Here is a 72,089-nt window from a genome sequence, read left to right on the forward strand (position 1 = left end):
GCAAATTACACTGAATAATATACACATGTTACTTGGAAAGGTTGGTCAAGGGATAACATTTGGGCAAAATTAACTTGACAGGTAGTCAGCTATGTATTTGCTTTAATTGGTTGATTGATGGTGGTTTTGTTTGTTTTTTGGGTTTTGTTTATATATGTACACACACACGTGTGTAATTCATATATATGATATATGTCTTAGCTGTGGGTACCATAACAAAATAACAATGACTGAGTGGCTTAAACAACAGAAATTTATTTTCTCACAGTTCTGGAAGCTACAGGTCCCAGACCAAGATTCCAGCTGATTCCATATCGGTTGAGAGCTCTCTTCCTGGTTTGCAGATGGCAACCTTCTCACTGCATCCTCACATGGACTTTTCTCAGTACATGTGTACAGAGAGAGAAAGAGAGTGAGCTCTCTGGTGTCCCTTCTGACAAGGACACTAATTCTATCAGATCAGGGCCCCATCATGTGACCTCATTTAACCTAATTCCTTATAGACCCCTATCTCCAAATATAGCAGCACTGAGGGTTAGATCTTCAACATAAGAATTTGGTGAGGGGAACAGAAAAATTTAATCCATAACAATATATATAAATATATTAATATGTATAATTAATTCACTTTTACTGTGTCAGGCACTGTGCACGTTGCTGGAGATATAAAATGGTTAAGATATTGTTCCTCTTTTCGGTGAGAATGCTAAAAATCTACTCTTAGCAAATTTCAAGTGTACAGCACAGAGTTAAACTATAGTCACCGTACTGTACATCAGATCCTCAAAACTTATCATCTTATAACTAGAAATTTGTACCGTTTGACCACTTAGACCAACATCTCCCCATTCCCTGTGCCCAGCCCTTGGTAATCACCATTCTACTCTCTGTTTCTATGAATCTGACTTTTTTTTTGGATTCCACATGTAAGTAATACCATACAGTATTTGTCTTTGTCTGGTTTATTTTACTTGGTATAATGCCCTCCAGTTTCATCCATGTTGTCACAAATGGCAGAATTTCCTTTTTTTTATGGATAAATAATATTCCATTGTGTGTATCTATCTATCTATAAATAGATACAATGCATTGTGTGTATGTGTATATATATATATATATATATACACACACATACATACACATATATAACGCACACATATATATAACACATTTTCTTTATCCATTCATCAGTCAACAGACACTTATGTTGTTTCCATAGCTTGGCTATTGCATGAAAGGTAACTATGTGAGGTGATGGATGTGTTAATTAACTTGATTGTGGTAATCATTCCACAATGTGTATATATTATCAAGTCATCATATTGTACACTTGAAAATGTATACATTTTAGCTGTCAACTATACCTCAGTTAGAGAAAAAAGATACTGTTCTTGTTGAGGAGTAAGAGTCAAGTAAAAGAGCTTGACCTTTATATAACTAGTCCCATGGAGGCCCATTGAAAGACTTCTAGAAGTTCAGCTGGAGGAGTGCCTGCCAGATTCCCAGACTCTTCATTCTTTTAAATCAGTGCCTTTTGACCCAGGCTGCACATCACCAGGGGAAATTTTTTTAATAGGGTTTCCCAGTCCCACTTCCAGAGATTCTCATTTAGCTGGTCTGAGATGGGGCCCCAAATGGTGGTTTTTGAAGGCTTCCCTGCTGACCCTAACGTGCAGCAGTGTTGAGAGCCACCTGGAGTAAAGGCACTGACACACACACCCCTTCCACACCCCACACTCACCACTACACTACACTACACTCTGGCCTCTTGGAATCACGGCTAGTTGTTCTTCTTCTGATGATTAGTTCACATTTTGTCTTAGAGATGCTGTAAAATTTTTCTCTTTATGAAGCAGCTGCTAGGCAGCCCAGAGCCAATTCAGCGCCTCCTGTCGGCAGGTGCATAGACTGTATGCGATGCATCTTGGTATTAGCTTCAGGCTTTGTGCCAATGATGCCCATTCCCTTCCCTTTTCCTTTTTCTTTCCCACTTAGGTCTAATTTGTACTATCTTGATGTGCTTTTATTTATCCTTGTAAACTGTCTCTGATTCTTTTGGGGAAGAGGGAGAGATATGGATTTATAATGAATGAATGAACAAAGAAAAAACACACCAAAAATACATGCAACACCCATACACAGAAATCACCAGAAGAGTTTTTGCAAGCCTGTCTGTTTCTTGAATCGATTTCTAGGAGGGCGAGACTGAATGAGTGGAGAAGGTGGGGTTAGAGGTGAGGTGAAGAGCTGGCTCCCAGACTTAGCGCAGGAACAGGTGAGTAGTGACTGAATGCCTGCATCTGACAGCACTCCATGGCAGTCGAAGGGTAGAAGGAGGGCAGTCGAAGGGAGGCATGAGCCTCCCAAATGAAGACAAGCTGGGCAGCCATTATCCAAGTTCATGAGAAAGGACAAGTGTTCTCACATAGCCTACAAACGAGGACACATTGATATCTTCCTAGTGCAACCCTAGTTCTAAGGGAACTAGATGTGATGAACTGAGGGGGAATTAAACTTGGAGACCTTCCTGAAGGAGGTGAATCTAGGGTTTGGTTTTGACAGAGGGGAAAGACATGTGCTATAGCAGAAAGCAAGAAGTTCTAGACATCACCACAACTCTACACTGATGGTACAGAGGACTTTCCACCCCGTAAAATGAGATGTCCTGGGAGGGACAGCCAAGGAGAGCTGAGATGACAAGGGACTGAATAAGGAAAGGATAAGTGTCGTAAAGACTAGAGACATTTTAGTGAGAGTTTATGAAGGAAATGTATGAAGCGGATTCATTCTTCATTTAACAAACATTTACTGAGCACCTAGAATGAGACAGGCACTGTTTGGGTGCTTGGGGTACAGCAGTAAATAAAACAAATGCAGTCTTTGTCCTCATGAGCCTTATAGCCTAGGCACATTAATTCTATAGAGACACAAATCATGACATAATTGCAAGCGGTGATGAGTAATTTAAGGAGGCTGCAGAGGGCGTTGTGGGAGGCTGTGGGTGGGGCTGGGAGGAAGCTGGCTTGAGGAGCAGGAGGGCTGTCCACTGGTGGACAGGTTGGAGAGCTATCTAGGAGAATCAACTCATAGGACTTGGCAATTGGTTGGATGTGGGAATGAGGAAGGCAGATTTGTCAAAGAGGTGTCCCAGGTTGCTGGCAGGTGCGTGCGCATACACACACCCTTCCACAGGAGCTGAGGGGAGGACTGACTGCGATTATTTCTTTCTTCTCTCTCTCATAACCTCTCCTCTTCTCTCAATAAAAAGGAAAATAAGATTTTCCAGGAACAGGTAAATAAAAGTTCATATTGAAGGCTTACGGAGAACAGTCTGAAGTAGTTTCCACCTGGTCTAAAAATATATATGAAACACAGTGAAAACCACACTAATGACCTCAGTGTTATTCTACCTTACTTTTAGTTCTGATGCTGGTATTTGATGGTGAATTACTGGGATACTTTAAAAATTGCACTCCAAGCATATCTATTGCCAAAAAAGTTCCCAAACTGATGCTCCTCTCAGGAGATTGTTTATTGTCTTTGATTACAAAGAGACAAAAGAGGTCTCTCTCATGGTTGGAATTAAATTTTATTTGAGCCACAACAATATAAATATATGTACACAATGTTACATGCTATTCAAGATTGTAAGCGCTCCTCCACCCTTCCGCCATCCATGCTTCCCAACTCTTAAGTGTATCAGCCTTAGAAGAACCCCCCAGGAGGCATCAACTCATACAGAGCAAGGTGTATTCTCTAAGTGACACCATGCCTGCCAGAGGGTCAAACTGAATAGGGGTACAGGTTGGGTGCAGGCAAGACCTGCTTCAAAGTCACACGAAAGGATGACTTTAACATCTTAAATGCAGGTCTAAATTCACTTGTTATTAATTCCTCAGCCTATGAAGTTAATATTGAAATGAAATTTTAAAAATACAGCCTCGGGCTTCCCTGGTGGCGCAGTGGTTGAGAGTCCGCCTGCCGATGCAGGGGACACGGGTTCGTGCCCCGGTCCGGGAAGATCCCACATGCCGCGGAGCGGCTGGGCCTGTGAGCCATGGCCGCTGAGCCTGCTCATCTGGAGCCTGTGCTCCGCAACGGGAGAGGCCACAACAGTGAGAGGCCCACAAACCGCAAAAAAAAAAAAAAAAAAAAAAAGTACAGCCTCTTCAAAATGCATTTTCTTAAAAGAAAAAAAAATTGCTAGAAGGTGATTTAATCATTTGTGATTTCTGAAGAAAAATGAAGATCTTTCTTTGCATTTCCAAGGGTTTTCATTTGAAAATCAATGTGTGATCTAGAGTTGTTACTTTTTGTGATAAAATCACAAACATGGGCAAACCTAAGGCTCTAACCCTATTACGTGGTGCACTGAAATCCTGCAGGGGAAAAAAAAGAAGTATGGTCACATTTCCCTAAGTGTAGCTTTTTCATATAGACCTACATTACACTGACACTTTTTTTCTGTAAATATTTTGAATATGCATGATCAATTTCTGTCACTTGTCCAACATCTAGAAGTGCCTGACAACGTTCTAACATGAATTTCTGGATTAGTTTCAGAAACAGAGTGACGGGTAACTGTATCCACAAGTGGTTGATCTATTTTGATGTGAACCTAATTAATGCTGCATATGAAACTCCAAATGTCACAGTACAGGAGTTTTACAGTTTTAATTATTAGACTGACTTAGCTAACTCATTCTAAAATGAAATTTGAATTTAATTTAATGTAAGTTATTAAACTCTTTTACAATAAATTCTTTTTTTAAGAGAAAGGGTTGTATAAAATCATTCAATTATGATTTTAGCGTGTGGATGAGAACTATATAAAAATGCCACAAATAATATATGACTTCAACATTATGACTGAAACTACAAACTTGCAGGGAAGGATTGGGCTGCCCAGCTATGATGTCTGGTCACGAAGTCCAAGCCGCTGTTTGATGAATCTGGAGATTAGGAGCTGAGGCCGTTTCTGGTACTCCACCAGAACATCATGGGGAGAGTTGATCTGGTCGCATTCAAGTCTGTTGAGAAGTGTCACACAGACCACAGCAGCTAGAAGAGCAAATAAGACCATTACCAAACAAATGGGTTTATCTTTTGCATAGAAACATTAACCAGACACCCCCGTGTCCCTAGCACATGTACTTTGTGTTGTTTTCCTTTTCCATAAATGCAATCTACTGAACCTTCCAGACTTCCATATGAATTATAATTCATATTTCTGTGGACTCCCACCAAACACTCCACCTAAATAAGTTAATTGAAATAATTTTCAGCACTCTCCCTTCTCCTTTCCCCTATAATTGGCTACATTAAGGCTTAGAAAAGATTTGTGTTCAAGATAATAACAAGGAGGGATCTTTGCCATCCAAGATACACAAACCTCCAGCTTTCTATCCCATTTCCAATTCTTAGAGCAGGCTTTTCTTTTTCTTTTTTCTTTTTTTAAACATCTTTATTGGAGTATAACTGCTTTACAATGGTATGTTAGTTTCTGCTTTATAACAAAGTGAATCAGCTATACACATACATATATCCCCATATCCCCTCCCTCTGCGTCTCCCTCCCATCCTCCCTATTCCACCCCTCTAGGGGGTCACAAAGCACCGAGCTGATCTCCCTGTGCTATGCAGCTGCTTCCCACTAGCTATCTATTTTACATTTGGTAGTGTATATATGTCCATGCCACACACTCACTTCATCCCAGCTTACCCTTCCCCCTCCCCGTGTCCTCAAGTCCATTCTCTACGTCAAGCAGACTTTTCTTACTTCAGGATATAACTAGAGAGCTAGCCATTTTTTTCCTGAGATGACATTTTACTCCTTGGTGCAGTGTTTGAATTTGCCTACTGGAGAGGGAAGTAAATAGAGAAGAGATATGGCCACTAACCTTGGGAAATAGCAATAAAGGCGAGTACTGACTCTTTTGAAATCTGAGAAAAAAAAATGAAATGATATGCTTAAATGAAATGATATGCATAAATGATATGCTTAAGAATCAGCTCCATGAAGGAGCACATTTATTAGCATTTAGTTTCTAAAGAATGAGGACAAAATCTTGTGATAGTTACAAAACTAGGGGGAAAGAGCAAACATCTTTCTTTTAAAAAAAATGAAATTCTCATTTTTGAAAACACACCATAAAAGCGGCGTCTTTGGTTTGTTCCAGCAAGAACAAGAAAGAGACATTGGGTCCCCTGCAAATTCTTTATCATCAGTTTCACATGAAATCTTTGATTTCAAGGAATGTGGTTATACACATTGAAATCAGTGACAACCACTTTGAATTGATAGCAGTGTCACAATCTCTATGTTCATCTGCATCATTTTAAAAAGGATTTCAGTGGATCTGGGATTAGATGTAGCTACAGTCACAAGCTTTGAGGTCATGAAGATAAAGTTGGGTTTGAGTGTGATATTTATTTCTTTGACTGCTACACTATCTCAGACTTCTGGATTTGAGAAGGCGAAATGGACTGTAATCATAATAGATGCTTTCTTTTTTGTTTGGTTTAGCTCTTGCTATATGCTGGGTATTTATGATACCATTTAGACCTCATAGCTGTGCCATGAGCTAGCTCTTATTTTTATCCCCTTTGGACAAATGATGAAATGAGGGCTCAGGGAGGTAAAATGGCCCAGTAGGACACAGCTAGTAAATAACCAGTCAATTCCCAGCTTCATAAACTGCTGAGAAGACACTCTACCTCCCATCCCTCCTCCTCTGCACATGGCAAACCATAAGGCAGACAGATCAGTCAAACTGACCCTCCTGTTCAGTGAACTGAAAAGCAATTGAAAATATCCAACTTGAGCTGAGTCAAGTATTTTCATCACCTAGTACCCTGTTTATTCAAAACTCATTCAGTTGTAAAGCAAGTTGGCCCAACAGGTAAACAAGTAAATGGAAGAGCTAGAAACTTCCTTGGCTTTTCAAGTTAATGATCAGCAAGTCTGTGATGGCTGACATGAGCTGGTGGTAGCAGGGAAAAGATGAAAGTCCTTCTCTAATCCTTCACTTGGCAGAAGGATAAAAGGAAACACGTGCTCTGTACTTGTCAAGGAGCGGGAGCTGACTTGACTTAACGTCTTCTCCGGCTATTTCAAGGGTGAGGCCAAAGAGGGACAAGAACAGGTCGTCGCGATCTCAGTGGTGTTTTCTTGATGCTAGAGGACCCATTAACAAGCAGCCTGTAATAATCTTGTCGTCTAAAATTACTATTTGCACAAGCAATTAAAAGGGACTAATTTACCCAAAACAATTTGTCAAAGTTAAGCCTGACAGCTTTGCTACCATAATCCTCAGGTTGGGCAGGGAGTATGGCTCCTGCAGAGAGGCATTCAGTGACCTAGCTGTCACCAAGGAGGTTGTCAGCTAACTGACCTCAGGCTGCAATGGGATGGGAACACACCAGTGTTAACGTGAAGCTCAATGTACCCTCGGCCACACCAGGAACTCCCAGTGATTCTAACTCTTTGATTGTTTTTGGTCCCTTTGCAAATCTGATGAAAGTTGTTAACTGCAACCTCTTTTCACAAAAATACACATATGCACATACACACAAAATATTGTATATAATTTCAAGGGTTTCAGGGCTCCTGAAGCCCACCCTGAATTATTAGAAATCTATGGTCCCCCATGGATCCCTGCTTTAGCTCCACCTCTGTGATTCAGAATGGAGTTCCAGGAAGGTTTTCCAATGAATTGTAGGCAAAGGCAGCAATGTGAGGCAGAAACTCCCTGTGCACAGCAGAACCAAACAGGGCTGGGTCTCAGAAAATGGCAAAGCAGCAAAGGTTGGCTTTGGAGTGTCCAGCCTGGCCCTTAGGACTGCCCCTCTCCCACCTCTCCCCGGCCCGTTACAGGGAGCCCTTCACTTCTCAAGGTTTGAGCTTTTTAGGCAGACCCCATCTTTATTCCTCAGGTGCCTGGTATATAAAACACAGAAACCTCAACAACCCAGAACCTTTGCACTTCCTCTGTCTCCTCTGAGACGTCTATCTCAGGCTGTTGACTGCTAATCAAAAACCAAGTGGAGAAAATTTATATTCAAAGGATCTGATCAAAGCTAAGGAGCATAGGAACAAGTTGTTCGTCTAGACTGGCATTTCTGAAAATGTGCTCCACTGGCCACTTGCGTCAGAACTAGAACTTGTTAATAATGCAGATTTTTAGGCTTTATCACAGACATACAGAAAAAGGAGTGAGGAATAAGAAAGGGCAGTTAATCTGTACTTAAAACAAGAAACTCAGTTAAATTATTTGCACATTGATATTTGACAGCTATTGCGTTAAAGACTTTAAACTCTATCCTGAATTAAATTAAAGCAAATGTTCATACCTGCACCCTAGTACTTTAGGTTCCCAGAGAACCAAGATTTAGCATTAACTCTATCAAAAATTGTCCCATATCTTTTATAAAAGTGTTACTAAAGACACTGTCGATGTAATATAGCTGATAATTTCACTTAAGTTTAACATTTGGATAACGTTTTTATGACAAACCTTAAATGCTTTCTTTATAAGCTAATGAGAGCTGTGTAACTCAAAGTGTTTCCATTTTCAACTTGGCCTCTAGGAAAGTCAGAACTAAATCTAAGTATTTAGATTTAGTATTGCCCTACCAGGTAGCTCTTTGATATTGAGAGCTCCCCATCCACTCCCTTAAATACATGCCTCTTATTCTCTTTACCTTTGCTTAAATTATTTATACATTCATCTTTTATTGAAAGCTGCTGCTAATGCCTTTTAGAAAAAGGAGAAAGTATAAGTAATCTGTCGATAGATAAATATGATACTCTTTTATACCTATGGAATAGCGCCAGGAAAGGGGGTGAGGAGGCAGGAGATAACAGGGCTAGTCCATCTTCGTTGTGATCTGGCTGTGTTTCCTTAGACAGGTCACTTTTTACTCTCTGGGTCTTATTTCATTCTCTGAGAAAGGAGCAGGTTGGACCTCAAAGGTCTTGCTCAGCTTCTGTGCCTCACATTATCTTGGTATGAGGACCATGCTGTCATCTCCAGGAGGTCCAGCTGCAAACTTGGGGACTTGCGCTTCTGCTGGGTGCTGGACCTCCAACCAGAGATGTGTCAGGATGGGCAGAGGATGTGCCTGCTGTGCTAGGGGCAGAGGCTCCAACAGGGAGAACCCAGGGAGCCCCACTGAGGTCACAGGTGGGAAGAGGCAGGTCACAGGTAATGCCAACACACAAAAAGTTGAATCTGTGGCCCCAAATCATTCTCTAACATGTGAGTGTGTTGGTACAGGAAGGCAGGAGTAGGATAGAGGACAGGAGAGTAGAATTAAAATGAATCAAACAAAACTCTAGACACAGACCTTGATTTAAAATATGTAAAAACCAGCAAAGCAAGAAGAAACAATTTTTTAAAATCCTGTCTTTATAAGCGTAATAAATGAATTACTTACCATTTATGCTTGATTTCCCAGACACACTGACTTATTTTCTTGGTAAAATAATAACTGTGCATACTACTGAATAAGTATCAATGTAATGCTTTATTTGATTCCAACACTAACCATCTTGGTATGTGGTTAGCCCTTAGGGGATTTGCTTTCTTTCTAAAGTAGCACAGCTAACTTTTAAAATAGAAAAACCTGCAGGGTTTTTTGTTTGTTTGTTTTTTTGGTTCCTCTGAATAGAGATCTGAACCTTGTGCATCCATGGGAGGCTGCTGGGAAGACTCAGCAGGGCATGGTGCAAAGGGACCTCAAGTCAGACAGAGCTCGGTTCCAATTCCAGTCCAGCTACTTCTTATTTACTGTGAGAACTTGGGAAAGTTATTTAACCTCTCTGAGCCACAGTATCTCTCAGGAGATACTGTGAGGGTGAAGAGCTGCAGTGGGTTGCCTTTTGCCTTTGTGTAATAATATTTCAAAACCCCAATTTTCCTCATTTTTGAATTAAGAAACAGTCCAGTTCCAGACTGAGTATAATCTTTAATCCTTGTTGTAATATCTTCTTTACTTTATCAGTGATCATCCTGCAGTTCCCAGAGCCCAATAGCCTTCATTTCTGGGACCAGCAGAAGGATATAAAATGGAATTAAAGCCAGATTCTGCTCCCTTTCACTGAGCTGTAATATTATGAAGACTGAATACATTCCCAAAGTTCCCAGTATCTGTCAAAAGAAATAACACTGAATTCTTCCATTACCCTTAAAGAAAATCCACTGTGAGTGCTGCCAACAACTAAAGACAAAGATTTAAGTGAAACTAATCTTGGATAAATATTATGTTTCGTATATTGTCATGCAAGCAAGCTTGTGTCAAAAGGCAGCAGGCACTGTCTTTTAAAGATGGGTAAAAATTGAACGTACTTATCACAAGTTCACAGTGCAAAAGGATTAACATCTTTAATCAGAATGTTAGGGGTTTAATTAAAGTAGATTTTGCTTTAAGAGAGGGACAGATATATGCATATTATAAAACCATAGATGAATGCATTCATACAGCATTGTACAGTGGGTTTACCTTGTTCTGAAGGTTCAGCCTTTCAAGGTAGAATAATTTTGTGACAGCCACTATTTCCCTCACCCAAGTCCTTCTTAAAGCAACAATGGATTCCCACTATTATTTTTCAGGATAATGAGATCAGGATAACAGTAGTGACTTAGGGGTGTCCGTGGCCCCATTTCAAGCAGTTTGTCCACCTATCAAATATCAGGAGATCCACGGGCTACAGCTATAGCAGAAGTATTGTATGAAACTTACAGCAAAGGGAGGCTTAACTTTAAGGCTTTGCCTCTTCCTAGTTGGACAATTTTGTGACACTCCGAAGTCCTTTAGAAAATTCCAAGCCATAAATGTAGCTGGGTAATGAAGGAACCAGTTGAATTTGTTATAGCCGTCTTCCACGGTCAGTAGGGGTTGAGTGGTCATTCTGTTCACTCATTTGTTCATTCATTTAGTAAATATTTATTGAATGCCCATATGGCAGATATTATTCTAAGTGCTAGAGATATAGCAAAAAAAATGACAAACAAGGTCCCTGTTCTCATGCTACTTATACTGTAATGGAGAAAGATGCTAAATACATACCTCCATGCATTAATACATGTAAAATAATATGTAAGTTAATATATAAAGAAAACAGAAATGTAGTCTGGTATAGTGGTAAATGTGATGCAGAGAAATGAAGTGGAATGAGTGAATGAGTGAATAAGTAGAATGAATGTGGGTAAGTTTAGTTTAGGTAGTCATGCAAAACTTCTCTGATGAAGTGAGACTTAAGGTGAGATCTTATATTAATCATAAAGATAAGAAGTGGTAATCCATGTGGTCCCAGGTGAATGCAGAAAGATCTGTTTTTGCACCTGTCCAAAGTCAATGACTGACTCCTCTGAGTTAGGACAGTGAGCCTCTAGAAGACTCTTGTTTAAATAAAAAGTTGTTATTTATTAGCCATCATTGCCTTACTATGAAGTCAGATTGGTTATCCAGTCATCTGGTAGTATTAAAGGGACATAAAAAGACCATTAGAGAAGGCTGTCTGGAGAGACTGGGTGGAAAGGGCCACTGCTGACAGTGGGAGAGGGATTGAGGGGGAGGGGCACTAGGCCTGGGAGCCCTGAGCGTTCGGTGCCAGATGAAACACATTTTCCAGTGTCGCTTAGCATTGGTATATAGCCTCCCTAATAAGTATGTTAAAACAGCTGCTTGTGAAGTCTCTCTCAGCCCTTCCCCAAAGCAAGCTTTTCTACCTCATACAGAGCTTTTCCAAGCTTCACTGCTTTTGCGGAAGGATATAATGAAGTGGGGATGAGAGATAGGAACATGGTAGCATCATATGCATGGGGTTTTGGTCTGTTTCCTTGGTGGTTGATCTTCCAGGTGTTGATCTTCCTGTACCAGGAGTGCACCTTTGGAAACGGTGGTGTCTGAGGTAGATAAAGAGTCCCTGTCACCATGAAGAAATTTGGACAGAAATACTCCCAAGAACTGCAGAATTACAGAGTTACAGATACAACCTTTAGTGTGCATGTTGGCAGCCCAGAAAGGGTCTGCTCAATGGAAAGGCTGCAGCAGTGGCCTGGAAGAGAGCTATTGGCAGGCTGAAATCAGCTACCAACAGCTCCAATAGCAGCAGAAAAAGGAAAGCGCAGCATGGGGCAAGCTAGAGAGGACAGAGTCCGGGAAGGTACCTGCAGCTGGCAGAGAAAGCAAGGTCACAAGGATTCGTGGCAAGGACAAAAAAATCCCTCATAACAGAATAACGTCGCCGAAGCTTTGGCAACACCCTCAAAGAGAGAAAGACTAGGGTCCGGGGTTCACAAGCCTAGAACTCTCTGGCTGCCTCTTAAGAAAGAACTGATGCTCATCACTAAACTTACATCAGGGCAGCAGTTCGTGACGTGGCATTTTATGTTTGACTAAACTGGTTACCAAATTTTCCTCCATCTGCATATTAGGTGGAGCCATGACTCAAGTGACCGCTTGCTGTTTCCATAAGAAAGAAATGTGAGGAAGCATTTCCTGGAGCAGAAATATCTTAATCCAGGTGTTCCTGCAGGTCATGTGCTGGTTAGGCTGCGGCTCAGGAAAGGGCAAGCTGCCCGCCGCTGGGGCTCCCACTCCCACTAACTTGTGGAGAGAAAAGCAGATGCTATTGTTTCCCTGAAAGGAGGTATTAATGATGGCCTTCTAAAGAGGACAAGGATGCACTTGCATCCTTTACTCATATGTTACAAGGATTTGTGTGTACGTTCATTCTGAGATGAGAGTAGTGGTTCTACAATTAATCTCTTCTTGTGACCTGTAACTCCTGTCTAAAATGTTACCGCATACATTTTGTTTGTAGTTTTGTATATTAAAATTGATTGACAATAAGGACAAGTATTAGAATTAAAGTTCCACTTGTGATCAAATAAGGCATTATTCAGCTGTAATTCTTTACTTCTTTGAAGATTTCTTTGGGGCTGGGACACTAGACTCTCCAGGTATACTGCCAATTGCACTGACGACTCTTCCTTAGTTTCTGCTGGATCTCCCTCACCTCCCTGACTTTTTCATCTGTTTCTACACTCAGGCATTTTGTCATCTCATTTGTTACATGGCTTTAAATGCCATCTATATGCTGTCAACTTCCAATTTTATTTCCCCAGTCCAAATTTCTCACCTAAACTCCAGATTCATAAATCCACCTGCTCACTTAGCCTCCATTTGATGTCTACTACAGTACCGCCAAATCCTCACCCAATTTTTTCTATCCCAACTGTGATAACTCCATCCTTCCAGCTGTTCAGGCCAAAAACCTGGAAATCATTTTTCACTAGCATTTCGCTCCAAATTCCCATCAAATTGTCAACAAATCCTGTTGGATTTGCCTTCAAGATGTATCTAGCATATGACTACTTCTCACCTCCTCCACTGTTGTTGTACTGGTCTATCATCTCTCCCTAGACTACTATATCAGCCCTCTTACTTCTCTCCCTGCTTCTGCCCTTAACCCCAGTAGGATCTTCCCAGATCAGCAGCCAGTGTGCTCCTGTTCAAACGCAAGCCAGATCCCGTCACCTCTCTATTCAAAGCAATGACTTCTCATATCTCTCAGAGTGAAAGTCACAGTTGTCATAGGGACCACACAGTCCATACTCCCTCCATCTCCTACCCTCTCCACTGCTGTCACTCCCCTCCAGTCACACTGGTCTCCCTGTTTCTCTGTCACACTCTGAATGCTCCTGCCTGGTAACCTTAGATTTGCATTTCCTGGACTCCTTTTGCCCAGACACCCACGTGGCATTTTCCTAAATGGCACCTTTTCTGTGTACCCTTCCCTATTTTAATGTATGGTTTCCCTCCCTACCTTGGCTGTCCCTGTGCCCTTTCCCTGCCTTATTTCTCACCATCATGCTCCTCAGCATCTAACATATTACCATATTATTATAGATTGCTCTCTGTTGTTGTTTGTCTCCCCCCTAGACTCCGCAAGGGCAGAGATTCTGTCTGTGTCATCCTCTGCTGTGTCCCTACTGCTTGGGTGCTCAGGCCACTGGTTGATGCACAGAAGTCCTTCTTTCTTTAGGAAGATAATAATTGAGACAAATCTTATCAGCCAAAGATTTGATTTAAAAGTCAAGCTTCTTGTATTGTGCTATGCACTCAGTAGGTACACTATAAAACACGTTTGATAGGTGACATATTCTATGGGCTCTTTTCTGAAAAAAAAAAACTATGAATTCTAAAAAAAGTTGCTCCAACATTTTCTTAGACATCATTGTTCATATTTGGGGACTGCTTCCCACTCAAAAATAATATTTTAGATGGTGCTATTTTGCTTTAGGTCTGAGGCTTTCATAGCCAATTTAATAAAGAATATTTTATTAACTTTTCAGGTTTACCTCTTCCATCCATAAAACTTGAATTTTTTTTTAACATTTTTATTGGAGTATAATTGCTTTACAATGGTCTGTTAGTTTCTGCTTTATAACAAAGTGAATCAGTTATACATATACATATGTTCCCATATCTCTTCCCTCTTGAGTCTCCCTCCCTCCCACCCTCCCTATCCCACCCCTCTAGGTGGTCACAAAGCACCGAGCTGATCTCCCTGTGCTATGCAGATGCTTCCCACTAGCTATCTATTTTACGTTTGGTAGTATATATATGTCCATGCCACTCTCTCACTTTGTCACAGCTTACCCTTCCCCCTCCCCATATCCTCAAGTCCATTCTCTAATAGGTCTGTGTCTTTATTCCCGTCTTACCCCTAGGTTCTTCATGACATTTTTTTTTCTCAGATTCCATATATATGTGTTAGCATACGGTATTTGTCTTTCTCTTTCTGACTTACTTCACTCTGTATGACAGACTTTAGGTCCATCCACCTCACTACAAATAGCTCAATTTCGTTTCTTTTTATGGCCGAGTAATATTCCATTGTATATATGTGCCACATCTTCTTTATCCATTCATCTGATAATGGACACTTAGGTTGCTTCTGTCTCCTGGCTATTGTAAATAGAGCTGCAATGAACATTTTGGTACATGACTCTTTTTGAATTATGGTTTTCTCAGGGTATATGCCCAGTACTGGGATTGCTGGGTCATATGGTAGTTCTATTTGTAGTTTTTTAAGGAACCTCCATTCTGTTCTCCATAGTGGCTGTATCAATTTACATTCCCACCAACAGTGCAAGAGGGTTCCCTTTTCTCCACATCCTCTCCAGCATTTATTGTTTGTAGATTTTTTAATCTAGAGGATGACTATGAAAATAATTTAAAATCACAAAGAATAGTTATATTGATTAGTCCTTGTGAAAATTATGTTTTACTTCAGTAGGTTTTCTTGGTGTTGGTCAGAGATTAGTGGTTCTATTGGAATAATTTCACCAAAAATAAAAATGCATGCCACACACATATTTGGTTTCTTAATGCCACTCTCCACCCAAAGGAAGCAGAGATTCTTGGAGAAATGGCTGATCCCAGACCTGAGGCAAGGAAAGTGTAAGTGGTACCTAAGAATCCCGTTGTGCCTGAAAGCAAGAAAATTCTCAAGAGTTAAGAGAATTATGTCAGAAGGACAGAAGAGTGCACTAGAAGGGGCTCTTCCTGGCCACATTTGGGATAATTTGAGTATCAAAAAGAATAATGACAGAAACTGCTTATAACACACTGCTTTGAACAAAATCCACCAAACAATAACGACTCCCTGCCACCAAAAAGAAAAAAGAGAGAGAAGAGCGTGAGAAAGAAAGGCTCTTCTTAAAAGAATGCTAGCTAACAAACGTAGGAGGAATGATGGAATTAGAAAAGCATCATTTGTATTCCATGCTAAAATCACTGGGAAAAGATGATTGGGTTACAGGATATTCGTTCACACAGTGCCAGATTATCATCCCAGAAGTTACTTGCTACTTTCAGAGAGAAAACATTAATTTTTCAGAGGAGGGAGATGGGCAGTTACCCCTTGAGCCAAGTGATCCACTTGAAATTACTAACAGTGGAATATCTTCACATTACCTTTCCCTGATGTGGTGCAATGGAAAGTTTACATTACTATGAAGTGTTCTTACCACATAGCTGAATCTAATCAAGCCACTAGACTTTACTTCTGCTTTACAGGAAATAAAGTGAAATCCCACGATGACGAGTACAGACAAATCTAGAACATGGATGTTCTACAAGATAACTGCCTGAACTTTTCAAAAATTCCTCTGTCCTGGGGAAAAAAGAAAAGTAGGGAAACTATTCTAGATGTAAAAGTATAGAGATACAATAACTAAGCAATACAGTGTATAAAGTTAATTCAATATTAGATTAAAATAATCTTTAAAGATATTTTTAGGAAAATCAGAAAATTTAAAAATGGAATGGATGTTAAATGATGTTATGAAATGATTTTTACTTTTCTTTATTTTTTTTTTGGTTTGATAATTGTATTGTGGTCATTAGGAGGACATCCTTATTCTTAGGAAATGATGCTAAGTTACAAGAGTTAAGTGACATAATATTTATAATTTATATACAATGATTCAGGAGAAAAAAGCAAATAGGTGTGTTTGTGTACATGTGTGTATATATATGTATGTATATATATATACACACACACATACACAGTATTCTTTCAATTTTTCTGTATTATTGATTTTTTTTTCAAAATAAAAAAGTTGGGAAAAGCAAAAGTGCATGTAAATTAACTCTAAAAACACACTACTCCACTGATGTTTTGTCCTTTGATGGGCATTTTAGGAATATTTTATTTGTGTCATGTCTCAGTAAATTCAGTTGTAGTAGAAAACAGCTTCCACTACCAGGATGAAGAAAGCAGAACAATCTATGAAGTCTTGGCTATGTAACCCACTAGCTGGTGACCTTGGGCAACTTAACTTTTGACCCTTGAGGCTTGGTTTCCTCATTTGCATAACAAATAATGTCCTGCCCACTCACAAGATATTATGAGATAACCGTGCATTCAACCCAAAGTAATCTATAGCTGGATTCCTTTTTCTTCTCCTGGAGAGTGAAAATAACTTCATGAAAGAGGAGAATTTGACCCTTAGGCATTCATGAAAGTCTTACCTTTTAGACCACAAAGTCTACACATGGCCGCAAACACCGTAGATTCCATTTCGATATTCCTGATGCCAGCATTATATGCTCTTTTCAAGTAATCTAACCCCTTTTCTCTGGAAAAGGAGCACAACGCTCCATCTAGTCGACCCTGGCCTGAAAGAGAATGGAGAATGTTTAGCGACTTGATGTCCCATGGTGGCTGTGGCATCACTAAGAGGCTTGCTGTCAGCCCAAGTGCTCTGTGGCTGACTCTAACTCATGGGCCTGCACCCCAGGTAAGATAAATCTGGCCATCCGAATCATCCTATCAAAGGACCTGGGGCAAGGCTGTGCGCAGCTCAAGAGTCTCACACAGGAATCTCCATGGCACTGAGCTCCCCCAGCTCTGGGGCAAGTGACCATTGAATGGCCGCAGCAGCCAGCACTGTGCCCAGAGACAGTAGGACCTGGAGGGTCTCTGGAAGATCTGCCCTTTGAGGAAAATCTCAGGTTGCACCTGCGACTGGCAGCTGGCCCAGGGACAGGTGCTGGGGAAGAAGAAAAGGCTCCAAGCCCCAGTGATGATCCTAAGCTACTTGAGGATCAGGGTGGTGGTTTGGACATGGCAGCTCCATCTGTGCATCATGACCATGGTAACCATACACAGATGGTCGATTTGTCCACCTTTTCCCTGCCACACACCTCAGGCTGCACGCCATTCTTTTGCGATCACATTTTCCCTTCTAGGCTGCTCTCGGTGTTTACTTAGCACTTGAATTCCATCTGTACCAACCAGTGGGGCCAGAAGGAGGTGGAGAAAAGCCTGATGCTGTTACTCCTCCTCCACCGTGGCTGCGCTGGGAACAGGCTTCACCGCATCCCACCCCCAAGAGCGTCCTCTTGAAGTAGGGAGGCCAGTAGACTCTGTCACCATCTATATTGCAAAATCCTCTTTTTTATTTTTTATTTTTTTGCGGTACGCGGGCCTCTCACTGTTGTGGTCTCTCCCGTTGCGGAGCACAGGCCCCGGACGCGCAGGCTCAGCAGCCATGGCTCACGGGCCGAGCCCCTCCGCGGCATGTGGGATCTTCCCGGACCGGGGCACGAACCCTTGCCCCCTGCATTGGCAGGCGGACTCTCAACCACTGCGCGACCAGGGAAGCCCCTCTTTTTTCCCTTTACTGTATCTTTCATGCTATTTCCATCCTTGCTGTCTGCTTCTGCTTGTGCCCTCCTTCTTAGGGCTGCCTGCCAACACCTCTAATGCAGTGCTATTTTAGTAGATTCAAACTCAGATGTCCCACAAGTTAAGCAGGTAATGTCAACGAGGTCTGCCTGTTGGAAGGGAGCAGCCTCACCTCACCTTCAGTGAATGTAGCCCCAGATGTGGGCCGAGGCTTGCCAGGGCTGCCATGAATAAATTATTTTATATTTTTAATGTTATGTTATTTCAAGAAGCCAAAAATCTGGATTTTCATATGAAATCTCCAGAAATTATAAATGTTGGCAAAATAATTCATATTCTAAAAAATACTGTGCAGCCCAAAGAAAACATTGACTCCAATGGGTACCATTTGCAAGTTCTGGCTTAAACCCGTCAGTGACCCTCCCCAAGAAGGGGCCAGTGGCCTGAGACAAAGTCTCAACCCTATCACACCCAAAGTGGCCCCTATTTTATAACACATATGTGGTGACAACACCTTTACTAACCTGAAGTAATGTTTATAGATAATATATCTCCATATATAACTGTTTAGAATTCAATGTAATAGTCTAAGTTTGATCCAAAGGGAAAAGAAAAGAAAAATAATTAAAAATGGGGTAATATGTAGTTTGATGAACGTACTCAAATGCAGCTACACTGTAAGATTTCTAGAATGCCCTCCAAGGAATGGTACCAACCCTGGTTAGATTCTTTCTTGTGGAATGAGCAAGGTCTGTCCTGGAGGGCGTTTTCTCCTGGCCCCTCCCCGCTTGTGGCAAGAGCTGCTACTTGGGAGTCACCATCAATTTTGTTCCTAAACTTGATTTGGGGACATTTTACTCATGGCCAAGAGAAAAAAGAACTGCTGTGAGACTACCCCATCCCTTTGGGATTTCCTCCCCCAAATATCTCTTCCCATTTCCTGGTTCCCACTCTTTCCTGGGTACCAGATCCCTTCCAAGGTACAGGTGACTGTACCTCAAAATGGAAGAAACATAGAAGCATATCCCCATTTTCCGATTTAAATTAAAGGCATCAACAGAGATAAGATTTTGCTAACATCACAAATTGCATTTGAGTATCCAATTTGTTCTAGGAGGATTAAACCTACTCTCAAAATAAATTCATTATGTGTGTGTCTCCACCGCTTATTATGTCCTTACGTTCCTATGCTTTAGTAAGTTGAAAAGGCTGTTTCAGTTCCTTTTTTAATCCCCAACTATGAATTTCTAAAGTGGAGTTTTTAATATAAATTGTGGGTTTGAATAACAAAGTATTGCTGGCAATTTTCTGCTGCTTTCACAGTTTATAAATTCTTCTCACCTTCATAAAAATCATAGGTACACATCGTATGTCCAATGAGGGTTGGGAAGTCAGGAATTTCTTTGCTACAGTTGAATAGTTCCTCAGCCAGTTCTTTGTCAAGTTCAGTACTTCTGGTGACAACATTGTCCAAGATTACCTGTTCAAACCGGGGCTTAAAAAAGGAGTCTACGGCTCTATCTGTTATTACAACAGACCCTGGTGCAATCCCTGCAGTGTGGGAATAAATAGGTGGTTACAGAAGAATGTCACTTAGGTTTACTTTTGACACATAGTATGTAATCTCTTCTGCCAACATTAATTAATGCTAGTTGCTAATGATTCTCCCCATTTTCATCTTTAAAATTATTTTCTTTTCCAAATGCAATTAAATAATAACATTCCGAACAGGCATTTACATTTGCTTTCTTTCCAGATTCACATTTACAAGTTGATTGGGTTTAAATTTCAAGACAAACATGACTCTTGGACATGCAAATTAGTACTGGCCTTCAGGTTCAAATTTGAATAAAGTAGGTCAGGAATAAACTAAATGAGCCTGCCAGAAAGTAGTTTTCATAAAGTGATGTGACTACTTGATATTTAATCTTCTCTGCAACTCCTTGATTACTATAATTTCTTTGTATCTCTGTCCTCTCTTCCTTTTGATTCTCATTACATCCATTCCCTCTTCCCCTCTCCCATCCCATGTAAATTAGGCCTCTTGGCTGACCTTCCATTGCTACAAAGTCTGGCTTGCTCCTGGGACTCAGGAACTCAAGTCTCAGGGACTTGAGAAACCATTTTCTGCCAACTGTTATTCCCCTGGCCTGGTGTGTTCCCTCATCCTCCCACACACACTTTCATCAGACCAACTTCAACTCATTCTTCTGGTGTCAGCTTAAGTCACTTCCTTCAAAAGATCTGAATCCACAGAGGGGGAAAAAATTAAAAGGCAACACAGATACATTACATTCAATTTTCCCAGGTCCAGCTTTTGACCTAGTTTTTGACCCGTTCTGATTCCTGTTTAGAGCCTGGATGAGGGGATATATATTGATAGGGCCCTAGACTCTCTCTCTGTCCTAATAGTCATCATATTTTTTGTAATTACTCATTTGTTTGTCTATTGCCCTGATAAAACATAGGCTCTATGAAGGCAAGAATAATGTCTGTCCACTGTTGTCTCCCCAGTAGCATTGTGCCTATCACATTATAGGTATTCCAATAAAAATTTGTTGAATGAGTGAATGTTTCCATAGAGATGCCATAGACAGAGATCTGCAAACTACAATCCATGGGCCAGATCCAGCCCATCTTCGTAAATAGAGCTTTATTGGAACACAGCCACATTCATTCATTTGCATATTTTCTATGATTGCTTCCACACTCTAATGGCAGAGTTGAGAAGTTGCAACAGAAACCGTATGGCCTGCAAAGCCTAAAATATTTACTGTCTGACCTTGTATAGAAAAAATTTACCAACCCCTACCATAGCACATAGCCATATCCTTCTGGGTTCTTAATAAATTCCAATGTGGATCAACATGGGGTTAATTTAGAAGATCCAGCTAGAGCCCCAAGGTAGGCTCTGATGATAGAGCCTCGGTGAGTCAGATACTTTTTAAAGAAATCAAACAAGTATCTTCTTGAATTATTCACAGTGTCCTAAAAACAGGAAAGTGACTGAGAAGGAAGTTGAAAATGTGGAAATCAAAAATGAAGTTATTCACATGACATCCTAATATTTAGATGTATTAGAGCATTTATATCCCAGTTAAAGTCTCTTAAAGGCCAAGGCACTGTTTATTTGAGTACCTCATCATAATGAAGTTTTGTTGGCTCATCTAAAGAGTGGTAACATCAGCAAAAAAAACAAACAAAAAAAACCCCAACAAGCTACACCTCCTTCATCTCCAAATCAAAGTTTTTAAAACAAAACAAACACATCTTACTGATAAGCTAAGAGTTCTTAATGAGAACAGAACTTCAAAATGATGGATAATCCACAACAGCACATTGCTTTAATTTCCCACAATTCATAGACCTTCATTGTGCTACATGGGCTATATGTATCATGTTACCATCAAACAAAAGACCTAGAATCCATGACCATGAGCTGGATGGTCAGCAGGTTGCTTTGCCCACACTGGACACTTGTTAATATCAAGGGGCAACCACAGCAGTCAGGGTGGTACATTGCATGGGCATGGGCTATGCAGACAGATCCTTGTATCCCACAACTCAAGAATTATGAGCAATCTTAATAACAGTGTTATCCATTTCATCCCCAAATTCCCTACTATTGCTTATTTGGGATAATATTGGATAAACAACAGTCCAGAAGGATGCCTGATCTAATAATGATTGCTAACATTCTCCTTCTCTTTCTGGATGGACATCCATAGATGTCCTTCTTTAATCCATCTGTGAGGGCCTTGGCTGGACTTTATTCCTGTACCACAGCTGTGGAAAGGGCATGATATTTTTGAACGTGTTTGTTTCTAGTGAAGCATGACTTAGCCACCTGTGTAATTCTAAGACCAAAATCTCAGCCTTTTTTTTTTTTTTTATAATTCCCATTCAGTCCTGTCACTCTGTCAACCAAACATTTCCAGTTACAATGCCCTGTGTGTATTTGCATTTGGTGACATAGTAGAATCATCCCCTTACAAGATCTGCTCCTGAAGAAGAGGTTGAAAAAGAAGAAGGTCTCCACAGAACTTTACCTCAGCCCAGGGTAGATGTATAAACAAGGCTCCTGACTAGCTGCCTGACCAGCCAAGGAAGAAGGGAGGAGAGGAGGCTCTGAGAAAACCTTAGGAAGCATCACCCAACTCTTCCCTAAAAGCCTGGCCTGATCTCTTCTGCTGTGTTGGTGAGGAAAAGACCCAGCCAAGAAAAGGGTAGTCACTGACATGAGCTAAAAGCAATGTTTTCCTAAGAGCTATTGATGTCTGCTTACTTAGCTGATAAACAAGGCAAATCTTAGTGATTTATTTCTTTTACTTGAGAGCACTTATAAAATTCCTAAGCTTCAAAATCTATTCGAACCCTCAAAACTTACTCTTATCCTCAAAACATATTTCCTAGCAAGTTTCCACTCCTCCCCTTAAGAACACCTAAGTCCATCTGGGCAGTGGGCTGTGGGATGTCTCACTCCAGGTTTCCATGCAGGGAAAAAGAGAAAGATTATATACACATGCATTTCCTTAAATTTTTAAAATTTTCTTTAAATTTAAATTTCTCAATTGCCTCAAGCCCAGCCCCCTGACACTTTTTAGCCCATCCGGATTTCTTCTGGGCTCTGAGTACGTTGGTGTGTTACCACACCAATAGCTTACCCTGTATGGAACAACCACTTGGATTTAATAGTATATAAATCAATCCATCTCACCTATTCCCCCTGATGTACCAATTCTGATAATGGTAACGTCACAGCACCGGGCATGGTACAGTAATTTAATGAGTTCATGAAGCATAATAGAAATGGAGGGGATGCCCATGCCATGCTGTGGAGAGAAAAGGGAAAGTCATTATACATCTTGCAGAATGATAACACACACAGGACATATTTACTTCCTTCATTACAAGTTAACAGTCCTCAGGTAAATTTACATAATCATTATGACTTTGCCATAGCTGAGGAAAACGTAAGTCAGCTCTAACCGACGCCCACATGACATGCTGATAGATGGGTCCATCTGTGACGATGAAAGAGAGACATCTCCCTGTCAGTTAAACTGAGTTCAGCCCTCATTGTCAAGAGCAGAAGGTGGGGGTGGCGTGGTGTACTGGTGTGTCAGGGCAGTGCCATTTCTCAGTTCCCCACTGGGCTCTTCACAGTGAGTTTTGAAAAAGAGCTCTTTGCAAGATTGACTTGATTTTGAGGAAATATAGATTTGGCTACCATGTATTTAGTCCTTTTCCACTATACTAAATGAAAGAGTAAATCCATCTCATTACTCTCATGTGTCCTTGTTCATTTGTTGATAATTCTGTTGAGCTCTGAAAGGCACAAGGGTAGAGATGTGGGTTACATCTACACCTAACAATTTGGAGTATATAATGGATACACATTCAGTATATAGATCATGACTGCAACTCTAGTCTTCCTCAGCATTTGGAAGAGTAGAATCAATGTCACAGAATAAGGGTCAACACAGGTTAGAGGATTTGGCCACTCCTGGTGGTTACAATATGTTCTAATAACGCTCCAGAAAGGTCCTCCATGCTGGAATCTGTAGTAGCTAGAGCTAAGTTTAGAATGGGTGTCTATTTCATTCTTAATATAACACGAGAGAGTCAAATGTGGTCTTCAGTATTCTACTCTTGGGCACAAAGACTTTGTGTGCAGAAAAGCACCAGGGGCATCTTGGCAGTTAGGTGATGGCTGACACTAATTCTTCATTAACAAATCTAGAAAACTATTACAGCCATGACCACAATATTTTCACCTGAGTTCCCTTCTTCTCACTATCAAGAATATTAAACTATGGAAACTTTGAACCTCTGGGTTTCCCATTTTTGGTTGCCATGGAACATGTTCTGACTTCCAAATGCATTGTAAGTCTCCTAGAGGCTATCAATCAAACCGGTATTAGTTGTATGTCCAAGATTCAGTAACACAATAGTACTGCGGGACTTTAACACCTCACTTATACCAATCGACATATCATCAAGACAGAAAATTAATAAGGCAACACAGATTTAAATGACACAATAGACCAGATAGATTTAATTGATATTTCTAGGACATTTCATCTGAAAACAGCAGATTACACTATCTTCTCAAGTGCACTGGTAACATTCTCCAAGATAGATCACATCTTGGGTCACAAATCAAGCCTCGGGAAATTTAAGAAAACTGAAATAATATCAAGCATCTTTTCCGACCACAACACTATGAGATTAGAAATAAATTACAGGGAAAGAAATGCAAAAAACACAAACACATGGAAGCTAAACAATACGTTACTAAATAACCAAGAGATCACTGAAGAAATCAAAGAGGAAATCAAAAGATACCTAGAGACAAGTGACAATGAAAACACGACAGCCCAAAACCTATGGGGTGCAGTAAAAGCAGCCCTAAGAGGAAAGTTTATAGCAATACAATCCGACCTCAAGAGCCAAGAAAAATCACAAATAAATAATCTAACCTTACACCTGAAAGAACTAGAGAAAGAAAAAAATAAAACCCAAAGTTAGCAGAGGGAAAGAAATCATAAAGGTCAGAGCAGAAATAAATGAAATAGAAACAAAGAAAACAATAGCAAAGATCAATAAAACTAAAAGCTAAGTCTTTGAGAAGATAAACAAAATTGATAAACCTTTAGCTAGACTCATCAAGAAAAATAGGGAGATGACTTAAATCAATAAAGTTAGCAATGAAAAAGGAGAAGTTAGGACGGACACCGCAGAAATACAAAGCATCATAAGAGACTACTACAAGCAACTCTAGGCCAATAAAATGGCATGGACAGAAATGGACAAATACTTAGAAAGGTGTAACATTCAAAGACTGAACCAGGAAGAAACAGAAAATATGAACAAACCAATCACAAGTAATCAAATTGAAACTGTGATGAAAAATCTTCCAACAAACAAAAGTCCAGGACCAGATGACTTCACAGGTGAATTCTATCAAACATTTAGAAAAGAGCTAACACCCATCTTTCTCAAACTCTTCCAAGAAATTGCAGAAGAAGGAACACTCCCAAACTCACTCTACAAAGCCACCATCACCCTCATTCCAAAACCAGACAAAGATACTACAAAAAAAGAAGGTTACAGAACAATATCACTGATGAATATAGATGCAAAAATCCTCAACAAAATACTAGCAAACAGAATCCAACAACACATTAAAAGGATCATACATCATGATCAAGTGGAATTTATCCTAGGGATGCAAGGATTCTGCAATATACAAAAAATCAATCAATGTGATACACCATATTAACAAATTGAAGAATAAAAACCATATGATCATCTCAGTAGATGCAGAAAAAGCTTTTGACAACATTCAACACCCATTTATGATAAAAACTCTCCAGAGAGTGGGCATAGAGGGAACCTACCTCAACATAATAAAGGTCATATATGACAAACCCACAGCAAACATCATTCTCAATGGTGAAAAATGGAAACCATTTCCTCTAAGATCAGGAACAAGACAAGGATGTCCACTCTTGCCACTATTATTCAACATAGTTTTGGAAGTTCTAGCCATGGCAATCAGAGAAGAAACAGAAATAACAGGAATACAGACTGGAAAAGAAGAAGTAAAACTGTCACTGTTTGCAGATGACATGATACTGTACATAGATAATCCTCAATATGCCACCAGAAAACTACTAGAGCTAATCGATGAATTTTGTAAAGTAGCAGGATACAAAATTAATGCAAGAAATTTCTTGCATTCCTATGCATTAACAACAAAAGATCAGACAGAGAAATTAAGGAAACAATCCCATTCACCATTGCAACAAAAAGAATAAAATACCTAGAAATAAACCTACCTAAGTAGGTAAAAGACCTGTACTCAGAAAACTGTAAGACACTGATGAAAGAAATCAAAGATGACACAAACAGATGGAGAGATATACCATGTTCCTGGGTGGAAGAATCAATATTGTGAAAATGACTCTACTACCCAAAGCAATCTACAGATTCAATGCAATCCCTATCAAACTACCAATGGCACTTTTTACAGAACTAGAACAAAAAATCTTAAAATTTATATGGGGACACAAAAGACCCCGAATAGCCAAAGCAATCTTGAGGGAAAAAGTGGTGCTGGAGGAATCAGACTCCCTGACTTCAGACTATACTACAAAGCTTCAGTAATCAAGATGGTATGGTACTGGCACAAAAACAGAAATATAGATCAATGGAACAGGATAGAAAGCCCAGAGATAAACCCACACACATATGGTCAACTAATCAGTGACAAAGGAGGCAAGGATATACAATGGAGAAAAGACAGTCTCTTCAATAAGTGGTGCTGGAAAAACTGGACAGCTACATGTAAAAGAATGAAATTAGAACACTCCCTAACACCATACACAAAAATGAACTCCAAATGGATTAAAGACCTAAATATAAGACCAGACACCATAAACCTCTTAGTGGAAAACATAGGAAGAACACTCTTTGACATAAACCACAGCAAGATCTTTTTTGACCCACCTCCTAGAGTAATGGAAATAAAAATAAACAAATGGGCCCTAATGAAACTTAAAAGCTTTTGCAAAGCAAAGGAAACTATAAACAAGACGAAAAGACCACCCTCAGAATAGGGGAAAATATTTGCAAATGAATCAATGGACAAAGGATTAATCTCCAAAATATATAAACAGCTCATGCAGCTCAATATTAAAAAAACAAACCCAATCCAAAAATGGGCAGAAGATCTAAAGAGACATTTCTCCAAAGAAGACATATAGAGGGCCAAGAGGCACATGAAAATCTTCTCAACATCACTAATTATTAGTGAAATGCAAATCAAAACTACAATGAGGTATCACCTCATACCGGTCAGAATGACCATCATGAGAAAATCTACAAACAACAAATTCTGGAGAGGGTGTGGAGAAAAGGGAACTCTCTTGCACTGTTAGTGGGAATGTAAATTGATGCAGCCACTATGGAGAATAGGATGGAGGTTCCTTAAAAAACTAAAAATAGAATTACCATATGATCCAGCAATCCCACTACTGGGCATATACCCAGAGAAAACCATAATTCAAAAAGAGTCATGTACCAATATGTTCATTGCAGCACTATTTACTATAGCCAGGTCATAGAAGCAACCTAAATGCCCATTGACAGATGAATGGATAAAGATGTGGTACGTATATACAAGGGGATATTACTCAGCCATTAAAAGGAATGAAATTGGGTCATTTGTAGAGACGTGGATGGATCTAGAGACTGTCATACAGAGTGAACTATGTCAGAAAGAGAAAAACAACTATTGTATATTAACACATATATGTGGAATCTAGAAAAATGGTACAGATGAACCGGTTTGCAAGGCAGAAATAGAGACACAGATGTAGAGAACAAACGTATGGACACCAAGGGGGGAAAGCGGCCGGGGGTGGAGTTGGTGGTGGGATGAATTGGGAGATTGGGATTGACGTATATACACTAATATGCATAAAATAGATAACTAATAAGAACCTGCTGTTTAAAAAAATAAAATAAAATTCAAAATAAATGAACAATGCTAAAGGAAAAAAAATAAGTAAAAATGATAAACCCCCCCAATAAAGACAGCAATTAATCAGTTAAATAAAAGCAAGTACAATATCAACAAAGAGAAACAAATAAAACTTATATTCTATCACCCATTGACAAAATAATACCAAAACATTAGAAAAAAATGATCTGAATTGATACATGAAATACACACAAAACAGCTGTTATAGCAGACTATTTGAAGAATAGAGAAAATTTGAAGGAAACTTTAGAGAGTTACATACATACATACACACATACATGCATACAAGTATAGATGATAGATGGAAGGATAAAGAAAGAAGGAAAAAAAGAGAAAGAAGGAAAAGAAAGAAAGAAAAAGGAAGGAAGGAAGAAAGGAAGAGAAAGAGAGAAAGAAAGAAAGAAATCAGATAGATGGGTAGATACATACACAAAAGATGGAAACATGTATATCAGTAATTCTGAATATGGCTACAGTTCCTTATTCGCATTTTTCTGTATTTTTTAAGTTGATCAAAATTAAAAACATTACTTAATCAAAAAAAATGTATATCCAAGATTAACAAGACTGGACTCTACCACTAATGAATAAACTCTCTAAATCTCATTTCCTCAATTGTATATTAAGAAAATGAACCATTATTTAATCTATTAGGTTCCTCCTAAATCAGATATTTAATAGGTTTATGATTATCACTTAATATGTGTCACGGTGATAAAATGACAAATGGGCTTGTATGTTTCTGCTAGACTCTCTCTCTTTCTCTCTTTCTCTGTCTCGCTCGCTCGCTCTCTCTCTCTCTCACACACACACACACACACACACACACTCCTCAGCAGCTGCTGGAGAGGAAGAATTTTCAAAGAAGTGGTCTCAACTGGAAATCCTCTTTCTGCCTAGTGAGACTCATTTCTAATTGTCTGACCCCTCTGGACATGATGCATATTTCAGTTCTTTTTCCCTGATGGACAGCAGGATCAGTCTACTGCCATTTTTATATCTTACTCTGAAGTTTTACTACTTGTTTATGATAGTTTCACATTTTTATAAATTTTACTTTTCTGTCCTTACCCATTTATTGTGCAAAGAAAAGGACAAAGAGTTGTAGTCTAAAAGTCAAGCAAAAGTTAGCAAGACAAAATGTGCCAAGATCTGGGGATACTCAGTTTCTTTCTAATGTAGCTTCCTGTAATTGTTGAATGAACAAATGAACGAATGGATTCTCCCATGTGAGCCCAAAGCAGGTTTCATGTATTTTGTCCCAGAGGGGAGACCAACTTGGCTGTCCCACCGGTGTTGCATAATTTTCCCTTCTTCGGTCTAGGCTTCCAGCCATGATCATCCATCCTTCCATCTCCACGTGCTATAGAGCAATTGATAGTTATTCCCCGGTGCGGGAGTCACATATAATCCAGCTCCTTAGAATTATCACATCTCTGCAGTGGATTCTTCCCTTGTCACCTGGCATGCTTAGCTGTGCCCCTTATGAGGACTGCAGTGTACAGATATGTACAGACTCAGAGCTATTGTTTCCGAATACAGCCCTGTGGCAGAGAGACCCACTTGGAAGGCAAGCTGGGTGCACACGCATGTACGTTCCGCTAAGTGTATGCTATCCTGAGTCCAAGAGGGAAACGGTCTCTGTGTTCCCTAAAATTGCAAGTCATTCCACTTTCATATTGTCTCAGGACACTGTGTGTCCAGAGCTGTTAACATATTCTAAATACAGGAAAGCAGTTTGCAAGAGCTCCATGGAAATGTATTAGCAGCTTTTCAGTGAGCTTATTACAGTGTTAAATGGCACAACTTGGGTAATCCTGAAAATTGGCCCCTGTGTACTAAAAGCCCAACATTCCCAAAGCTGGATAAAGGGTAGAGGAGAAAAAATTGCTGGTGGCTTATTAATCAGTTACAAGCTAAAGAGAGGAAATGTGCTTTGAGGGTTTTTTCTCCTAACTTGCATAGCTAAGTGGTAACTAATAAAGCAAACCAAAGTAGCACTGAATGTTATTTTCTGCCCCTAGGACTTTTTCCAACTATGAATGTCACACCTGGACACTTAATTTATTGTGTGAAAATGCAAAGCAGGAGGGGAAAAAGAACTCCTGTATTTGGAAGTTCCCACTTTCTTTTGCTAGCTTGTGATGACTATGTGACGTGCAGCCATTGAGTACTTACACTGATAGAGAGCACGGGACCAATTTTGTACATACAATATCTGTCAGTCCCGGCACAGATGTCCTTAACGTCTTCTTCACTGTCTTCCAATCTGAGTTCCTTGTGCATAAACAGTGCAAATGCTTTCATTCTGTTAGGGCTTCCACCAACGCAGACAAACTGTTAATAAAAATAAACAATAACCTGCCTTAGTAACTGGGATAAAAAGCAAGGGTCAGCTTTCAACTTTAATGTTTTTATTTTTCAATTATATTCTTAAGGGTATATGTAGATGTTATGGGTTATGTTCATGAGTTAACTAATTGGCATCATTACCCGGTAAATAAGGCAACCAGAAACATAGTTTATGTACATAATTAGTAATGAAAAAGATAATCACAAAATCAAAATAAGTGTTGATTTTGTTCAGGTGGGTGTTTCCTGGTGTTTTTGTCATGGTGAACATCAAGAAGCATCTTAAGTGGACATAGGCAGCTTATTGTTGGGCATTAGCGGGCTATAGGCTTAATGTGTCAATTCCGAGGACATGGAAATACATAACATGAGAACTATAAGTTTAGATGTGTTTTCTGATTCCACATTCCCAATCATACGTTTTTATTATAAAATATACTATGTTAATTTAAAGCTTTAAAGAAAACACATCAAGACTCTTTCCAACTTCTCATTCAGAAGACATTTTCATGGAACAAGCCTTATCATTGTAGACTAGAAATCTCACTACGGTATTTCTTCATTTCCAACAATTTGGTTTTATTTTTGTCTTATTCACATTTTAACATCTCTGAAATTACAATATGGATTGTAGTCAAGGGTGTCAAATCTAATAAAATATGGTAATAAAATTGTCTGGTGGTTGCTTGTGCAATAGCCTCTTAGGGGTACATCAGTCCCAGGGATGGGAGAGGTGGATATCAGAGAGAGGATGGACATGGCCTAAGAGCAGCGTGGATGAGCAGCCAGACTGGTGGGGACCAGGGCTCAGCAGTGGGGAGGAGGAGTGGCAGCAGATGTCAGAGACCCGAGGAAGCACAGCCCACAGAAAGGTGCCAGGTGCAAAGTCATTCTGGAATCTGAGCTGAGCAGTGAGGTGCACAGAGTCTGAAGAGGCTCCAAGTCAGAGAGATAAGGCAACACAATGGTTTAAGGACTAACCTTTGAGGTTAGAGAAGCCTGGCTTTGCACCCCAACCCTGTATCTGATTAAGTAGTTTGTTCAGTGTTATACGTGTAATCTCTACGTGCCTCAGATTATCACCTCCAAAATAGAAACAAACAAACAAACAAAAACACCGTAGTATCCTTCAGAGGGTTTTTGTGAGGATAAGATGAGATTGAACATGATAGGGGACAAAGCCAGGCACTTTCTGAGTGGTCAACAAATGGCAACTTCCGTTTTTCATATCATAGAGCAATTTCCTGGCCCTGCTTTTGAGCTTGCTTATTTGTTTCTGTATTTTTGGAATTTAGTGCAAATGAAACTAGTTCAAATCCAGTAAGGAAAAGGCAGCTGGTAGTGCCTGACTGATGTGGGCAGCATTAGGCAGAGCTTCAGAAGGATTGCCAGTGAGGCCCCTCACAAGGATAAAGAGTATCTGCCCAAGGAAATAACTAACTGAGGTTGTAGAATTAGGTGCCCTATTCACAATTCACTGTGAGTATTGGGTGGTCTCATTACATGATGCATTTTGTTTCCATTTAGCAATAATTCCTATGCCACCCTCATTCTCGATGGTGGGATGTAATTATCCTTTTATCCAGGCCCTCTGCCTCTCTTCTACCCTCATTATTATCTTTTCTGTGTCTTCTTATGAGTTTCTCTGTTGGGGCCTAAAGTTGGTAATGAACTGCAATGAAAGTTAGCCATCAAGGCTGAGTAGCAAAGAGGATAAGACCATGGTCTAAGGTAAGTTTTTAAATTAGCATTGATTATTTGTGAAATATTCCCCTCTGTTCGTATGGACAGTTAAGACTTGGCTCAAGATCCAAGTACAAGGAGGTCATTTTTGTTGTTGTTATTTCCTTTTTACAAAATACAGTAGTTTGAAAATAACCTCAGTGTGTGGTGCCAGTAAATGTAAATTACAACTATTCAGATTGACCATAAAACCAAAACAGATGTTGGAATAGCTTGTGGTTTGAATTCTTCTTTGAACTTAGATATTGCTGTAATCAACAGGAATTTCTGAATGTTTCTGGAGACATAAAGATGATAAGTGTAGACAAAAGCGTTTTTGTTCTTGAAGACTTACTTCTAAATCAGACTTACTAAATATCACCTATTGACACAATTTTCAGTCTGGCTGCTTTGACGAGGAGTAAAATATGGCTGAAGACCACCAACCAACAATGACTTTAAGTGACACTTTCTGTGATTTATGTCCCCCCCAAAAAATTATCATTTGTCCTGGTTTTATCAAAGAAGATAGAAATGTCTTGGGAAGGAGTCTGAAGCATTACAAAACTATGTTAAGGACTTTGCCTAAAGACTGCCAGAATGAACTCACTTTCAAATATGCCTAGTGTCTTGAAAGACTTAGCTTTGCCATGTTGTATTTATCTGGTCCTACTGCAGTATATGTATTTTGTCTGTTAATAAAGGAGTATAGAGACTTAAAATACATATTACATAGTATTGTAAGATAATGCTTTTCCATGTTACTTGAGATTTCTAGGGAGAGATTGGAGGGTACCAGTTAGTGATCTTATAAAAGATATATTTGGAGGTTGAATTTGAGTAGATAACTTCTAAAGATACTCCACTATATTTTTCAACTGATTGATTGATTCAAGTCTATATGACAAAAGACATTAGCTGTTTACCAAACTCTTCCCCCTTCTTTCTGGGCACACTACTAAACTCAACTTCCCAGCCTCCTCTTCAGGTAGATGAGACCATATGCCTGAGTTCCAGCTACTAGAATGTGAACAGAAATGGTGTCGCTTCCAGTTCTAACACATAGAAATCTCCCATTGGTGATCCTATAGATTGTCTTCTGTTTGTCTGCTGAATGGGCGCTGACACCCAGTGAAACTTTGCAAGGCACTCCTTGAAGATGACAGAGCAACAAGATAGAAGGAGCCTGGGTCCCTAATCACCAGTTGGAAGAAAGCCACTGATTGACCAGGAGCACCCACTTGGTACTCAGTGTGAGTGAGAAACAAACTTACATTGTGTTAAGCCACTGATATTTTGAAGTAGCAACTAACAAAACCTTTTAAGTACAGTAAGTAAGAAAATGAATAAAATAGGAATGGTTGTCAGAATCTTTAAGATTTAAAATTTTACACACCCAGAGTTCTCCTTTTCTTTGAAGATAGTGCTGTTAATAATGATTATCATCTCTGTGAAGACAAGGCTGAGTTTTCAGGTACTGATGGATTATGTCCTCTCTTATTAGCTAGAATTGCTACCCTGGAATTTAAGGGAGTTGAGAAATTGAACCTAGCATGTTCTTATTCAAAGATAAGAACGTAACTGGAAGGAGGCAAGTTTCTGAGAAGAGCATCTATAAATATAAGTCAGGCTTTACCTGTTGCCTCTAAAGAATAGGTTAAACAGCCAATTCTGATCATTTGGAACTACGTTACCTGCTCCCCAATCTACACCCCCCCCCACACACACACACTTTTGCCTCCTATCCATCAAAATGGCCCAATCAATAGAGTTGTTCTCTAGTAGAAAAAAATGAGTTCTAAACCAGAGCATGTCTTTTTATCCAAAAGAGAATCTATTGAAATTGTCCACAACCAGGTGGATTATGAGCTTATAAGGTTGGATAGTGGTTATGATGAAGTATGAGAATAAGTGCTGATAAAAATCTAGGCAGGTAGAGGAGAGACAGATACCTAGATATGTAAATTATAGATCACTTTCTATCTCAAAAACATCAGTCTATTTAGTTATTAATTAGATGTTCATGTTAGTTTATTAATTATGATAGATCATTTAATTAATCAGAATTATCCTTATGTAAGGGTCCTGGAAAAGTCATTGTGAAGCATGAACCTCAAACCTAACATTTGAATTCAGGTAAAGTCCAATTAATGAGTATCAAAGACAGCCTTGATCAATTTACTCTTGGAGCATAAACATCAGAAACAGCAGTAGGAAGAGATGAAAAGATGAAGCAAAAGATTGAGGGAAGGCCATGAAAGAGCAAAGAGCCGCTGACTGCAGAGGAGTAGGGAAATGGGCGGGTCACATCAGATGAGCCCACACCATCACACCTGTGCCCTAGGAAAGATGGCAGGGGGAGGGAGCAATGTAGCCCCTACTGTTAATGAATATCATAGATTTATTTCTTCTCCTCCCCACCCTGCCACCCTTCCTTCCTTCTCCTCCTCCTCCTTCTTTGTCTAGCTAACCGCCTCCTCCTCTTCCTCCCCTTTCTTCAATGCCCCCTGTCAATTAATAGACTATTCTCAGTTATGATGACTCAAAAAGCCCAGCTAGTGCAGTGGGCAAGAACCCTGGAAATTGGACTTAGAAGAATTTGGTCCAAGTCCTAGCTCTGCCACTATATGGTGTAATTTGTTAACCACCTTTGACCACTCTGAATTCAATTTCCTTGTTTTATGGAGGAAATGAATATCTGCTACACCCACCTAAAAGAGGGAATGTGAAGATTTGAGGTAGTGGGTCTGAGAGCTTTTATTTTTGTTCTTGTAATTGCTAAAGGAGTGAATAAAAGTCAGATGAAAACTGCACAATTCTCTAGCGGTGGGACTGTGATTAGGTGTAGGCCTTTTAGAAAACAAAAAAAAATTTTTTAAGTTCATTCCCTTTGACCATTTCTGTAAATCTTAATAGACTTAAATGTAAAAAAAATTATAGGTACAAAAATATCCATTTGAGTGTGTTTATGATAGAAAATACTTCAACATTAAAGTCAATAGTAGACTATGTAATGTATGGCACAGGCGCTTGGCATCCATAAACCATGTGTTTCAAAGAGAACACTATAATATGGGGAAATGTTAATGACATAAAGTTAAGTGAAAAACACAGACTGTAAAGTTATGTAATTCCAACTATTTAAAAATCTATTTGTTAAAAAGAACTGAAAGAAAAGAAAATAGGTTGATGGCATCGTTGTTTAGCTGGTAGGGGTTTTTTTAGACGTGTTTTTAAAAATCATTGTTCTAGATTGGTTCAAGATGACAGAGTAGAAGGACATGCACTCACTCCCTCTTGCAGGAGCACTGGAATCACAACTAACTGCTGAACAATCATTGACAGGATGACACTGGAACTCACCAAAAGAGATACCCCACACCCAGAGACAAAGGAGAAGCCTCAGTGAGATGGCAGTAGGGGTGCAATCACAATAAAATCAAATCCCATAACCACTAGGTGGGTGACTCACAAACTAGAGAACAATTATACCACAGAAGTCCACTCACTGGAGTGAAGGTTCTGAGCCCCACATCAGGCTTCCCAACCTGGGGGTACAGCAGTGGGAGGAGGAATTCCCAGAGAATCAGACTTTGAAGGCTAGTGGGATTTGACTGTAGGACTTTGACAGGACTGGGGGAAACAGAGACTCCACTCTTAGAGGGTACACACAAAGTAGTGTGCACATCAAGACCCAGAGGGAAGGAACAGTGACCCCATAGGAGACTGAACCAGACTTACCTGCTAGTGTAGAGGGTCTCCTGCAGAGGTGGGGGGTGGCTCTGGCTCACTGTGGGGACAAGGACACTGGAAGCAGAAGTTCTGGGAAGTACTTCTTGGCATGAGCCCTCCCGGAGTCCACCATTAGCCCCAGCAAACAGCCTATAGCCTCCAGTGCTGGGCTGCTTCAGGCCAAACAACCAACAGGGAGGGAACTCAGCCCCACCCATCAGCAGACAAGCAGATTAAAGTTGTACTGAACACTGCCCACCAGAGCAACACCCAGCTCTGCCCACCACCAGTGCCTCCCATCAGGAAGCTTGCACAGGCCTCTTAGATAGCCTCATCCACCAGAGGACAGACAGCAGAAGGAAGAAGAAATACAATCCTGCAGCCTGTGGAACGAAAACCACATTCACAGAATGATAGAAAAAATGAAAAGGCAGAGGACTATGTATCAGATGAAGGAAAATGGTAAAACCCCAGAAAAACAACTAAATGAAGTGGAGATAGGCAACCTTCCAGAAAAAGAATTCAGAATAATGATAGTGAAGATGATCCAGGACCTTGGAAAAAGAATGGAGGCAAAGATCGAGAAGATGCAAGAAATGTTTAACAAAGACCTAGAAGAATTAAAGAACAAACAAACAGATGAACAACACAATAACTTAAATGAAAAATACACTAGAAGGAATCAATAGCAGAATAACTGAGAAGTGACCTGGAAGACAGAGTGGTGGAATTCACTGCTGCAGAACAGAATAAAGAAAAAAGAATGAAAAAAAATGAAAACAGCCTAAGAGACCTCTGGGACAACATTAAACACAACAACATTCACATTATAGGGGTCTCAGAAGGAGAAGACAGACAGAAATGACCTGAGAAAATATTTGAAGAGATTATAGTAGAAAATTTCCCTCACATGGGAAAGGAAATAGCCACCCAAGTCCAGGAAGAGCAGAGAGTCCCATATAGGATAAACCCAAGGATAAACACACCGAGGCAATAGTAATTAAATTGACAAAAATTAAAGGCAAAGAAAAATTATTAAAAGCAACAAGGGAAAAATGACAAATAACATATAAAGGAACTCCCATAAGATTAACAGCTGACTTCTCAGCAGAAATTCTACAAGCCAGAAGGGAGTGGCACGATATATTTAAAGTGATGAAAGGAGAGAACCTACAACCAAGATTACTCTACCCAGCAAGGATCTCATTCAGATTTGACGGAGAAATCAAAAGCTTTACAGACAAGCAAAAGCTAAGAGAATTCAGCACCACTGAACCAGCTCTACAACAAATGCTAAAGGAACTTCTCTAAGTGGGAAACACAAGAGAAGAAAAGGACCTACAAAAATAAACCCAAAACAATTAATAAAATGGTAATAGGAACATACATATCGATAATTAACTTAAATGTCACTGGATTAAATGCTCCAACCAAAAGACACAGGCTCGCTGAATGGATACAAAAACAAGACCCACATATATGCTGTCTAGAGACAACCACTTCAGACCTAAGGATACATACAGACTGAAAGTGAGGGGATGGAAAAAGATATTCCATGCAAATGGAAATCAAAAGAAAGCTGGGGCTTCCCTGGTGGGGCAGTGGTTGAGAGTCCGCCTGACAATGCAGGGGATGCGGGTTCATGCCCCGGTCTGGGAGGATCCCACGTGCTGCGGAGCGGCTAGGCCCGTGAGCCATGGCTGCTGGGCCTGTGCATCCGGAGCCTGTGCTCTGCAACAGGAGAGACCACAACAGTGAGAGGCCTGTGTACCGCAAAAAAAAAAAAAAAAAGAAAGAAAGCTGGAGTAGCAATACTCATATCAGATAAAGTAGACTTTAAAATAAAGAATGTTGCAAGAGACAAGGAAGGACACTACATAATGATCAAGGGATCAATCCAAGAAGAAGATATAACATTTATAAATATATATGCACCCAACATAGGAGCACCTCAATACATAAGGCAAATGCTAACAGCTGTAAAAGAGGAAATCAACAGTAACACAATAATAGTGGGGCACTTTAACACCTCACTTACACCAATGGACATATCATGCAGACAGAAAATTAATAAGCATGGACTTGAGGACACGGGGAGGGGGAAGGGTAAGCTGGGACGAAGTGAGAGAGGGGCATTGACATATATACACTACCAAATGTAAAATAGATAGCTAGTGGGAAGCAGCCACATAGCACAGGAGATCAGCTCAGTGCTTTGTGACCCCCTAGAGGGGTGGGATAGGGAGGGTGGGAGGGAGACGCAAGAGGGAGAGGATATGGGGATATATGTGTACGTATAGCTGATTCACTTTGTTATACAGCAGAAACTAACACAACATTGTGAGGCAATTATACTCCAATAAAGATGTTAAAAAAAAAAAAGAAAATAAGGAAACAGAGGCTTTAAAAGACACAAAAGACCAGATTGATTTAATTGATAATTATCAGACATTCCATCCCAAAATAGCAGATTACACTTTCTTCTCAAGTGCACAGGTAACATTCTCCAGGATAGATCACATCTTGGGTCACAAATCAAGCCTCGGGAAGTTTAAGAAAACTGAAATCATATCAAGCATCTTTTCCGACCACAACACCATGAGATTAGAAATAAATTACAGGGAAAGAAACGTAAAAAACACAAGCACATGGAAGCTAAACAATACGTTACTAAATAACCAAGAGATCACTGAAGAAATCAAAGAGGAAATGAAAAAATACCTAGAGACAAGTGACAATGCAAACACGGCGGACCAAAACCTATGGGGTGCAGCAAAAGCAGTCCTAAGAGAGAAGTTTATGGCAATACAATCCTACCTCAAGAAACAAGAAAAATCGCAAATAAATAATCTAACCTAACATCTAAAGGAACTAGAGAAAGAAGAACAAACAAAACCCAAAGTTAGTAGATGGAAAGAAATCATAAAGGTCAAAGCAGAAATAAATGAAATAGAAACAAAGAAAACAATAGCAAAGATCAATAAAACTAAAAGCTGGTTCTTTGAGAAGATAAACAAAATTGATAAACCTTTAGCTAGACTCATCAAGAAAAATAGGAAGACTTAAATCAATAAAGTTAGCAATGAAAAAGAAGTAACAACGGGCACCGCAGAAATACAAAGCATCATAAGAGACTACTACAAGCAACTCTATGCCAATAAAATGGACAGCCTGGAAGAAATGGACAAATTCTTAGGAAGGTATAACCTTCCAAGACTGAACCAGGAAGAAACAGAAAATATGAACAAACCAATCACAAGAAAATATGAACAAACCAATCACAATTCAATCAAATTGAAACTGTGATGAAAAATCTTCCAACAAACAAAAGTCCAGGACCAGATGACTTCACAGGTGAATTCTATCAAACATTTAGAAAAGAGCTAACACCCATCTTTCTCAAACTCTTCCAAAAAATTGCAGAGGAAGGAACACTCCCAAACTCATTCTACGAGGCCACCATCACCCTGATTCCAAAACCAGACAAAGATACTACAAAAAAAGAAAGTTACAGACCAATATCACTGATGGATATAGATGCAAAAATCCTCAACAAAATGCTAGCAAACGGAATCCAACAACACACTAAAAGGATCATGCAGCATGATCAAGTGGGATTTATACCAAGGATGCAAGGATTCTTCAATATACAAAAAATCAATCAGTGTGATACACCATATTAACAAATTGGAGAATTAAAAACCACATGATCATCTCAGTAGATGCAGAAAAAGATTTTGACAACATTCAACACCCATTTATGATAAAAACTCTCCAGAAAGAGGGCATAGAGGGAACCTACCTCAACACAATAAAGGCCATATACGACAAACCCACAGCAAACATCATTCTCAATGGTGAAAAGCTGAAAGCATTTCCTCTACGATCAGGAAAAAGACAAGGATGTCCACTCTTGCCACTGTTATTCAGCATAGGTTTGGAAGTCCTAGCCATGGCAATCAGAGAAGAAAAAGAAATAAAAGGAATACAAATTGGAAAAGAAGTAAAACTGTCACTGTTTGCAGATGACATGATACTGTACATAGATAATCCTCAATATGCCACCAGAAAACTACTAGAGGTAATCGATGAACTTGGTAAAGTTGCAGGATACAAAATTAATGCACAGAGGGACTTCCCTGGTGGTGCAGTGGTTAAGAATCTGCCTGCCAATGCAGGGGACATGGGTTCAAGCCCTGGTTCAGGAAGATCCCACATGCCGCGGAGCAATTAAGCCCGTGTACCACAAATACTGAGCATGCGCTCTAGAGCCTGCAAGCCACAACTACTGAGCCCGCATGCCACAACTAGTGAAGCCCACGTGCCTCGAGCCCGTGCTTTGCAACAAGAGAAGCCACCACAATGAGAAGCCCACGCCCCGCAGCAAAGAGTAGCCCCCACTCGCCACAGCTAGAGAAACCCCACGCAAAGCAACGAAGACCCCATTGCAGCCAAATAAATAAATAAAAATTAATGCACAGAAATCTCTTGCATTCCTATACACTAACAACAAAAGATCAGACAGAGAAATTAAGGAAACAATTCCATTCACCATTGCAACAAAAAGAATAAAATACCTAGGGAAACAAAAGACCTGTATGCAGGAAACTGTAAGACACTAATGAAAGAAATGAAAGATGATACAAACAGATAGAGAGATATACCATGTTCTTGGATTGGAAGAATCAATATTGTGAAAATGACTCTACCTCCAAAGCAATCTACAGATTCAGTGCAATCCCTATCAAATTACCAATGGCATTTTTTACAGAACTAGAACAAAAAATCTTAAAATCTGTGTGGAGACACAAAGACCCTAATAGCCAAAGTAATCTTGAGGGAAAAAAACAGAGCTGGAGGAATCAGACTCCCTGATTTCAGACTATACTACAAAGCTTCAGTAATCAAGACAATATGGTACTGGCACAAAAACAGAAATATAGATCAATGGAACAGAATAGAAAGCCCAGAGATAAACCCACGCACCTATGGTCAACTAATCAATGACAAAGGAGGCAAGGATATACAATGGAGAAAAGACAGTCTCTTCAATAAGTGGTGCTGGGAAAATGGGACAGCTTCATGTAAAAGAATGAAATTAGAACACTCTCTAACACCATACACAAAAATAAACTCAAAATGAATTAAAGACCTAAATGTAGGACTGGACACTATAAAACTCTTAGAGGAAAACATAGGAAGAACACTCTTTGACATAAATCACAGCAGTACATGTTTTGATCCACCTCCTAGAGTAATGGAAATAAAAACAAAATAAACAAATGGGATGTAATGAAACTTAAAAGCTTTTGCACAGCAAAGGAAGCCATAAACAAGATGAAAAGACAATCCTCAGAATGGTAGAAAATATTTGCCGACAAATCAATGGACAAAGGATTAATCTCCAAAATATATAAAGAGCTCATGCAGCTCAATATTAAAAAAAACAAACAACCCAATCCACAAATGGGCAGAAGACCTAAAGAGACACTTCTCCAAAGAAGACATACAGATGGCCAAGAGGCACATGAAAATCTGCTCAACATCACTAATTATTAGAGAAATGCAAATCAAAACTACAATGAGGTATCAGCTCACACCAGTTAGAATGGGCATCATCACAAAATCTACAAACAGCAAATGCTGGAGAGGGTGTGGAGAGAAGGGAACCCTCTTGCCCTGTCGGTGGGAATGTAAATTGATACAGCCACTATGGAGAACAGTGTGGAGGTTCCTTAAAAAACTAAAAACTAGAATTATCATATGACCCAGCAATCCCACTACTGGGCATATATCCAGAGAAAGCCATAATTTAAAAAGACACATGCACCCCAATGTTCATTGCAGCACTATTTACAATAGTCACATCATGGAAGCAACCTAAATGCCCATTGACAGACGAATGGATAAAGAAGATGTGGTACATATGTACAAGGGAATGTTACTCAGCCATAAAAAGGAACAAAATTGGGTCATTTGTAGAGACATGGATGGATCTAGAGACTGTCATACAGAGTGAAGTAAGTCAGAAAGAGAAAAACAAATATCGTATATTAACACATATATGTGGAATCTAGAAAAATGGTACAGATGAACCAGTTTGCAAGGCAGAAATAGAGACACAGATGTAGAGAACAAACATATGGACACCAAGCGGGGACAGCTGGGGTCAGGGGGTGAGTGGTGGTGGTGGGATGAATCGGGAGATTGAGATTGACATATATACACTAATATATATAAAATAGGTAACTAATAAGAACCTGCTGTATTAAATTTAATATAAAAAATAAAAATCTTTGTTCTTATTTATATTTTCCCAATTTTAAATAATGAACATGAGTCATTTTTATAATTAACATATATATTAAGATAAATAATACTGACATAAAATTTTCCTAGTAGCATTCCAGAAACAATTATTTCATAATATTTTTTATGAAATAACAAAAATCTTAATAATATGAAATATTGAATAATGGTTGTTTTCAAGAAGTGGTATAAGATAGTATTTTTAGTTTTGTTGAGTTATTTCATGATTTGATAAAATGAGAATTAGTGAGGTTCACCTATAATTGAAGATGTTAAATAGTGAACTGAATCGTAATGAATTCTGAACACCCAGCAGTATTGTCAGTAAAATTGTATTTATCTTTAGGGACCAGAAGAGTCAAATAACCATGTTTGCATTAGATTTAGTTTGGGAACGTTTATATCTTGTTAAGGTGGAAATGACTGTTCATGATGTACACATTCTAAATTGTTTCAGAGAACGAGCACAGCTTTTGTTCTTATGGGGACCTCTGACATTTCTCTAGCCAAAGGTGTAAAGTTTATGTTAGGAAAATAAGGAGAAATATCACCAGGGGAAACTCAATTTTTTTTCCTAAAGTTAGAAATACTTTTACCTTTACATCCCCAAACATTTCTGGTAGGTTGTGTGTTTTTGTTCCTAAATCCAAGTGATAGAGAACATCTTCATCCATAGAGTCCAGGTAAGGATTTTTAACATGAACAAAACCTTTTCTGAAAAAAATAATAAAAGAAGGTGTAAAGGAATTTGGAGGGATACCACACAAAAGGGAAATATCAGTTTACACCTATGAAAACCACTAGCCCAAATATTGGACAAAAACCTTCATTTAGGATTAATTGATTTGTAAGGAAGCAATGTGGTATAATAATGAATAAAAATGGCTAATATTTGTTGTGCACTTACTATGTACCAGGCATAGCATTAAGCATGAAAATTTTACAATGTCATGAAAACTGCATATAATAAACACATTACCTCGTTTAATCCCATGACCATTCTATTAGGTAAGTAATACTAATAATTCATAAGAAGCCAAGCCTTACAGAAGTTGAGAAACTTGTGCAAGATTATACAACCAGTAGATTACAGAACAGTCATTTCTACCCAATTCTGTCCAGCCCTGGTGGCTATTTTCTTTCTTCGAAAGAGAGGCTGTGTAACATAAGCTACTGGGCTCTGGAATCAGACTGCCTGGATTCCCCTGCCAGTTCAACCATATATATACTAATTATGCAACCTTGGGTATATTATTTTGTCTTTGTTGTTTGGCTTCCTCATCTGTAAGATTGGTATAGTGAAAATAATAACTGCTTTGCAAGATTGCCTAAGGCCTGAATGAGATAATGTTTGTAACACAGCTGATGTACAGTGAACATAGAATAACTAACTCTCATTCTTATACTTCCCAACATGGAGGACCTGACAGGTACTAGTTTTAGAAAGACTGACATGAAAAAGTAGGGTGTGGCAAAGAATGCAATGTGTTCATCAAACCCCAGTTCTTTTTCCTCCTGGGCACATTGCTAGACCACATTCCCAGCTTCTCTTACAGTAAAGTGAGGTCATATGACTGAGTTCTGGCCATTGGAATGTGGGTGGAAGTGATGTGTCTACTTCTAGGCCTGGCTCCCAAAAAACTAGTATCTCCCTCAAATTTGTTTCTCTTCCTCTCTCTCTCAGTGGATGTGCAGAGTAGACACCAGTCCTTTACTCCATCAGCCTGTTTTGGATTGAGCAAGAAGCCACTGACATTTTAAGCAGCATTAGCCTGCTGACCAATAAGAGGTTCTTTGTTAACATACTATAAAATGATCTTTTTTCATTAGAAGATCTAAATGAGAAGTAAGTGAAGCAGGATGATGGGGTCAAAACAGAAAGCTGAGTAGGATCCTGGAGAGACTGAATGTAGGTATAATAGAAAAAGGAAGACTAAACAGGCACAGAGTTCTAAAGCAACAGGATTTAGAGCTTATAAAAAAGAAATGCTCAAGAAAAAGCGTGAAGGAAAAGAAGTGAGACTAAAGAGCTTGGAGAAAGGGGAAGTGATCAAGTGAAAGACCTAATTTTAGTAATCATGCAAAACCATAAGAGTACAAAATTATTGTAATAAGGAAAGTAAGACTTAAAAACAGAAGGTAAGGTAAGAAAGAGGACACTTCAAAGTAGAAACTCTATTTTCCAGCAGCCTCCTTCCACCAGATGCCCAGAAGAGAATGTGGAGATATTACTAAGAAGCCAGTGGAAAGACAAGCTTACCAGAAAGAAAGGACTACAACTAGAAGGCCTTAAAGCCATTCTTTTTTAAAAAATTCATTTTGTTGTAGTATAGTTGATTTACAATGTTGTGTTAATTTCTGCTGTACAGCAAGGTAATTCATTTATACATATACATACATTCTTTTTCATATTCTTTTCCATTATGGTTTATCCCGGGATCCTGAATATAGTTCCCTGTGCTGTACAGTAGGACCTTGTTGTTTATCCATTCTATATATACTAGTTTGCATCTGCTAATCCCAAACTCATAATCCATCCCTCCCCCGTCCCCTCTCCCCATTGGCAACCACAAATCTGTTCTTTATGTCTGTGAGTCTGTTTCTTTTTCGTAGATAAGTTCATTTGTGTCATATTTTAGATTCCACATATAAGTGGTATCATATGGTATTTGTCTTAAAGCCATTCTTGATGTCAGCCCATCACTTCATTACCCAGTGCAGTTCAGTGGTTATCCGTTTGCTCCCACTCATCTTGGGTGTGACATCCCAGCACCACCCTGGCCATATCAGCCATTCTGGTGATGCCGTGGCTGCCAGCCTTCCTGCCCTTTCCCCTACTGCATGAACACTGCCTCACACCACAGTGGATCCAGCCATCTTTACCAAGAACCATCTGGAACTTCTCTGCTCTACGGTCCTCCCATTTCCCTCCAAATACTTTAAAACATCTTAACAAAAACCTTGTATGTTTCTGTATCTCCAATGGTCCTCAACCTGACTGTGCATTAAGATCACCAGGGGGTTTTGAAGAAAATACTGTTGCTCAGGCCCCAATTAATTTAGACTCTGAAATTATTTTTTAAATCTTCCTGGATGATCTGATGTGCAGCCAAAGTTAAGAACCCCTGCTTTAGACCTTTGTTCCTGAAACATCCTTCTCCTTGCCCTCAGTTTTTTTTTTGTTTGTTTGTTTGTTTTTTTATTTTTTTTTTTTTTTGCGGTATGCGGGCCTCTCACTGTTGTGGCCTCTCCCGTTGCGGAGCGCAGGCTCCGGACGCGCAGGCTCAATGGCCATGGCTCACGGGGCCAGCCGCTCCGCGACATGTGGGATCTTCCCAGACCGGGGAACGAACCCGTGTCCCCTGCATCGGCAGGCGGACTCTCAACCACTGCGCCACCAGGGAAGCCCTGCCCTCAGTTTTTCACCTATTAGTATCCTACTCATTCTTCAAGGTCAAATTCAAATATCACCTCCTCTGTGAAGGCTTTTCCAAGTATCTTTCCTCTCTGGTCAGTATGAATTCCCCCCCACTGTGCTCCTAAAGCATTTATTTGGCATTTCATGTGTTAATTTTCTACCTTCCCAGAAAGATTTTGAATTCCCTCATGCAAGCTGTCTCATGTATCTTTTTAAATTCCTAAATATTTAAAAATTTTATTTGTTAAATTAACTGTTCAGGAAGTAGAACAGCAATACTACAAATTTCAAAAACATTTAGGACAACAGATTCTTAATTAGTTAGTGGATAGCTGGTTTCAAACAGAAAGCATTCCATGATGCACTTTCCTACATCAGAAAAAGCATCAAAGCCTCAAAGCAGAAGGACACCTTCTTTCTTCTCTTGCTGAGGGGCAGGAAGATATTTACCCACTGTCCCTTGCTAGACAAAGTGTGGTCAATGAACCAGGAGCGTCAGCAGCATCGCCTGGACAGCTTGTTAGAAATGCAAAATCTCAGTCCCTACCCTAGACATACTGAATTACAATCTGAATTTTGACTAACTCTTACGTGATTCCCATGCACATTAAAGTTTGAGAAACACTGCCATACACTTTATCTTCCAGTTTCTATTATGCTTTCGGTTTTACTCTCCCAAAACTGCTTTCACTATCTGGAGATTTTTCCTTTGGATTCCCAGCTGAATCTATGAATCATCACTCTATGAAAGAGTGTCATTCATCTACTCCAGTGAGTCAAGCTCTTAACTACATATCAGAGTCACCCGTGGTGCTTAGTACTGATACCTGGGCCCAACTCCTAGAAATTCTGATTCAGTTGGTCGAGGAGTTCTGGGACTTTGTATTTTTTAAATCACTGATCTACTCCACCTCTCCTATCTTCAAGAAGAAATTCTCAGACTGGGATAACCATTCATTATATTCTCTTGTGTTAATTATAATACTCCTCTTAATTCATTCTTTAGTTTTCTTTGATGTCTGTCCCAATGTCTAATGATCTCTTGGTCCAAAAATTGGGACAGGGAGACATCTATAGAAGATTTTTATTCCATTAGGCTCATTAAGAAGCACTTCTAAGATGTTCACTCTATCAGTGGCCAAAGGAAGGACCAATTTGGGGTATCATGCCAAATTTAACCCAGTATGAATCAGACAATTGCAATACTTCAGTCTTTCCAAGATACATAATTTTTATTAAATAGACTTGCATTTACTGTTTTCTCCTCTATCTTCTTTTTCAGTTTTTCCCAAAAACATAAGCCAAAGATGCAGTTGGGAATAAAGTCTTTTAGCAAACTATGACATGCTATATAGCATGGTCAGTATTAAATATTGGTAACCAAAGTAAAGTGCTGGGTGAGCAGTCTTTCCATTTTACCATTACCTTCATTTTCATAATGTTTCCCTTTCCTTCTCCTTGGCTTCCCTGAAGAAATGAACACAGTGGGAGGCTACCTCTGTTTGGAATGGGTACGTGGAGCATTTTGTGAAATGCTGTCCTGATGGAGCCTTTAAGCCAGACATTTAGAAGGAACTTACAAAAATTCCTTAAGCCTCATGAAGATTAATGCTCTATTATGTTCTGTGAACCTGGGGCAGGAATTGGAGCTAAATTTGCAGACAGCTTTGGCAGATTTATGTCTACCCCTGAGATGAATAACCTACACGGTATTTTAGAAGTGCATTCTATGTAAAGTCCACCACAAAGCACGTGAAATCACTTCATAATAAGCTGCAACACAGTTACATCTCCCTTAGACACTGGGAGGCCCCTTTAATTATTTCTCAGATACAGCCCACGGTCCTGGGATTAAAGACTGAACTCCAGGCTGAATTCCAGGCTGAACTGTGAATTCGTTCATTCATGCATGTTTTGTGTGACTTGTTTTGCCCCACTTTCATTTTTCTTTAATTGAGATGTGATTGACATATTGCCCCACTTTTTTTTTTTTTTTTTGCAGTACTCAGGCCTCTCACTGTTGTGGCCTCTCCCGTTGCGGAGCATAGGCTCCAGACGCGCAGGCTCAGCGGCCATGGCTCACGGGCCCAGCCGCTCCACGGCATGTGGGATCTTCTCGGACGGGGGCACGAACCCGTGTCCCCTGTATCGGCAGGTGGACTCTCAACCACTGCGCCACCAGGGAAGCCCTGCCTCACTTTCTTAGATGAGCTAACCCCTTCTAAGAACTGAGAAATGAAAATGCCATTGAGAAGAAAATTGGCATTGTTTTTATTTCGTTTTGTATTCTGAACTGTGTTCCAACTATATGATCTCTAAACTTAAGAAACTTACATAACTGTAGAAATCCATCTTCTGAATATTTAATACAAAATCCAAAGAACCTCCCATCTCATCAAAACCAATAAAAGATCAAAATTACTCACCCAACATATGTATTCCTCTCAGATCTCTTGGATGTATTGGAAGCAGGAAAACTCGAAGTCATACTTTGTATTATGAGGATAATCACTCTTAAGTTGATATCAGGAAAGAAAAATATTGTGATTTACTATTAAATTATAGATCAAATTATGGTAGAATGACAATTTAGAATGCCACTCTCCCTTAAAACTTGTTTTCTTCCGAAATTGCTAATGGAACTTTTCACTTAGCATTCTAAACTCCCTCATTAATTCAAAAATATTCTCCCTGACATGGCCTTTTAAACTACAGCCCAGCTCTCAGAGCAACACTTCCCCAAGAAGATAGGTTCCCTTTGAAGGTGTGGCATCCTACCTCTTTAATAGGTTAGGTTTGTTAGCTTGTTAACTGTTGACCAACACACCTTTCCCTTACATCTGGCCTTGGTCCAGCATGGGTCTGGGGTAACACACAGACTTATTTACTTTTAGACAACTGTATATGGTTGCAAGTCCTCCATTGATTTCCGTAACAAATCCACCAGGTTGTCTCAGAATGTGTCCAGTACACGTGAGAACTTTCAGTTCCCAAACATTTCATTTTCTCACCTCATCCTACCTCTCATCAACTTGTTTTCATTCTTTGTGATCACAAGTGAGAAAAACACACAAAGTCAGGACCTCAGAACACCCCTTCATCTGAACTTTGCCCATTCAAATTCACACAGAAGTTCTGATAAGTAAACAAAGCCTGTTTCCCAGGACCTCTTTATTTAGCTAAACCTGAGGTTGCCTGTAAAATCCAATGAAGCAGCTGTCCGAAGTCAACACAGGTAGAATAACAAAATACAGACTAGTATTTTCAGAAAACAGGGTACCTCTGTTAAGAAATCCATGAATTTACTATATTTGCTGCTGCTTCTCACTTTATACTTCTGGGGACAGAAAATCTAAAAGACTTTAGAGGAACTTTATCCTGTTTCCCTTTGGCTCCGCTCTGATGGCAATCAGCTGAAGTTCTATGATGGTGAGAGCATTAGGAATATTAGTCTCATGACTTTCAAGCACATCAGAGCTTAAAATGTCCATAAATGCCCAAACAGCAGCAGATACAAGGCATTTCATAACGTGCATGGATTTCTCTGTAAGAATGTGTGTAACAGTGAAGACTCAAATGCCCACATCTTACTAGGGAGCTCCGTCTTAAGAAATACTCCTCTTCCTGGTGATAGTCGTTGTAGACAGACCCCTCGAATTCCATACTGGCCTCCTTTGGTCCATCTTGGTCAGCTAGCAAAGTTTACAGATTGAGAAGGAAAGAGAATAAGTAGGGAACCAGTGTAGCAGCCTAAATCTTGCCACTGCCACCACCAAATGGACATTTGTCACTTTGCCCTAGGCATCCACAAATCGCCAAGGAAACTGATCTTGGTGAAGGTAATGACAACTTTGAGGCAAAATAAGCCTGCACATGTGTGTTGCTTGTAACTTGGGATGGTAGTTCCTGTTTGTAGTTTATAATAATACATATTTTCTCTGACCTCATGACCCACCTCAGAGCGGTGTACCTGCTGCTCTTTCCCAGCGCCCACTGAGAGTTTTCAGACTCAGCATGCCCACTTACCACTGCTGGGGCCTTCCCACTTGTATCTGGTATTCCATGCTCTATCTCTCAATTTATTGTTGGGTATAACGAGGACGAACCCCACCCAATTCCAGTCTGGCATTTACCTCTGGCTCTGACAGGTGAAAATATTAGCTAATTAGATAAGTGCTAGATGATTAATTACTCCAGCAAATTAATTAGACTAATTAACGTGTTGGTTTCCAATACAAATTCTGTCAGCCAATGATCTTTTTTTTTTAATTGAAGTATAGTTGATTTACAATGTTGTGTTAGTTTCTGGTGTACAGTAAAGCGATTCAGTTACACATATATATGTATATATTTATATTCTTTCTCATATTCTCTTGGGTTATGGTTTATTACAAGGTTCCTTGTGCTGTACAGTAGGACTTTGTTGTCTATCTATTTTATATACAGTAGATTGTATCCACTAATCCCAAACTCCTAATTTATCCTTTCCCACCCCCTTTCTGCTGGGATAACCGTAAGTTTGTTTTCTGTGTCTGTCAGCCAATGATCTTCATCACTGACAGTGCCAGGTAATGCCAGCAAAGATTTATGGACCCCATATAACAGCTCCCCGGGACATTATGTAAGTGGTCATCATCTGGGTGAAATGCAGAATAGTCTTGTACAATCTATGAAAGCAGAGTATTAATTCATGTTTTCTGAGTAGTCTTCTTTTTCCTAGTTTTCAGTCTTTTTAAGACTCAATCCTACTCTTATGATAGATTGTTCCTCGACAATTTTTTTAATTATCCATATTGCAAAAGGCTAGTCACCTGAACAGAATGGGAAAAGTTTTCATTTTTAGAAAGCATGCACAAGGCAAACTCACGCCATCACTGGGCGTTTTGTGAACAAAGGCCACGTGCCAGGAAGAGCCCATGACTCAGCAGCACAGCTTTGAGATTAGCAGAGGCTGTATCAATTCCACCAGATCCATGCTCCACAGTGTCTGGCCTGGGGCAAAACATTTCTCTTCCCACTGTCGTCCTCCATTGTGCCAGCAATTTCTTATTCTCGCTCTCATGAAAATTTTCTCTGTGCTTTAATTTTGCCCCTGAACCTCTAATGTTGGAGAAAAGAAATCAGAGTCCTGGCGTGCGACTGGGTAGCATTTGGCTCTCTCCCCAGTTGACACATTTTCTGCTGAATCTGTGCTGTTTACTCATGTAGACTTAGGACCATACCCTCCCCCTAAAACAGTGCTCCTATCATGCTGGGGAGGGACATAACTAGGAATTTGGGGCTCTTAGAACCTTGCTGTAAAGCCTGGGTATCTACCGAGTATCAGACACTGAGCCAAATTCTTTTTTTCTTTTTTTTAATAGATTATTTATTTATTCATTCATTCATTCATTTATTTTTGGCTGTGTCAGGTCTTTGTTGCTGCGAGCGGGGGCTACTCTTTGTTGCAGTGTGTGGGCTTCTCATTGCGGTGGCTTCTTGTTGCGGAGCACGGGCTCTAGGTGCGCGGGCTTCAGTAGTTGTGGCTCGCAGGCTCTAGAGCTCAGGCTCAGTAGTTGTGGTGCAGGGACTTAGTTGCTCCGCGGCATGTGGGATCTTCCCAGACCAGGGCTCTAACCCATGTCCCCTGCATTGGCAGGCAGATTCTTAACCACTGTGCCACCAGGGAAGTCCCCACTGAGCCAAATTCTGAGAACACAAAGAGGATGAAATGGATGGGTGTCTTCCCTAAAGGAATTTACACTCTAGTGGGGAAGAGAGATGGGTGGTAAATATGACGGGTGCTTTGAGAACTCAAAGGAGAGGTCCTGAATCCAGGCTGGAGGAAGGGGGGGTGGGGCATTTCTAGGAGGATGTGATGCCTAGGCTGAGTCCTGAAGAAAGATGAGGTCCCCAAAAATATTGCTGAAGGTGGAGGTAGGGTGAATATGAGAAGCCTGTGCTCCCTGCCCATGGAACAGTGTGCAAAATGCACAGAAGTGACAGAACAAGCATCACATTGAGAGAACTATTAGTAACACTGTGTGGCTTTACTTCTGTGTATTTGCACCAGAACATCTCAGACAGGGCCTTTGGTGGCTTTCAGTTTTTGAGATTCTGGTATTTTGAAAAATAGACAAAGGCCAAAACAGACTTACAGTAATTGTAATATATTTTAAATGTTGACATTGAATGAACTGGCATCTTAACTCTTTTAATAAATGATAGTCAAGTTGTGCTATTCACAAGATATTGCAGGGCTATTAAAACATTTCTTAATTCATCGCACACTATAAGTTTAATGGAACACAGTTTAATAAGAGTACCTTATGTTCTTCCCTTTCTTTCAGTGTAATCAGTGAATTATGGGTATATGCATATAAAGTCTAATTTTAGACCGAAGGCCCCCCTGGACCCACGGGGCTGGGCCTGCCTCCCAGAGGCCATGCTGTGGTGCCCTGTTCCTTCCTCCCAGACAATCCCTTCTGCCGTGGCCCAGAATCTCTGCTCTTAGGGAGCTTCTCCATGAGGTACCCAGTGAAGGTCATATCCATCCACCTGAGGCTGCAGCAAGCACCCTCGCCCAAGAAACAATCTCACATACACACACACACACACACACACACACACACACGCACCAACCTCACAGCTTGGTGGAGATAGGGGTGAGAATGCACAGCAAAGTCCCCACATGCACTCCCTTCTTTTTTCCCTCTTTCTGTGCAGGTCTCTCAGGGTGGGGATGGGGTAACAAAGAGTCCCTACCTCTGCCACAGCAGACCCCCAGCTCCACCATTTGACCCATATAGCACCATCGATGGCTTGAAAGAGCTCAAAAATGACTTGTTATCCATTCAGATGCTAAGCAGTTTTTTTTTCTTTTATTCATTCAGCAAATATTTACTGAATATACACTATGCTCCAAGAAGTCTAGGAAGTGCTGGAGATAACGGTGTGAGTAGGATAGTTCTGGCTTCTGTGATTTCTTCCACAAACAGATTGACACTCCATGAACAGAGGAGATGCAGGTTATCACCCATCTCATACTACCTTTCTATAGTCTGTAACACATGTATTAAGTGTATTTGCATCATTCTATTCTTAGACCTAATAACTAAAACTTACTGAATCTTTGGCTCTTTCCTTAAGTGTTACTTTCTTTTTTTTTTTTTTCGGTACGCAGGCCTCTCACTGTTGTGGCCTCTCCCGTTGTGGAGCACAGGCTCCGGACGCGCAGGCTCAGCGGCCATGGCTTACGGGCCCAGCTGCTCCGCGGCATGTGGGATCTTCCTGGACCAGGGCACGAACCCACGTCCCCTGCATTGGCAGGCAGATTCTTAACCACTGCGCCACCAGGGAAGCCCATGTGTTTACTTTCTCATACGTAGATTGTAATTGCCTCATATCTTTTTTGGAAGAAAGGAGGTATTAAAAACTACACAACTGTTTCCTTTATAGTGTAGATGTGTTGCCGCTTGATATTTTCACACATATATGCAAAGAAAATGTACCTTATTTTCTATTAGCCATGCAGTCTTTCTCACGGTGCCCACTGTCCTAGAAGTTGGGGCAGAAGGTAGTGATTTTAAACTTGCCAGTCAACAGCGTCTTCACATCTTTGGTTACATCGTCTCATTTATATGACCTGTTCTGTTTGAGAGGCATGCTCTGTCTTTTCGATTTCCTGCCCCTGTCCGCTGCTCCTATGTGAAATGACGCCTACTGAATGGAGTGGGTGGGAGAGACTTACTGGATTTCTTGGCAGTGAGGAAGAGGAGGGCTCCCGGAGCCATGAGCTCAGTTCCTTGTCCTTTGGCAGGTGGCAGGTCAGGCAGTCTCCACTGTGTCATTGTGAGGAATCTGTGGCTACTTGGGTTGGTCTGTGAGTCCCTGAATGAGGCCACTGAGATGCAGCCAATCCCATCTCGTGCTAATGGAACATCATGCAGTCATCCCTGATGTCTGTGGCCTACTATTTGTCTCCAACCCCAAAGCCCCCTTCCCTTGTGGCCTCTCTGTTCAGGCCTCTGGCCTCTGACGGCCCACTAGCATCCAAGAACCTCTATGTCCCTCGAGAGAGACTCAAGAACTTTCAGGCCCCTGCCTGCCAGACCTAGGCTTGGGGAGCCACTGGTGTCTCTGGCTGTCTCTCCTGATTCTTCTCTCCCCACCATGGCTGCACTAATTCCCTCACCCCATGGTGGATGTGGGCCCAGGCTGAATGTGGAACTTCTCCTAGAGACTTGCAACCTCCCCTAGGCAACATCAAAGGATGCAGGCCTCTGGTTCCGATGTTCTCAGGCTGACCTGTGCTTAGTTGGATATTTATATAGTACTCTCTCCCTTGAATTTCATCCCCAAGGGTGGATGGTCACCAAGGACCCTTGTCTGACCTTCTTACCCCACTTCTCCTACCCGCTCATTCCCATAACTAGAAGGTAATGTCCTCTTCGGACCTTTTCTCCCTGTCTGATGTGAAATACCCCTGTATACTGAATTGCCCCTGACTTCTAGCAATCTCCATGTTCAAGATTAGCAGACCTAGTTTTCAGTATGTTAATAGAAACATAACATTTTTCAAATCCTTGTTTTTTTTTCACATTGCCTGACTAGGAACTCAAAATTCCTATTCAAAGCATCAGAATTCCCTACTCCATAGATAAACAACAAGGTCCTACTGTATAGCACAGGGAACTATATTCAATATTTGTAATAAACTATAATGGAAGAGAATCTGAAAAACAATATATATATTCATATATATGTGTATATAACTGAGTCACTTTGCTGTATGTCAGAAACTAACACATTGTAAATCTACTATACTTCAATTTAAAAAATGAAAATAAAACAAAACAAAACAGAATTTCCAACTCCCATTCCCTGGCAGATAGGTAGGAAAATGGACTATGAAAATGGCCATGTACAAAAAAGGAAAAAGGAGCTTAGTAATATGTTTCAAAAGTACTATCTCCATTATGATTTTTTTTTTTTTTTTTTGCGGTACGTGGGCCTCTCACTGTTGTGGCCTCTCCCGTCGCGGAGCACAGGCTCCGGACGCGCAGGCTCAGCGGCCATGGCTCACGGGCCTAGCCACTCCGCGGCATGTGGGATCTTCCTGGACCGGAGCACGAACCCGTGTCCCCTGCATCGGCAGGCAAGTCCTTCAAATGGAAAGGACTTAACTTACAACTGCCCTGCCTGCTTTGGTGGCCTTTCTTACTGGGAATACAACTCCCACAGTGTGATGAAAGCTTACATTTTCTGTTCCCCAATGGCTGATCTTAAAACCAACACCAGTGCCTCAGTGATTTAATAGCCACTCTGAGAAGCCAGCAAAGGTCAGCAGTACACCCCGAGTGGCTTGATCAACAGAGGCGCTTAAGACTGAAACCACTTGACTTCTGAATATACTTGACTTCAATTTTTAGAATGTTCCTGTTCTTAATGATGTTAGAGAAAAGGAAACGTGAGACAGAATACCAAACAAAATTCAAGAAAAGCTCTTTTATTGGAAATGAAGCATGATAGTTTGAATCAATAGCAGACAGGAATAAAATTAAAATGCTTTCTCTAAGTTCAAAATAATCACTCTTGAGTCAGAATGGAAATCTGAGGACAAGGAAAAATAATGCAAAGAATAAGAAGCAGAATGTCTGTAACAATAGTGATTAATTCAGCATTATGCCAGGCCAGATTCTGGACTATCTCTTTCAGTCCTCACAACAAGCCTCTGAAATGGGTCTTATTATTTTCCCAATTTTCAGATGAGGCAGTTGAAGCCCAAAGAGGTTAAATGAGGTGCCTAAGATCCTACAATAAGTAACCTGAGACTGGAATTCACACCTAGGTCTGCCCAACTACAGAGTTGTGAGAACTCTTTCTATTTCACCACTGTTTTTAAATTTTGGTGTCCTTTAAAGAAGACAAGTGTCCAAGGAGTATGGCATCAACAAGAGAAGGGAATTTGATGTGCATCTTAAAGGTGGTGTAGGACTGGGATGTGAAGAGCATCTCTGCAATACCTTAACGTGCTGGTCTGAAGGGTTGTTGATTTCATGCATTTCCGGGAAAGGAAGGCATAGCTAAGCCATAGCTGGTGTGAGCTCTGTGGAAAACGCTGAAGTGAAATAGCCCCAGTAAAATGGTAGCCCAGTCCTAACGCAGATTTTAAAAATCATCTCACTGCCAAAATTTAAGTTGACCTTTAAAATGTGCCTCAAACACACTTTAACTTACAGTTTAGCTCATCTCAGGCTTACTACTTCCCATGGTTTTACCCCCAAAGCTGAGTCCAGTTCAACACCCTGCCTGCAGCAAGTTCTGTCTTGCTCCTGAGCTGTCCCTGAAAAGGGAATTAAAAGGCACAGAGCTGAGAGACTCCTAATCATTCCGATGACTTTGGACCTTGGAGATTAAAGCCCGTGTTTGTTTCTCAGCACCAGATGAAAGTGCCCCAAGTGGAAGGTGAAGAATATTTTAAATCAGACTCGCACTTGGAAGGAAGCTCTGTGAGTTTGACAAACCTTACAACATGAGAGGGGGGCTATTTTCCTTGGAACAAAAGGAAGGTTCAGTTCTAACCTCTCACAAAAAACCAAGGTTATTACTGCTGCAGTCCAAAAGGGCTCAGATGGGAAAATAATGCTAATACTTCATGGAGGTGGTGAATTCTAGGCCCAGAAAGTCATGAAATGTCAAAGCTGCCTGATTCTAATTTGGGTTTAGCTGAGGCACAGAGAACGGCATGTTTTATGGTGCTCTGCTAACACTACTAGGTGCAATACATTGAGTTAAACATTAATTATTTTGCTTAAGAAGTAGGAAGTCTTGAGTACATAATCATGATTACAGTTAAATTTCTGTTAATGCCTCACCTTAGGAATGTCATGACTTTCCAAAAGTGTGATTCCTTTGAACACTTCACCTTAGCTTTGCATTTCATTCTCTGCTGTGATGATTGTTGGTGCTTCTCTGAATATTTTATGTTAGTATTCTTTACATTTTAAATTATGAAATATTTCAAACATATAAAAATGTGCAGTTGTAACAGATGACTGTGAAGTTGCCACACACATTTTATAATTTCTAACATTTTGCCATATTTAATACAAAAAAAAATTTTTTTTTAATGAATTCATTAAAACCCTCTCCACCTTCTTTCTCCTTGGATTACTTCTGCTTTCTCCCCAGAGGTAACCACTACTCTGAGGTTGATGGATATCTTTCTAGGGCACGTTTCGTAACTTCTACTTGTAAGTGTATATATGTATATATGTGTGTGTGTGTATATATATATATATATATATATATATATATATATGCTATACATGCACAGCACGGGCAGATTTAAGGTATATACATAAAACCTGCTCATGTAGTTATAATGTACTTATAAATACATACTTTAAGGTATATATATACATATATATATATATATATATATATGGCGAGAGAGAGAGAGACAGGAGAATACCATATATATTCTTTGCAGTTTCCTTTTTATAGGTTGCCTTATACCTTACATTTTTAGGTTGCTTCCAGTTTTTCCCAGTGAGCATCCTTATATATATATCTCCTTGTGTATGCAATGAGAGTTTCTCTAACGTCTGGACATATATTTGCACGTATTCAACTTTACTAGGTATTATTACACTGCCTTACAAGGTACCAAGTTATACGTATGCCAACAGTGTATAACATGCCTTATTTTCCCATATCCTTGGCAATAAATCTGGTGTTATTATCTGTTTAATTCTTTTGACAACGTGATGGTCATAAAATGGTATCTCTTTGCTTCATTTTACATTTCCCTGATTATTAGGAAGGTCAAGCATTTTTTGAGTTAAATACATTTACAAATATTTTGACTACTGATGTATTTTTATTCATTTCTTCTATCTTATTTTGTGTTTCTAATTATATAGAGAGATATAGAGAGCATTTCTTTTCACTTCTTTCCTGCCTTCTATAGAATGATTAGGTTCTCTGTAGACTCCATGTCCCTCTGTTGATTTTGAAGTTATATATACTATTTCTGTTCTTCTAATAGTTACCCTTACATTTTAACAAGCATGCTTGACTTAACAAAATTTTTGGTTAATTAATGCCTTGACTCTTCTCCCGAATAACACAAGAAACTTGGAATTCTTTAACTCTAGCTATTACTTCATGTTTTCCATGTGAAGCAGCTTAATCTACCCTGTTTTCAGGTCCCCCCACCCCCATTAGTCATTATTATGGCTATTGTGGTATTTTCAGTTAATAATAATTTCCATTATCCACATCTGCCAATGTCTTTGATCATTGTTGCTTCTCATATCTTACTCCTTCCTTCTGTGTTTAATTTCTTTCTTTCTAAAGCACATTATGTAATAGTTCTTCAGCATGGGCTTTTGTCTGAAAAATGCCTTTATTTTGCCCTCATTTTGCAGTGATTTTTTAGTATGGTATAGAATTCCAGATTGATGGTTATTTTCCCTCAGTCCCCACAGGATATTAGTTCATTGTCTTATGGTACCTGTTGTTGCTGATGAAGAGTTTGCTTTCATTTACTTATTTATTAGAGTAAGTAATCTATCTGTTCTTCCTTGTGGCTTTGAAATTTTCTCTTCATATTCTCAAGTTTGCATTTAGGTGTGAGTTTTAAAAAAATAAAATTCTTCTCAGGGCTCGTCGTGCTTCCAAATTATGAGAAAATAGGTCTGTTACAAACTCAGGAAAATTCCCACTGTTTCTTCCTTGGATATATTGTCTTCTCTGGCACTCCTGTTAGATATATGCCAGGCCATGTCAGTCTGTCCTCCTAATGTCTTAACTTTTTCATATTATCCTATTTCTTTGCTTCTCTGCTACAAACTGAGAAATTTTCTCAAGCTCTTCTTCTTCACTCATTCTCTTTTTAGGTGTGTTTAACCTGCTGTTTCATTCATCTGCAATCTGTTGCAGTAACATCTTAAATTCTTCACATCTCCCTGTATCCATACCCTATTCCACGTACCTATGCAATGCAATGTCCTCTCACCATGAATGGGGGTGCCTGTCCCCACTCTTGACTCGGGGCTTAATCATTTCACTGTTTTGATCAAGAAAACGAGGCAGAAGTGACAGCATGTCGGTTGTTTGTGCCCTCGCCCTATCATTGTCATAAGAACATGCTCACTAGTCTGCTGGAGGATGAGAAACATGTAAAACGGAGCCCGGTCACCCCTGTCACCCCAACTGAAGACAGCTTAGATCAGCCAATAGCCAGCTGACCACGCCCCCATAAGTGAGCAAGCCCAGCCAAGGGCAGCAGAGTCACCTAGCCCCAGCTGACCCTAGGAATGTAAGGAACAAATGCCTGTTGTTGCACAGCTCTCAAGTCCAGGGCAATAGCATTACTCTGGCAATAGACAACTGATACACCACCCGCTGGGGTTCTTTTCAATGAATGTTTTTCACTTGTAGATATTCTAATTGTTACTTTTTCAAATTTGCCTATTCTTTGTAATTCCTATTGTTTCTATATGTTTCTATTCTGTCTTTTGTCTACTTAATCATTTTAAACATAACCATTTTATAACTTCTTTCAGACTGTTAAATTATCTCAAGTTCTTGGGGTGCTCATCTTTCTGTTTGTTGTGTCCACTGACTTCTCTCATAAGGGATTGTTTCCTCATTTTATGTATAATTTTAACTTTTGAGCCCATATTTGTTTTTTCTATGTGTGTTCAGTATAGATAGATTTAGGAAAGTGTTCCAAGGCAGTGGTCTTGTATTTGCTTCTGCTGGGAGCTCCAAGTGTATCCCCAGTCCAGGACCAGATTTACATTAATTTCATGTCCTGAGGATTTCAGCACCAGGTGCCTAGCATAAATTGTTATTCTATGACCACACATCATACTTTGTTTCAGTTTCTCACTGGAAACTTTTTCTATTCATATCTGCTGACAGAGATAAACTTCCTTTACATTTCAAGACTGGTCATCTGAACCTTTAATCCTCTTTCACTGAAGGTACAGAATTGCCAAGGTCCCAGCCTAATGCAAGAGTTTCAGGTCCAAATTCCACCTCCTATGGGTCAGGACCATATGTGTGTGTGTCCCATAAAACCCCAGCACCTTGGCATGAGGGTCTACTCCAAGGTAGATCTTCACTGGGCCACGATGACATCAGCTTGTGAGCTGACACTCTTCATTTCTGAAATTCAGGATTAGCTTTGTTCCTTAAAGTTCACCCAATATTGACTTTTACACAGTATTCCTTTTTATTTACTTTAGGAGAAATGTCCATGTTGCTCAGTTTTCCATGTTGCTTGCACATGCTTTGTTTAGTAAGCACAGACAATTGCTTGTAAAAATTAGACAGAGAATATTTTTGAACTGACCCAGTCCTCAGGCAAAAGAAAAACATGGTTCATAACAAAAAGAGTCATGTACCAAGATGTTCATTGCAGCACTCTTCACAATAGCCAGGTCATGGAAGCTACCTAAGTGTCCATCATCGGATGAATGGATAAAGAAGATGTGGCAGGTATATACAATGGAATATTACTCAGCCGTAAAAAGGAATGAAATTGGGTCATTTGTAGAGACGTGGCTGGATCTAGAGACTGTCATACAGAGTGAAGTAAGTCAGAAAGAGAAAAATAAATATCGTATATTAATGCATATATGTGGAACCTAGAAAAATGGTACAGATGAACCGGTTTGCAGGGCAGAAATAGAGACACAGATGTAGAGAACAAACATATGGACACCGAGGGGGGCAAGTGGGGGGCGGGGCGGCGGTGTGATGCACTGGGAGATTGGGATTGACATATATACACTAATTTGTATAAAATAGGTAACTAATAAGAACCTGCTGTATAAAAAAATAAAGAAAATTCAAATATTCAAAAAAAAAAAACCCCACAGAATATGGCTCAGGACAAAAGTTGTTTTTTGGGTTTTTTTTTTTAAATAGGCTTTATTTTTGTTAAGCACTCAAAATAGCCTCTATCTCTTTTAAGTACTAAAGAACTGACATAAGCAGGTTTTGGACTTATGATAATGTTTTTCCAAGCATCTCTCATAACTCTGTTATATTCTGTGATTTGCTTTATGAGAATATGTCTATTCCTTTTTTTTCCTAGTAACACTTGATTCCTATTCTCTAACTCATTTGAGTTGTAACAACACAGCAAATCAACCTTTAGAATAGGACAGAGGCATGGCACACCACATTTTTAATAGTAAATTTTATTTGAAAAAAAATTTTAAATGCCTTTAAATGAATACTTTTTAAATGCCATAATGTGTGGTTTTCTAACAAATAACCTGGGTTACTGGGCATCTCCCCTCTCTTTTAGGCAGAGTCTGATCTTTCTCCTTTCTTAGGGTGAAGGAAGGGAGTGGGGGACAAGTATATTTTATATATATGAGTGTATATCTGTATATCTGTTAATCCCAAACTTCCAATTTATCCTTTCCCCTCCTTCCCCCTTGGTAACCATACATTTGTTTTCTATGTCTGAGTCTACTACTGTTTTGTAAATAAGTTCATTTGTATCATTTTTTGGATTCCACATATAAGTCATATCATATGATATTTGTCTTTCTCTGTCTGACTTACTTTACTCAGTAGGATAATTTCTAGGTCCATCCATGTACCTGCAAATGGCATTATTTCATTCTTTTTTATGGCTGAGTAATGTTCCATTGTGTGTGTGTGTGTGTGTGTGTGTGTGTGTGTGTGTGTGTGTGTGTGTATACCACATCTTTTTAAGCAAATTGTTTGTTGATAGGCACTTGGGTTGTTTCCATGTCTTGGCTATTGTAAATAATGCTGCTATGAAACTAGGGTGCATGTATCTTTTCAAATTAGAGTTTTAATTGTTTCTGGATATGTACCCAGGAATGGGATTGCTGGATCATATGGTAGCTCTATTTTTAGTTTTTCAAGGAATCTCTATACTTTTCTCCACAGTGGCTGCACCAGTTTGCATCCCTACCAACAGTGCAGGAGGGTTCCTTTTTCTCCACACCCACTCCAGCATTTATTATTTGTAGACATTTTGATGATGGCCATTCTGACTGGTGTGAGGTGATACCTCATTGTAGTTTTGATTTGCATTTCTCTAATAATTAGCAATGTTGAGCATCTTTTCATGTGCTTTTTGGCCATCTATGTCTTCACTGGAGAAGTGTCTATTTAGATCTTCTGCCCAATTTTTTTTTATAAATTTATTTATTTATTTATTTCTGGCTGTGTTGGGTCTTCATTGCTGCACGCGGGCTTTCTCTAGTTGCGGCGAGCAGCAGTTACTCTTTGTTGCAGTGCGCGGGCTTCTCATTGCGGTGGCTTCTCTTATTGTGGAGCATGGGCCCTAGAGTACATGGGCTTCAGCTGTGGCTCATGGGCTCTAGAACTCAGGCTCAGTAGTTGTGGCACACAGGCTTAGTTGCTCTGCAGCATGTGGGATCTTCCCGGACCAGGGCTCGAACCCATGTCCCCTGCATTGGCAGGCGGATCCTTAACCACTGTGCAACCAGGGAAGTCCCTTCTGCCCATAGTTTGCAAATATTTTCTCCATTCTGTAGATTGTCTTTTCATTTTGTTTATTGTTTCCCTTGCTGTGCAAAGGCTTTTAAGTTTAATTAGGTCCCACTTGTTTAATTTTGCTTATGTTTCCATTACTCTGGGAGACAGATCCAAAAAAAATTTCCTGCGATTTATGTCAAAGAGTGTTCTGCCTAAGTTTTCCTCTAGGAGTTTTACAGTATCTGGTCTTACATTTAGGTCTTTAATCCATTTGGAGTTTATTTTTGTGCATGGTGTTAGAGAATGTTCTAATTTCATTCTTTCACATATTGTTGTCTAGTTTTCCCAGCACCACTTAGTGAAGAGATTGCTTTTCTCCACTGTATATTCTTTCCTCCTTTGTCACAGATTAATTGACCATAAGTATGTGGGTTTATTTCTGGGCTTTCTATCCTGTTCCATTGGTCTATATGTCTGTTTTTTGTGCAGGTACTATACTGTTTTGATTACTGTAGCTTTGTAGTATAGTCTGAAGTCAGGGAGAATGATTTTTCCAGCTCTGTTCTTCATTCTCAAGATTGTTTTGGCTATTTGGGGTTTTTGTGTTTCCATACACATTTAAAAACATTTTTTCCCGTCCTGTGAAAAATGCTATTGGTAATTTGATAGAGGTTGAATTGAATCTGTAGATTGCCCTGGGTAGTATGGCCATTTTAACAATATTTATTCTTCCAATCCAAGAACACAGTATATCTTTCCATCTGTTTGTGTCATCTTCAATTACTTTCATCAGCATCTTATAGTTTTTGGAGTATAGGACTTTTGCCTCCTTAAGTAGGTTTATTCCTAGGTATTTTATTCTTTTTGATGCAATGGTAAATGAGATTGTTTCCCTGATTTCTCTTTCTGCTATTTCACTGTTAGTGTACAGTAATGCAACACATTTCTCCATATTAATTTTTTATACTACAACTTTACCAAATTCATTGATGAGCTCTAATAGTTTTCTGGTGGTATCTTTGGGATTTTCTATGTAGAGTATCATGTCATCTACAAACAATGAGAGTTTTACTTCTTCCTTTCCTATTTGGATTGCTTTTATTTGTTTTTCTTCTCTGATTGCTATCGCTAGGACTTCCAAAACTATGCTGAATAAAATTGGTGAGGTTGGGTATTCTTGTCTTTTTCCTGATCTTAAAGGGAATGCTTTCAGCTTTTTACTGTTGAGTATGATGTTGTTGTTATAAATGTGTAATAAATTTTAAAGTTATTCACATTAAATGAAATTTAAATTTGGTTCCTTAGTCACATTAGCCACATTTCCAGTGCTCAATAACAGTATGTGACTGATGGCTACTGTATTGAAAGGCAAATAAGAAACACTTCCATCATAGCAGAAAGTTCTATTGGACAGCAGTGGTCTGGAGCAGTGAGCAACAAACTTTTTCTCTAAAGAGCCAGATAGTAAATATTTTTGGAGTTGAGGACCAGTTCCCTTCACAACTACTCAGTACTGTATTCGTAGCATGAAAGCAGCCATAGTCCATGTGTAAATAAGCAGGCATGGCCATGTTCCAATAAAACTTTATTTACAAAAAACAGACTTTTGCCTAAGGGCTGGATCTTCTGGCCTAGAAGATCTGAAAGTTCCCACATGCTTCAGTGTAGGGACAGGAGCCACTGAAAGATTTGGACTAGTGGAGTCCCAGGATAGGACCAAATTACCTGATTTTGCACCCAATACAATGCAGGTCCAGGTGCAATTTAGCAGACCCAACCTACCAAGGACCAGACTTAGCATTGAAGAACAGCACACAAACTTGCACACACAGAGTCAAGGCCATCTTGAGAAGGAGCAGGGAGAGAGGGAAGAAACCCACAAGACCAACCTCAAATAAGCCAAATGATGTAAAAGAGACTGTTTAAGTGGAACAGACAGTGATGCCATTTGTTGGCAAATGTAAATGTCATCACCCACTGTCCCAAACCCACCACCTCAGTCTACACTGAAGGAATAGGGTGAAACTCAGGAGGAACTTTAGATCAATTCTAGAAAACAAATAAGCCATAATTTCTTTGCATCTCTGAGTTAGAGTAAATAAAAGGTTAATACTGCTACACAATATTTTCTCACATGCACATGAAACTTAGGAAAGAAAATCTTTGCACTCTTTCTAGGAGCTCTGGTTTGAGCTAATTCACCTCTACAGCCCCTCCAGGGCCTCTCTGTGACTGATGATCTGCACTGAGGCATTGTGTGAAGAGAACACGGGCCTCGGAGAGAGAGAACCTGGGCTCCAGCTGTGCAGCTTCTGCTGAACCTCTTAACCATTCTAGGCCTCAGTGACCTCATCTGCCACACAGGAATGTGAATCAAATGATTCCTAAGTTCTTATCCAGCTCAGATAACAATTTATGATTCATCTAAAAGACATTTGGCTGGGGTTGTAGCCTGTGATTATAATTAACATGGTGAACAAGATCACGTGTTAATGAGTAAAGTCTTAGCTTTATTAGTAAGTTTTCAGTTCACTGAAAAGTTCTGACATTTTATATTTGGTTGGTTGTGGGATCTTCTTATCATTCAAACTGTATTAGTCTGCTTGGGTGGCCATAACAAAATACCAAACGCTAGGTGGCTTAAACAACAGACATTTATTTCCTCACAGTTCTGGAGGCTAGAAGTCTGAGATCAGGGTACCAGCATGGTCAGTTCCTGATGAGGACCCTCTTCCTGGTTGCAGATGGCCACCTTCTTGCTGTGTCCTCACATGGCAGAGAGAAATACACAGAGAGAAAGAGAGCTCTCTGGTGTCTCCCCTTATACGGGCACTTACATCATGAGGGCCCATGCTTATAACCTCATCTAAACCTAATTACCTCCAAAGGCTCCATGTCCAAACACCATCACACTGGAAATTATAGCTTCAACATATGAACTTGGCAGAGGGACTCAATTCAGTCCATAGCACAAACCTTGAAATTACTTTATGCTTGGGTGCTTAGTTCTTGGAATTTTGCTCTCTGGTTATGTACAAAACCAAAGGAGATGCTCTTCTCATCAGTAGGAAACTTTTGAGGAAGAAGTATCAAATTGAGTCTCACCTTTTCTGAGGTTCAAAGCAGAGGTAGGATATGGAAATGACTGCCTTGGTTATCAGCTATCGTGATAGCTAATATTTACTGGGTAGCTTATTTCCACGAAGCACTCTTCAAAGTGTATTATATGAACCATCTCATTTCACCCTACAACAACCTTATTAGACCTACGTAGAGATGAAGACACTAATATGTGGAAAGCCTAAGGAACTTACATAAGGTCCCATAGCTAATATGAGACTGAGTCTGGATATGAAACCCCACAGACGAGTTCCAGAGCCTGTCCTCCTAATCACCGTGCTCTAGAGCCTCAGGCTGGACACAGATTATGGGGAGAGTCCACATACACACACACACACACCCCACAGATGTGCTTGAACAAATTAACATATTAATGCCTATAAGCTATTTATACTTTATGATGGACTTTAATCAACTCAGCAAAATGCTTTTTCTTAACATCTGACTAAGATCAGAATTTCAGGATATGGGAGTTTTGATGAGTGGTGAAGAGAAAGAAGCTATTATGGTTTGGGGCAATTGAGGGATGAGAGGCCTGGAAAGAAGGCTGAATTTAGGAGCCATGAACTACTAGGGTATGAGACAAAGACTTAAGTGCTTGAAGAGAGGAAAAGGGTGGGAGAGAAAAAGGAGACCATAACGAGGAGGAGAGTATAGAAAGCTGGGTGCTCACTCTCCAGAGTTCTGTGTGCCAGACACTGTTCTCAGGACATTACAAATGTATTCTCTAATTTATCCCCACAATAATCTTTGGAAGTAGATTTTACTACTTCCATTTTGTAGCTATTGAATCCTGGGGATATTAAAAACACACCTAAAGTTACATACCTGGTAAATAGACAAACTTTGAACTAAAAACATCTGTTCTCTGTGTACAGCCTTCCGAGGACATGGTTCATTTACTTCTGCCCTTTGGCCCAACATAGCCAACATCAGCCACTAAAACCTATCTTTGTGCCATCAAAGTGTTGAAGGTTGGTCTTGCCTTGCCATCCAAATGCGATATATGGCTTATGTTTAAATGTGACTTCAACACTCAGGAGAGGCTCAAAAAGTTCAGTGGTCCAGTTCAGTGACAATGGATAAATAGCAAGTTAATCTAACCATCATTTCAAATAGCCTCAAAAGCAAAAGGCTGGTAGGCATTCATGTCCAATATGAAGGTGGCTGAGAGTACCAGCTGGATTTGCTGATGGTCAAGTTCACTAAATGGCTAGAGGTAGGAAACAAAGTCTGTAAGTGCAGACATTCCTTACCATGTGTTTTCCCATCTTGCTTGGCTTTTTGAAGGGGTCTAAGATCTTACAAGACCCTGAAGTTACAACCAGGTGGATAGTTGTTTTTTGGGGTGGGACAGGAATGGAACATTGCTATCTTTAATCAATTATGGAAGATCTCCTCCATGACTGATAATCAGCAGCTCAGCTAATAACAAGGTCATTTGCTTTGATGCCTCTTGGTTGACTTTGGGACCCTCAGTCCTTGTCCTCTTCACTTATGTCCCTCTATTCATCTCTCTCCTCCTTAACCGCTCTAAACTCTAATCGGGAACTCTTTGCTTAGCCTGGGCAATTCCCTTCCTCCCTTTTTCATGGGTTTTGTGCCTACAACTCTCTTCTCCCTCTCAGCTTTCATTCACTCCCCTTATCCAAAACCCTTTTCGTTGCCCAAATATTGGTTTCTAATACCATTCTCCAATAAAAGGAACCAGGGCTCCTTGGAGAATTGACTGATCCTGGGGCAGAAATATACAAAATGAGCCTGGCACATCTTATCTTGTAGTGCCAGAAAATAAGGGAGTGCTTAAAAATTTTTGATTGGATTATGTCAGAGGGACACAGGAGTCAACTAAAAGAGTTCCCAATGGCAAAGCTGAAGCAATTTGAGAAACAAAATAAAGTAGTATTGAATTATGATACAAATTAGAAAATAAATATCCATGAGTTCATACTGATATAAATAAATGATTGAATAAATTAATAAATGGCAAGAAGAGACAACTCTCCCATGCAGATAAACTTCAAATAATTTATGTATATACTCCACACTAAAGGAGCAGGAGCATAACTCCCCACTCCTTAGCGGCTGTGCTTAGTGACTTCCTACCAAAATGTACAGTATGGAAAGGGGAAGAAAAAGCAACTTTCCAGTGGGGAAACCTGCTAAACACGACCTCAGCCAGGTGATCAAGGTGAACGTCAACAGTGATAAATCGTGTTGATAGTATGCACCCTGGATATTATGCGATGACAGTATCTCTTTACCTCTGTGGATTTTCTACTATGAGTAACACATTATTCTGGTCTTATCATGAGCAAAACATCAGACACATTTCAACAGTGAGGCATCTTACAAAATACCTGACCAGTATTCATCAAAACTCTCAAGGTCATTGAAACCAAGGAAAGTTGAAGAAACTGTCACGGCCAAGAGGAGCCTAAGGAGACTCAATGACTAAACATAATGTGGTATCTTGGATGAAATCTGTTATGGGTTGAATTGTGTCCCCCTCCAGAAAAGATATGTTGAAGTCCTAATCCCCAGTATCTTAGAATGTGACTATATTTGGAAATAGGGTCATTGCAATGTAATTAGTTAAGATGAGCACATACTGGAGTAGGGTATGTCCCTAATCCAATACTACTGGCATCCATATAAAAAGATGGCCATATTAAGAGAGAGACACAGGAGAAGGCCACTTGATGACAAAGGCAAGGGTTGGAGTATGCAGCTGCAAGTCAAGGAACATCAAAATTGCCAGAAAACCACTAGAAGCTAGGAAGAGGCAGGGAAGAATTCCTCTTCAGGTTTTAGAGGGAGCATGGCCCTGCTGACACCTTGATTTCAGACTTCTAGCCTCCAGAACTGTGAGACAATAAATTTCTGTTATTTCAAGCCAACCAGTTTGTGGAATTTTCTCATGGCAGCCTTGTGGAACTAATACAGTATCCTGGAACAGAAAAAAAAAAAGGACAGTAGGTTAAAAACTAAGTCTGAATAAAGTGTTAATTATTAGTTAATGTATTGATACTGGTTCATTAATTCTAACAAATATACCATACTGTCATAAGAAGGAGAAACTGATTGTGGATATATGGATTCTCTGTACTATCTTCTCAATTATTCAACAGTGGAAAATGTTGAATAATGTCATATAGTGGCAGTGTAAAACTCTAAAAATAAAGTATAACTTTAAAAAATCCTTTTCATATTTCAGCAATTGTTGAAATAAGTCCTCTTAATTCCTCCAAGCTTTGGTTTTGAAATCATCTGCTTCTATGTTGTTTGTATCAACTGCTTTCTAATTTTAAAGAATCAGAGATGGCCCCACAGAAAGCTATCTTAAAGGCATCATGCTCCTGAGTTAGTCTTATCTCCATCTTCTTCTCCCCCCATCCCCATTTGCGGTCTAGTTATCCATCCACCCCTTCATTCTGTGCCAGGACATGTGCCAGGAACATGGGGTGCCCTTGCCATCCAGGGAAGAAGACAGATACCACAAACATAATCACACAAATAAACGTCACATTGCCCTGTGAGCTTTTAAACTGGGATCATTAACTGTGAGGACAATGTAAACTTTGACATGGGCAGGGAGCTTGCCAGAGATAGAAACCAACATAGGGGAGAGCAGAGAAGAGGTCCTGGACATTATTAGACCCTCAGGAGTTGGTTATGCCTGAGCTCACTGCTCTCCTTTGACTTAGTAGATATATGGTCATTAAATACCCATTTTAACTTAAAATCACAGCTTTTGTAGGTTCTGTAAAAGAGAAATTCATAGTTTATTAGAGCATTTTTAGAGGGATATCACTTAGTCACGGAAGTCAAGGAAGACAGCTTTGAGGGTGTAAAATCTGAGCTGAGCTTTGAAGAATGTGTATTGACTAGGCAAAGAACGAGGGGGTAGGGACTTCCCTGATGGTGCAGCGGTTAAGAATCCACCTGCCAATGCAGGGGACACGGGTTCAATCCCTGGTCCAGGAAGATCCCACATGCCGTGGAGCAACTAAGCCCGTGCGCCACAACTACTGAGCCCACGCACCACAACTACCAAAGCCCGCTTGCTCTAGGGCCCGTGTGCCACAACAAGAGAAGCCACCACAATGAGAAGCACACTCACGACAACGAAGAGTAGCTCCTGCTCACCACAACTAGAGAATGCCTGCGCACAGCAACAAAGACCCAACACAGCCAAAAATAAATAAAATTTTAAAAAATATATAATAATGAGGGGGTAGGGATCCCCAGTAGAGGGTGGTAGGAGGGAGCGTGTGAAGTACGAGGGACTGAACAATTACCAGTGTTTCTGGAGCCGAGTGAGGGAGGGTGAGTATTGTGAGAAGGTGCTAGAAAGAGAAACAGGGGGGCCAGTCCCCACAGGACCTTGAAACCAAGTCAAGGGTTTTGTCTTTCCCTGATAGCAATGGTAAACTATTAGAGATATTAAGAGTTTGTGGGGAGGAAGACATGACATGATCATCAGATTTGTATTTCTGAAAGATCACTCTGGCTGCAGTGAGGAGAATGGATTGGCAGGGATGGGGTGGATCTAGTATCCTAGTTAGACAGCTACTGCAGAGACCCAGGTGGAGGCTGATGGCAGCACAGACCAGGGTGGTGGTAGAGGTGGAGGAGATGGGGAGGCGTAGATAGACTTGAAAGATATAGAAGATGAAATTAATGGGATTTGATAATTTGGTCATGAAGCTAAGGAAAAGAAAAAAGTTGAGGATGACTTCTAGATTGCTGGCTTGACCAACTGGATGGATGTCACTCATTGAGACAGAGAACTGAGAAGCCTAGAATAAGACCAGCTATGCCAAACTCCTTTACCACTTCTGAAAGGCACCATGTTATTTCATGCCTCAGTGCCTTCCAACATTCTGTCCTCAGCACATGAAAACCTGGCTTCTCTCTTCCTCTGTTTTGAGGGAGCTGTGTTGTATTTAATAGCACTGGCACTGCAATACGGTATAGGTATAGGAGTCAAGCGTCCAGACGCTGGGGGCAGACTGCTTGAATTTAAATTCTGGATATCTGTGTGATCATGTGAGTCTTCCCAAACCCCAGTTTCCCCATGTACAAAGTGAGGATAGTAATAGTACCTGTTCTTTGAGAGTCTGGACTGCACTGAATGAGATAATGTATATAAAATGCTTATCACAGTGGTCAACACACAATAAGCACCCAGTATATGTTAGATTTTATTACAAAAGTGCATAAAAGTCAACACTTGCCCTTGGGATTTTGATAGTCTATATCTTCCTTACTCATTCCAATCAGGGCTTCTCAAAAGGCAGGTGCACTGAGAGAAAATATTTGCAAAAGACACATCTGATAAAGGGCTGTTATCCAAAATATACAAAGAACCCTTAAAACTCAACATTAAGAAATTAAACAACCGATTAAGAAATGGACCAAAGACCTTAACAGACACCTTGCCAAAGAAGATATACAGATGGCAAATATGAAAAGATGTTCCCCATCATATGTCATCAGGGAAATGGAAATTAAAACAACGAGATACCAGTTCACTCCTATTAGAATGGCCAAAATGCAGAATACAGACACTGCCAAATTCTGGCGAGGTTGTAGAACAACAGGAACTCTCCTCCATTGTCGGCGGGAATGCAAAATGGCACAGGCACTTTGTAAGACAGTTTGGCGGTTTCTTATAAAACGTATTTTTACCATACAATCCAGCAATCATGCTACTTGGTATTTACCCAAAGAAGTTGAAAACTTCTGTCCATTCAAAAACCTGCACACAGGGACTGCCCTGGTGGCACATTGGTTAAGAATCCGCCTGCCAGTACAGGGGACACGGGTTCGAGCCCTGGTCCGGGAAGATCCCACATGCCGCGGAGCAACTAAGCCCGTGTGCCACAACTACTGAGCCTGCGCTATAGATCCCGCGAGCCACAACTACTGAGCCCGTGTGCGATAACTACTGAAGCCCATGCACCCTAAAGCCCGTGCTCCACAACAAGAGAAGCCACCACAATGAGAAGCCCGCGCACCACAACAAAGAGTAGTCCCCGCTCACTGCAACTAGAGAAAGCCTGCATGCAGCAATGAAGACCCAACGCAGCCAAAAATAAGTAAATTAAAAATAAATTTAATAAAAACACCTGCACACAGATGTTTATAGCAGGTTTATTCACAATTGCCAAAACTTAGAAGCAACAAGGATGTCCTTCAGTGGGTGAATGGATAAGTAAACTGGTACATTCAGACAATGGAATATTATTCAGTGCTGAAAAGAAATGAGCTGTCAAGCCATGAAAAGACACGGAGGAAACTTAAAAGCATATTACTAAGAGAAAGCAGCCAATCTGAAAAGGCAACATACTGTATGATTCCAACGATGTGACATTCTGGAAAAGGAAAAACTATGCAGACAATAAAAAGATCAGTGGTTGCCAAGGGTTGGAGGGGAGCAGGATAAATAACTGGAGCACAGAGGATTTTTAGGGCAGTGAAAATACTCTGTGATATTGTAATGGTGGATACATGTCAGTATACCATGACATATACATATATATCCAGACTCATAGAATGTACAACAAGAGTGAGTCATAAGGTAAACTATGGACTTTGGGTGATGATGATGTGTCAGTACAGATTCATCAGTTGTAACAAACGTACCACCCTGGTGGGGAATGCTGGTAATGGGGAGGCTGTGCATGTGTGAGGGCAGGGGGGATACGAGAGATCTCTACACCTTCCTCTCAGTTTTGCTGTGAACTTAAATTGCTCTAAAAATAGAAAGGCTATTAAAAAAGAAGCGGTTTGCTATTCACCACGTACAACTGGTGCCCTGTCAGAGATAGATTCCTGCTAGTTCACCAGGTCCAGCAGTACCCCTTTCCTTCCTTCCCCATCCTTTCCCCGTGATGATGAGATTTGGGAAGAGATTGGGGAGCCCTGCTTTAAATCAGAGATCAGCATACTACAGCCCTCAGGCCAAATCCAATCCAATACCTCTTTTCGTAAATGAAGTTTTATTGAACACAGCCATTTCTGTATGTTGTTTGTGGCTACTTTCTCACTAGAATGGCAGAATTGAGTAGCTGTGACAGAGCCATTATGGCCCATCAAACCTAAAATATTTGCTATTTGGGACTTTACAAAAAATGTTTACCAATTCCTACTCTAGATTATGAGGAGGAGGAGAAGGAAGAACATAAGCTA

The 72,089-nt window shown here is 40.0% G+C and overlaps 1 protein-coding gene across 4 annotated transcripts; it reads right to left on the reverse strand.

Annotated features, from left to right (window-relative positions):
- Nucleotides 1-3,540: 3,540 nt before the first annotated feature.
- UPP2 (uridine phosphorylase 2) lies at nucleotides 3,541-48,056 on the reverse strand. Of its 4 annotated transcripts, none has more exons than XM_060016766.2 (8): nucleotides 47,717-48,056; nucleotides 42,469-42,586; nucleotides 29,936-30,094; nucleotides 22,925-23,039; nucleotides 19,549-19,758; nucleotides 17,049-17,195; nucleotides 5,900-5,942; nucleotides 3,541-5,061 (listed from the first exon to the last, which is right to left on the reverse strand). In XM_060016766.2, exons 1-8 carry the CDS (start codon nucleotides 47,776-47,778, stop codon nucleotides 5,025-5,027), a joined length of 891 nt encoding a protein of 296 aa, XP_059872749.1. In that variant the 5' UTR covers nucleotides 47,779-48,056; the 3' UTR covers nucleotides 3,541-5,024. The 4 variants fall into 4 exon arrangements, 2 of the variants coding, with proteins under 2 accessions (XP_059872749.1, XP_059872748.1); XR_009520166.1 differs by lacking the exon at nucleotides 5,900-5,942 and adding an exon at nucleotides 16,043-16,188 and having other exon boundaries at nucleotides 4,953-5,061; XR_009520165.1 differs by lacking the exon at nucleotides 3,541-5,061 and adding an exon at nucleotides 16,043-16,188 and having other exon boundaries at nucleotides 5,926-5,942.
- Between the last annotated feature and the right edge of the window lie 24,033 nt (nucleotides 48,057-72,089).

Source organism: Delphinus delphis, chromosome 7 (genome assembly GCF_949987515.2).
Source record: "Delphinus delphis chromosome 7, mDelDel1.2, whole genome shotgun sequence".
Taxonomy (NCBI): domain Eukaryota; kingdom Metazoa; phylum Chordata; class Mammalia; order Artiodactyla; family Delphinidae; genus Delphinus; species Delphinus delphis.

Coding starts and splice junctions, on each gene's coding strand:
- UPP2 (XM_060016765.1), bottom strand. CDS start 47,778: ATGACTTCGAGTTTTCCTGCTTCCAATACATCCAAGAGATCTGAGAGG. Junction 17,196..19,548: donor TACCTATGATTTTTATGAAG/GTGAGAAGAATT, acceptor ATTCTCTTTCAG/GCCAGGGTCGACTAGATGGA. Junction 5,062..17,048: donor TAGACTTTGTGGTCTAAAAG/GTAAGACTTTCA, acceptor TTGCTCTTCTAG/CTGCTGTGGTCTGTGTGACA.